At 50.3% G+C, this 60,948-nt stretch overlaps 4 protein-coding genes across 8 annotated transcripts in view; all 4 read right to left on the bottom strand.

The window, feature by feature from the left end:
• Nucleotides 1-1,702: 1,702 nt before the first annotated feature.
• TAGLN2 (transgelin 2) lies at nt 1,703-9,369 on the bottom strand. 2 transcript variants are annotated; one of them, XM_037825601.1, is made up of 5 exons: nt 9,241-9,369; nt 3,857-4,055; nt 3,204-3,378; nt 2,840-2,942; nt 1,703-2,509 (listed from the first exon to the last, which is right to left on the bottom strand). In XM_037825601.1, exons 2-5 carry the CDS (start codon nt 4,034-4,036, stop codon nt 2,368-2,370), a joined length of 600 nt encoding a protein of 199 aa, XP_037681529.1. In that variant the 5' UTR covers nt 4,037-4,055; nt 9,241-9,369; the 3' UTR covers nt 1,703-2,367. The 2 variants fall into 2 exon arrangements, with proteins under 2 accessions (XP_037681529.1, XP_037681530.1); XM_037825602.1 differs by lacking the exon at nt 9,241-9,369 and adding an exon at nt 8,939-9,142.
• A 1,526-nt stretch (nt 9,370-10,895) lies between these two features.
• On the bottom strand, nt 10,896-29,155 carry IGSF9 (immunoglobulin superfamily member 9). 4 transcript variants are annotated; one of them, XM_037825597.1, is made up of 21 exons: nt 29,124-29,155; nt 27,047-27,306; nt 26,628-26,816; nt 21,383-21,535; nt 20,513-20,667; nt 20,167-20,284; nt 18,398-18,539; nt 18,155-18,300; nt 17,922-18,064; nt 16,497-16,637; nt 15,804-15,920; nt 15,465-15,615; nt 15,147-15,270; nt 14,596-14,771; nt 14,082-14,332; nt 13,806-13,890; nt 13,501-13,677; nt 13,178-13,220; nt 11,998-12,861; nt 11,642-11,769; nt 11,211-11,392 (listed from the first exon to the last, which is right to left on the bottom strand). In XM_037825597.1, exons 2-21 carry the CDS (start codon nt 27,102-27,104, stop codon nt 11,211-11,213), a joined length of 3,543 nt encoding a protein of 1,180 aa, XP_037681525.1. In that variant the 5' UTR covers nt 27,105-27,306; nt 29,124-29,155. The 4 variants fall into 4 exon arrangements, with proteins under 4 accessions (XP_037681528.1, XP_037681526.1, XP_037681527.1 ...); XM_037825600.1 differs by lacking the exon at nt 21,383-21,535 and having other exon boundaries at nt 10,896-11,392; XM_037825598.1 differs by lacking the exon at nt 29,124-29,155 and having other exon boundaries at nt 10,896-11,392; nt 27,047-27,104.
• Nucleotides 29,156-34,628: 5,473 nt separating this feature from the next.
• SLAMF9 (SLAM family member 9) lies at nt 34,629-37,429 on the bottom strand. The gene is made up of 4 exons (XM_037813453.1): nt 37,306-37,429; nt 36,516-36,857; nt 35,404-35,676; nt 34,629-34,988 (listed from the first exon to the last, which is right to left on the bottom strand). Exons 1-4 carry the CDS (start codon nt 37,349-37,351, stop codon nt 34,783-34,785), a joined length of 867 nt encoding a protein of 288 aa, XP_037669381.1. The 5' UTR covers nt 37,352-37,429; the 3' UTR covers nt 34,629-34,782.
• A 15,460-nt stretch (nt 37,430-52,889) lies between these two features.
• LOC119512491 (Fc receptor-like protein 6) overlaps nt 52,890-60,948 on the bottom strand; it is a 9,609-nt gene continuing 1,550 nt past the window's right edge. The window contains exons 3-5 of the mRNA XM_037807197.1: nt 54,069-54,391; nt 53,707-53,938; nt 52,890-53,092 (exon numbers count right to left, since the gene is read on the bottom strand). Of these exons, the coding sequence (XP_037663125.1) occupies nt 52,890-53,092; nt 53,707-53,938; nt 54,069-54,391 (758 nt within the window). The remainder of the gene's footprint in view (nt 53,093-53,706; nt 53,939-54,068; nt 54,392-60,948) is intronic.

Raw genomic sequence — 60,948 nt, 5'->3', positions numbered from 1 at the left:
CCCTCACACTTCCATTTCTTGAGCACTTACTATGTGCTAGGCCCTATGCAAAGTGCTTTCCATATATGGCCTCATGCAATCTTCACAACAATCCAGTGAGGTAAGGATTATTATCTCCAGTTTAATGATGAAGAAACCATCCCCACCTTCTCTCCTCCAAACCCTCTCCAGCTCCATTTCTTGCAGAGCCTGGAACAGTAAGGGCTCCAACAGGCCTGCAGCCAGGAAGGCCTGAGCTCAAATCCCTGCCAGCCATTTACTCACTGTGTGGCCTTGGGCAAGTTACTTGCCATTTCTGAGACCCACTGTCTCCATCTGGGGACAAATTCAGGAAAAAACCACAGTACTATCCACACTATGGGCTATTGTGAGAATCTAATGGCTCTCAGCCTTGGTACCCTGTGGCATACTGTGTGTCTCAGAAAGTTGTGAGGCGTGTGGCCAATAGTTTGTAGCTATTAATAGTTAAATTAGCAGAGGTTGCTAAGGGTTTTTTTTTATATAAGTATTGGTGAATTCAATGTTTTCTCTGCAAAGACATCGTTCTCACTCACTTGCATTCCACAAAGCCTTCCTGAATGGGAGATAAGGAGTGGACTGACAGCTAATCCCTCAAGAATTTGCACATAAACTGCAGCCTATCTTACCTGTGCCATAGCCCATGAAAGTGCAACAAGAAAGCAAATACCATTTCTCCTTGTGTCAGGATAAACCTTTGAGCCACTGAGCTGCCAGCTAATGGGAAGCACTAGTGTGCGGCCTAGCACATAGTACGCTTCTTGGAAGAGGAGTGAGGAAGGGGAGCACGAGGGGGTAAGGAGCTTGAAAGCTCTCTGATTATAAGCCACTGCATGGTCTGTCGCCCTCAGGCACAGTGTTGTGGTTTTCCCCTCCTAAATAGACAGAGATGCCCTGAAGTAGAAAGGGGTAGAGGGACATTGGAGGTCAGACACCTGGGGCTGGCTGATGGGGGTGGGAGCTGATGTGGGAGGCTGGCCCAAGGTCCCTCAAGTCCTCCATGGGAAGGCACAGGGTATGATTGGGAAGCCCTGGAATAAAGGTGGCAGCTAGGGGTCGGAAACTATGGGCAGAACATTCATGCCTGGGCCAAAGCTGAGGACAGCCTGACTTTAATAATGATCATCTGGGTCTGAGACCACCCATCTAGAAGGGAAGCTCTGCTGCTAGGTGCTCCCTGTATGCAGCCTCGCAGGTGCCTGGAATCAAATCAGTAAGGTGTCCTTCCTCCAGCCACCACCACCAGCTCACTCCTGCTCATTCTTCTGCTTCTGAGTTCCTCCTTACCACTGCAACCCCCCACCCCCACCTCAGGCCCCCAAGCTGGTCTGGCCAACTCCAGCAGGTCACCCTGCCCCAAGGCTGCCCAAGGAGCCTTCCACTTGGAGGCAGCAAGGCCGGGACTCAGGGTTGTGTCAGCAGCCAGCCCCAGCTGGGCAGACTCCCTGTGGACACGGCCAACACTTCATTATGGCCTCCAGCCCAAGGGCAGCTGTCTCTTCTCAACCCCAACCACCCTCTTAACACCAAATGAGAAAGAGGATGGGGAGGAAATCTAAGATAGGGGCTGGGATTGCAACCTTTCACCTCAAGGCCCTCTTCCCCTGCCCCATTCATTGCATTTTCCCAGTATTCCTCTCTATTCCCTGCACTGGGCACAGTGGCCCCAGACACAGCCAAAGTCTATCCAAAAAAAAGACTGGGATTCTTTATTTGAATCAGCAAAACTCACATTCCTCTAGCCCCAGGCCCTGGAGGACAGCCCTCCCTCCTCATCCCTATCCCTTAGCCACAGCAAGGGGAATGGAAAATGAGAAGCTGAGAGGGCCTCCACTAAGGAAGGCTGGCCCAGATGTGTGGTGAGCGCAGTCCAGCTGTGGCTAGGGTGGCAGCTGCCACAGGCCGCTCCCTATAAATTAAGTCCCTGCAGCCACAGCTGTGGGGGAGGCAGAAGGAAGGCCACTTTGCATCAGAAGTTCAGAAGGCAACATCTGTAAACCCCAGCCAAGGAATGGATTGAGGGCACAGAGCCTGGGGAAGAGAGGCCAAAGGGAAAGAAAAGAGGAATTGGGTGGGGGGTGAGGCCCCCAAATTTTGGTCCCAGGGAAAAAGAAGAGGCCCATTGGTCCAGTCTGGGTGGATTTGGAGAAGAGAATGTACTAGTAAGCATGGGGGAGAGGCCCCCATTGCGCACCCCCAGAGATGATAGGATGGGCCAGGCCCCCACCCTGGCAGAGAGGAGCTTGAGGACTCCAGGGAGTGTCAGGGAATGTGACTGCTAAAACACACACACACACACATATATATATTAACCATTCATGGGAGGGCAGGAGTGGGATGGGAGCAGGATCAGAGGATCTGGCGTGGCATCCCATAGCCAGTCATGCCCGCCTGAGATGCCCCACGGTTGGTGCCCATCTGTAACCCGATCACGTTCTTGCCCTCTTGCAGCTGGTCATCTGAGAAGTTCCGGGGGTTCTCCTTGGATTTCCTGGGTGGGAAAGAAGCACTGGTTAGGAGGAGGTCAGAGGCTGCTCCCGTAAATCGCTTCCCTGAGCACAGGCTTCGCTGTTGGCTCAAGTGCTGGCTCCAATCTGCCCTTAAGAGAGCCCTTAAGCTCTCCAAAGCCACCTCCTCCTCTCTCAAACAGGACAATCACTTTCCATCCCAAAGAGAGTTGTGAGGGTTTAGTGAGATAAGGAGTATCAAAGTGCTTTGTAAAGGGCTGGCTGCTACAGGAATCTCAGTTGCTTCCCCGGGACAGGAAACGACAGGAAGGCTGTGCCTGCCCCAGTCCTGCAGCTGCGCCGGCAATACTTACTTAGGAAACCAGTTGGGATCCCCAGAGAAGAGGCCATCATTCCGGGCTACCGCCAGTCCACCCAGGTTCATCAGTGTCCGCTGTACACAAGCCATGTTCTTCCCTGAGAAGGAGAAGGGGGATGTGTTGGCCTCCTGGATGCCAGGGCTCTACCTCCATCACTAAGCCGGCAGGCCTGGCCTCCTCATTCTTTTTATGCTTCCTTCCCATACCTTTTCCCCACCCTAACCCCCTACATAGCCAACTCCCCCATAAAGCACATGCACACACCCCTCTTTGAACCTGCCCTTCTCCCTGATCAAGATGTCCCAGTCTAGTCTCTAGTCTCCTGGACAACAGCCCCCAGGCCCGGGCCTTGGCCCACCTTCCCAAAGGTCCACAGTCTGGAAGATGTCGGTGGTGTTGATGCCGTAGCGTTCGGCTGCTTGCAGGAACTGAGAGATCTGCTCCATCTGCTTGAAGGCCATGGTGGAGGACTGGATCTTCTTCACTGGGGCCTTGCCCTCAGGATACAGTCCATTAATAAGCTCACACAGCACCTGGGTGAAGGAGAGGGTTTGCAGAAGTTGAGGACATGCCTACGGCAGATCAGCATGCACTGTCCCCAGCAGCAGAGGCAGGGGATCAGAGAGGTTTTCCTTCTACCTGAAGACTGCTCAGACTCTTGCATCTGGAATAAGCCCCAAGGGTCTCTGGGCCCAGAATGAAAAACCACTGTTTAGTCTTTCCTTGCTCTTCCAATATCTCTTTGACCCTCTCACAGTTCTTTCCTTAGAGACGTTCTTCCTTGGTGTCACCTAGGGCCTGCCTGCTGTGGGGAAAGCACATTCATCCTCACCTTTCACTTGGTAGAGGGAGAAAAAAGCAAGGATCCTCTGTATGATAAAGACTTCAGGTTTAGGAGGAAGTTAGGATGGGTATCCTCAGTCTCTTCTTCTTCATATTAAAAACCCCCATCCTCCAGACCCAGCCCTGCTTTCCCAGCACTTGCAAGCCTAGGGTGGGCCCAGCTCTCACCGTGCCATCCTTGAGCCAGTTCTGGAAGTTCTCACGTCCAGGCTGAGGCCGGCCCACATCCTTGCGGCACTGGGTGGTGATCCACTGGATCAAGATCTGCTCTAGGTCCATATCATACTGTTTCTCGATCTTCTGCTGTACCTCCCGGCTCAGACCATAGGCAGGTCCCCTGTTGGCCATTCTGAAGGGTGGTGGGTAGCTAAGGAGAGGACACACCCAGGCCTGCAGTCAGCACTCTGAAACCCCTGGGGTGGGGGCTTCTGCCTGCAGGAACACACACCATATCCCCCAGAGTAGGCCCCAGAGTTAAGGAAATAATTGCTGCCAAATAAGAGAAATCTTGCCTTGACCCTGGCTATGGGCCAGAATAGCACTACTCAGAAGTCTGGGAGGTGTCAGGGGGCCATGCAGGCTGTCTCTGGAGTCCCCCATCCTGATGACAAGCAATCTGTTTATTATATTGAGGTTCCCCAGTAGATTTTATTTGAACAAATGCTTCCACTACTAGAATAAAATATAAAATCCACTTGACTAGAATAAGGGGTCAATGAGGCCAAGATTAGGGGTTCAGCCCCCATATGGCTGCTCAGCTTTAGCAAAGGCAAACTAGTCATTGTAACCCAAGCCTTGATCATTATAGCCCTGGAAGGGGAATGATTCAGGGAGAGGAGGAAGAATATGGAGCAGCTTGAGAAACCTATGCTAGGAGTTGGAGGACTGGATGGATCTACCCTCAATCAACCACTAGCTTTTAATTGAGCATTTATTATTTGTACAAGGATGGTGGAAAAGACAGAAGTTCTTGGTTCTAAAGTTACCCACAGTGCATCAGGAAGACAGAGTACATATGAAAAATCAAAGATTGTACATGATGAATGCTAAATGGCACAGTTCAGGCCACGTGTTGCAGGGATTCAAATAAGAGTATGAGCAGAAGTAGTCTGGGAGGGCTTCCTGGAAGAGGTAGGTCAGAGTAGGCCCTTAAAGGATTTTGGCAGACAAAAGGAACTTCCCATGAGAAACCAGGCAATAAGAATGAGTTCTACTTTCCCTTCTAGGAGTTACGGTAGGCACAATAATAGCCCCCCAAAGATGGCCACATTCTCATTCCTAGAACCTGTGAATATGTTACCTTACATGGCAAAAGGGACTTTGCAAACATAATTAAGTTAGGAATCTTGAGATGGGAAGATTATCCTGGATCCTCCAGGTGGGCTCCATGTAATCACAAAGGCCCTTATAAGCGAAAGAGGGAGGCAGGAGAGTCAGAGTCAGAGAAGGAGAGGTGACAATGAAAACAGATGCGGGGCCATAAGGCAACCAATGCAGGCAGCCTTTAGAAGCTGGAAAAGGCAAGAAAATGGGTTCTTCCTAGAGTCTCTAGAAGGAATGCAGCCCTGCTTGATTTTAGCTCACTGAGACACCTGCTAGACTTCCAATCTCTAGAACTGTAATATAAAGTGTGTTGTTTTAAGTCAGTAAGTTTGTGGTAATTAGTTACAACAGCAAAAGGAGCTTTGCATAGTGTTTTTAGGGAAACCTGGGAAAAGAGGGGAAGGATGGGGAAATACCCAGGAGGGTTTCTTGAACAGTTTGAGGACTTTGGTTAGCAAGACCTGGGTGGTTTCCTGACCACCGGCCTGAGTTGGTTGTACCTCACTGCAAGCAGTCTGTCCCCACCTCACCACCTGGGTTCCACCCCGAGGGCCTTTCCAGCAAGTCCAGAAAATGCTGCTGATGCCTGGGGGGAGCGCAAACCAGAGAAGGAACACAATCCCCATTTCTTGCCCTATCCCCTCCCTGAACGGGCTCTTCCTTCCGTTCAGAAACAGAGCCAGCCCTCTGGCTGCTCACAGAAGGGGATCCCCTAGGACAGGCACCTGTGCCTTTTCTCCCACATCTGGATCCAGGCCAGGCCACATGAAGTCACCCTAGCCCCCTCCCTCCCACACACCCCAGGTTAAACCATCCCACCACCTCCTCAACAGGCCTTGGGGCTCTACCCCAGTACCAGACAGAAGCCAGGCCACAGGAGCGGCAGCTGCGAGCACCCTGCTGCCTCTCAGCCCCAAAGCCCAGGGCACGCCTTTAACCTGGGGGTTGGTGTCCCGGGCCAATCCCCTCCCCCACCCTCCAACATGGCCACTCCGTCTGACTCGGACTCCGACTCCACTGAGCTGCACGTTTCCAGCAGAGATCCTCCCCATAAATCAGTTATTTTTAAACCTCATTAAGAGCTACCCACCCCCCACTTCCCCCAGGGCCGAAAGCTGGGCCAGATAAATGTCGGTCTGGGCCCTGACCCACAACAGCAGGCACACACACAGCCAGCTGGGGGAGGGCAGGCGGGGTGGAGTGGTCTGGCCTGAGGAAAAAGGAAGGGAAGCTTCTCCCCTCCCCGGCCAGGCCCAGCCCCAACTGCTCAGCATGCCCCACCTCAGCCACCGCAGTCTTACATAAACCTCTAACCTTTCATGCAAAGTGGGGTGGCTGGCTACGGGCTGCTGCCACCATAAGTACTTTTCCCAGCCCAAGTTTCCAGACCCCTCTTCTGGGAGCAGTTTCACTGTGGTCACCTGGACCCCAAGGCTGTGTCCCTAAGGGGCCACATGGCATGAGGCCCAGGGATTGCTATGACACAGGGAAAGAACGGGCAGGAGAATAATTAACCCAGACTCCAGGGTTACTAGCAAGCCAGATGGCCAACAACCAGACCCTTCCAGTGTCCCCCCCCCCCCCCCCCCCCGAGAGAGAAGGCAGATCTGGCCTCCCAGACCCACCTCTGGGCGTATGGCAGAGGGTGCATGCTGAGGGCCCCTCCCTCACACTAGAGCCTTGTCAAGCTGGCAGGGCCACGGCCTCCAGCTGCAGTGTCTCTGCTCCACTCTGGGGCCATTAACCTAGAGCCCCGAGGTGCTGGAGTCACAGGGCAGAGCTCTGGGAAGGGGCGGTCCCGGCAGGGCTGAGCCTGGCCAGCAGCTGTTTCTCCTCCCCACCCCCACAGACCAGCAAGAGCTGATGGTCTGCGGCTGCTGGAGCTGGCGAGGCCCACCCTAGAGACGCCCCTGTTTTCCCTTGAAAGAAGGGAAAACAGCAAGTCGCCTACCAGGATAGGGAGAAGCCATATGCCCAGCTGGAAGGCAGGCATGGGAGATGGCCTGAACTGGGGATCCCAAGGGAAGACAACAGCTGGACAACTTGGGAGGCGGGTTGGCAGAGCTGTAATCTAAGCTCTGGAGCTGAGTACAGCTGTGGGAACAATGCTCACTCCCACCCACAGGTTTACAATGGTGGGCAAAGGGGGAAGGGGTGCAAGAGGCACTTTTAGCTCTCAACCCCACCCAGACCCTGGGCTGGAAGTTTTATCTTACCCCACCCAACACCAATGCCAAAGGAAAGGCAGACAAAAGGCAAGGGGACCACTTGAGGGTTCCTGATTCGGGTGTTGACTTGGGAAGACAAAGGGACTATCCATCCACTGTGGAGATGACACAGGGGAACTTCCGAACTCAGATTTGGGGTTGGGCTATTCAGAAAGGGCACGACAGGGGGCATCTGCCCACAAAGTGCAGCACCACAGGGAGCAGGCAGAAGCAAGGATGCTGGGAGACCTATGATTAGGGCAGCCCCCGCACCATCAAGAGTCGTGAGCAGAAGAGAAAGCTGGAGCTACACAAACAGGAAGCCACACAGTTTGCACGGGAGGAGGGGTTGAGGTGGGGACCGTTGCCATGACTTCTGTGTACCAAACACAAGAACAGGGGCAGGGTGGGGGCCCCATGCAGAAACCCCCCTCAACACAGACGAAGTGATGAGAAGGCTCTAAGCACAGGGGGCAGAGGTGGGGTCCTTGGGTACAGAGCCAGGTGCAAGGGCTTTCTCAAGGAGGCAGCTAAGGAGGATATGAAGGGCATTGGGGGAGATGAGAAATTTCAATTTGGAGGGGACAGAAACAGACTCAAAGAAGTTGTTGAGAAGAGAAAGTGCTCTGGGAATGTAAGATGTGTTCTGAGCTAGAGAGCCCCATACCTGAACATTCTGGAAGGAGAAATGGTAGGAAGGAAGGATTAAAGGCCAGTCCCCAGTGGGCAGAGGCACAGATCAACCTGCTGGAGTGAGAGGGTGAGGTTGCAGTTGGACAAAGACCATTTGTTGGTTCTGGAATAGTAGGGCTCTGCTGGCCCCACCCCCCAGTTTTAGATCTTCCTGGTGGAGTAGGAAGGAAAAATGGGGAGGGGTTTGGAGATAGGGTGCTGTCTGGTGCTCTGGAGTCAAGATAAAACTGAGGGGAGCCTGGTGCAACCACAGGTCTCCTCCTACACCGGATCTGCACACCCAGTCCATCTCCACTCCCACGCGCCTTCCTTCTGTCCCACAGGTACCAAGTCACCCTGAAATTCTTTGGTACAGGCTCCAAGAGGCATGCGGGGGAGGGTGGGGGGACGGTGGGCAAGGCGGCCATCCGCTTCCGGTCCTGCCCGGCGGTCCCCACAGAAGTCCCCCCACCACCACTACCACACCCTGACCGTTACTGCGGAATGAGTCACCCACCGCCCGCCGCCGCTGGGGTGACGTAGTGGTCTGGGCAGCCCGCCCGCCCGCCCGCGGCCACCGCCGGCTTTCCCAGCAGCAGGGGGCACCGGGTGGGGCAGCAGGGCTCCGGCAGAGGCAGGGGCAGGAGAGCCTAGAAGGCAGCCCCCCACTTCACGCAGGCAGGGCACCCCGGGGGCGCAGTCGGGTACAGCCCCCTAGGTGCCCGAGTGCGGGGACTCTCCCAAGGAGCGATCGAATCCTCGATTCCCGGCCCGAACAGGAGAAGGCGGGGCCACCGAAGGACCCGCACACGAACCCCCCAGCCCCGGTCCGTGACCCCGGGCCCCCAGAAAAGCGACCTGGTAGGAAAAGGAAGGGAAAGTGCGGCTTCGGGGACGCAGGCAGAGTGCAGGCAACACGCACACGTGTTCTTGTAACCGTAAAGGGTCGCGCGGGACACACGGAGGTGAACCAGCACTCGCACCAGGGCCCAGTAGTCGCCGTCGCTCGGGACCAGCCCACTCATCCCCTACGCCCTCCTTTCCTCACCCCAGCGAGAACCAGGCGGGTGGGGCGCTCAGTCCCCGAGAACCTGCACCGGATGGACGCCCCGTCTACGCACCGGCAAGCCTCGCCTGACCTCACCGCCCAACAATGCCAGACCAGGGCAGGGGACAGGCGCTGACAGCGTGGGGCGGGGCGACGCGGTCATCGGACCCTCGTCTGGCCCTAGCCCTTGATCCCCGAGTTCTTCGGAGCAAGTCCAAGTGCAAGCGTCTTGCTCTCTACGGACCGTGCATCTACCCTACCTCTCACCCCCACCGTCGCCTGGTCCCCTCCCTTCTGCTCACCTTCCTAGCGGGCTGGACGGCGGCACACTCGGGCTGGGGCTGCAACGCGAGTGGCGCGCGGCCGCCCGGCGGGGGATTTTCAGGAGTCTCCCGCCTCAGACGGGGCGGAACAGGGGCGGGGCAAGGGCCGAGAGAGTTTAAAGGCGCCGCCGCGCAGAGGCGGAAGGGAATGTTTTAACAGATAGGGGCAGTGGGCGAGAACACGTGTTAGAGAACCTGGGGCGTCTGAGGTCTGTGGGGGGCAGTTGCAGAGGTCTCCAGCCATGAGATCCTCTATCTCTCACCCATGAGAACCCACAGACTTGTGGCCGTTGGGAAACTTCCTGCCAGGAGGTTAGCTCAACACTGGCGTGTTTATGTGGGAAGAAGCCTCCCCGTTTAAAAAGGCTGGCAAGGTAAACGGAGGCACAGGAAGGCATCACCACCACCACCACCCCCCCACCAACTGACACACTAGGGTGTGACAAGACCGGAGCTTGCAGGCCAGGACACCACCTCCACGTGTTCCTGCTGGCCTCGTCCTTCAAGCCTGGGCAGGAACTGACAGTGAGGTAACCCTGCCCGGAGCCCAAGGGGGGGTGGTCAGTGTCGCGACCCAGGTTTCAGACCTGACTTCTCTCCTCAACTTTTCCTCTCCTCCTCTATAACCTGGCATCGCTTCTTAAATCCTGGAGGGATCAGATGGGGAGGGCGCAGTAGAGGAGGCTGGCAGGAATTTTGAGGGCCTCAGGGTGTGCCTCAAGGTGGGGGGCAGCATAGTTTAGGGGTTGGAGTGCTCCTGGAGGTTCCTGCTTACACCCATCAGTAGTTTCCTCACATATGGCAGAGTCCCCAGTTTAGCCTGGTTGTCAAGGACATCAACAATCATTCCCCTCCCAGCCTTTTTTTTTTCCTTTGTCCCCTCCCCCAATCTTAACCAGTCGAGTGTTCCAGTCCTGCCAAGTAATTTCCTTGTAGGTCAGGAGGTTTCATTCTCTACCTTTACAGACTGCACCTCTGCCTGAAATGCTCTTTCCCTTTCTTGACTGGCTTCTGGCCTACTCTGCCACTTACCAGCTGTGTGACTTTTGGGCAAATTACTAAAGCATTCTGTGCTTGTTTCCTGGTCTATAGGCTAATGGTGGTACCTGCCTAATAAAGTTGTGGAGGGACTTAAATGAAATCAGACATGTAAAGAGCTTATAGCAGTGTCTGACACATAGTGAGTTCTCAAATGTTAGCTATTATTATTACCAGTTTCTGAGGGGATGCTTCTCCTGAGGGCTCCCATGTGTCCCCCATATGTAGCATTTGTCCCAGCACATGCTGTAAGAATTCACTAATCTGTTGACTTGAACTGAACTCCTTCCTTTGTGCTACCATAATAACCAACACATAGTTTTATCACAGAATTTATCATACCATACTGTAACTATTTATTTATTCATCTGCCTTGCTGACTAGAAAGTACTCCTCAAGGGCTAAGGCATGCCTTAGTGAACTCTATTTTCTAAGCATCTAGCTCAATGGCAGTCCTCAGTAGGTGACCTCAGTAGGCACTCAATAAATGCTTTTTGAAAGAATGTTGAATGCATCTCCACTCACTCAGGGAGATTAATTTTCCCATCTCTCCCTCAGATTCAAGACCAAACAACACAAAATTTTTCACACTTTATTCACCCATAAAAAACCTCACCCACACTATAAACAATACCACGACACAACACCACACACACACACACACACACACACACACACACACACACACACACCCCTCAAAGAGCCCGACCTAAAATCCCTGTTCCAATCCCCAAACCCACCCCCTAGGGGTCAGCACACACTTCCCCAGCCCAAGCCCACCCAAGCCCATCATCAGGTCTGTGCCTGGGCACCAGAGGGGCAGGGGCAGGGCCCCAGATCAGAACTGGGTCTTGTTGGGGGCTTCCTTTGCAGGGTCCATGTGCCCTTGCCCAGCCTCACAGTAGGACTGTTCACAGCAGAGTGGCCTGTTCAGGGTGGGGGACTGGCTGTCGATAAACTGGGAACCGGGCCCGAGTGGCATCACAGCGGCGGCGGAAGGCCAGGAATTCCTCCCGAAGGGCAGCACAGCGGGCCTCAGGGCCAACAGCATGGGCAGTGTTCGGGGTGAAGTCCTCCTCTGGAGTCTTAGCACCTGCAAGAGGTGGGCAGGAGCATGAAAGGAGGAAGAAACCTTGAGGTTCACTGGGAGAAGTACACAGATGCGAATCTCCCCAGGGCCTTCCAGACCAGGTGAGCCAGGGAGACATAGCACAGGGCAAGGGGCCCAGGGCACAGTCTGAATTGGAATCCAGTGGAGGACAGGGCCTGGCTGGGAACAGACTGGATCCTAAGGTTGCAGGAGGACATGGGACAATGAGGCCTTTCTGGAGGGTTCACGTACCTAGCTCTGGCTCAGCTTCAGATCTGAGCTGGGGACCTGCTGAACCCAGGTGCAGAGTCTCCAGCAATTCTATGTCCCCAGGGAATTCTGAGTCCCATTCATAGTTTTCATCCACAGATGTGTTCCTCCTGTTAAAAGGGACAAATGTGTAATGGGTGGAGGAATTGAGGTTGGCCAGAAAAGGCTGGACCTGGGGTCCCTAAAGATCCCTGGACCTCAGCAAAAGCTTACAAAAGGAGATAAAGTCTCCTGGTTCCAGGGTGGGAGTGGTGCATAGAAGGCAGATGGCACTAGGAGAGGGGTGGGAAGATCTGAAACAATAAGGTGGGGCAGGGATGGGCAGGGACTGCCCTTACCTCTTGCTGACTGTTGCCACATGCTCCCTCCGGGGCCACCTCTCAGGACCACTGGCCCAGCTGCTGGTGTCCCCTGGAGCAGGGCTGAGGTAGCTGCCTCCTGCAGAGGGGGCTGTGGAGGGGGGCCGCAGGAAAGAAGCACTGCCCCTCCCGCTGCTCTGGCTTGTAAGACTGCCCCGAGGAGCAGCAGTGGGGAGAAGGCCTGGCAGGACCCTCTCCTTCAGTGTCCAGTCACCCGGTGCTGTGTAAGAGGGCTCTGGGGTGGCCCCAGCCCCTAATGCAGCCCCAGGGAGCATTACCGTGGAGCACAAAGAGGGGGATTCTGGGGGATGAAGGAGAGAGGAGGTGGGACAAGGCCGGGTATCCATATAATCTGGGGGTGGAGCAGGGCTGGGCTCCTCAAGAGGGGGCCAGTCCCCATCCACATTCATCTCTCGAAAGAAGGGCAGGCTCAGGTACTGGAGCAAGGAGCCTGGACCTGGCAGAGGGCTGGGGGCAGCTGCTGGAGGGGGCCCCACAGGGCTGATATCTGCAATGCAGAGAGGCTGGGGCACCCCAGTTGGACTGCTGCTGCTGCAGTCAAAAGACAGGGTCTGACGCCAGGCTGAGGTCTGAGGTTCAGGCATCTCTGAGTCTGACCTTTCTTGGGGTGCCCCTACATCGGGTCCCATCACAAAGCGCCCATCTGGGCCCCGGCAAATGGGCTCCAAGGGTAAGGGCCCCCGGCTGGGTGGAGCATCCGGAGGGGGGCTGGGAGGTCCGGTGGGCTCCCCCCAGAGCAGACTCTGCTGCAGGCTGGGGACTGGGGAACCCTGGAGCTTCAGCTTCACCACACTGTCAGGACTGCCCGAGGCCGAAGCAGAGCTGGGGAGGGACAGGAGATCAGGGTCTGTGGTAGGGGGCCAGTCCCCCTTCCCAGGAGCCAGCATCATGCCTTGAGAGGTTTGGAGCACAACAGAACAGAACTAGGGAGAGCAAGTGAGAACGGTACCAACATGGTGGAGAAGTGAAGAGGTGGAGGGGTGAAGGGAAGGCACAGGAAAAAGAGACCACCTCCAGGTCCTCCCTCTAACTTCTCTCCTCCCTCTGACTCCTGTGCCCCTTCCAAAGTGCAAAAGAAGCAAAGCACCCTGGCAAATACAATGGGAAGGCAGTGGGAAGCAGTGGTGGAGGGACTTACTATGGAGCGGACTTCCTGGGTGGAGAGAAGATAAGAGGCGGATCTGTAAGGGCATGAGAACAGCAGGTGACACAGGCAAAGGATAAGCTCCTCCTGAGCCCCAGGCGCAGACCCTCTCACCCAACACTAAGAACCGGATCCTATGCAGAAGCCCTCCGGGTGGGAAAAGGGTAGTAGGCAAGACGGGATGCCTACTGGGAGTCAGCGCGGTGGATGGGACCATGCAGGAGGAAGGGATGTTTTCCTCCGGATAGGAGGGGCTTATGGAGGGTCCTCCTGCCGGGTGGCCTCTCCCACGGTGGGGTGACAGCGCGGGATCTTACCCTGGCGGAGGCGTTTGCGTCGGCGGCGGGCAGCCCTGCGCCTGTTCATTAGGCAGGCGGCCAGGATGCTGACGAGGACAGCCACGCCCAGGAAGCAGACCCCGCCCACCACGCCGGCCAGCACCGGCTGGGGCAGGAGGCCTGGGAGCTGGGTGCGGGAAGGGTAGACCTCCAGGCCTGGGCAAGGGCCACGAGGGAGGGTCAGTGTCCAAGATTCATGGGCAAGGAGCCTAAAGCCCCCTCCCCTCGCACCACCGCCCCCGGCCGCCAACTCCCCGTGCCATTCCCCGCCACCAGGTCCTCACCTGAAGTGGAGACGTTGGCGGTGTTGCTGGGATCACTGACATAGCTACCAGCAAAGGCCACAAGGCGGAACTCGTAGAGAACATCCTGCAGGTGCCAGGAAGGGGGTCAGGGCCTGGCATCGCCCGTCCCAGCCCCGTTCAGAAAAGACTTTGCAGTCGGGAGTAAGGGTGAGGTAGGAAGTGGGAAGTGAAGATGGTCAAATCAGGTTCTGGGAATGGGGCAGGGGAAAGGAGGCCCCTGGGAGGATCCTCCCTGCGCCCATCTCCCACACATACCTTGATGAGCCCTGGCACCAGCAGCTGCATTTCGGCGCCTTCCACGGCCCGGTCCAGCACCTCCCAGCCTTGGGCTCCTTGCCGTCCTTCCAGGATGTAGCCATCCAGCCTCTTGGGGACCAGTTCTGGGGGATCCCAATGCAAGAGCACCCCTCGGGGTGTCTTCACTGCCACCAGACTTCGGGGAGGGGATAGCGGAGCAGGCATCTCTGTCGGGGGAAGCCTGGGGGCAGGTGGAGTGGTAGGAAGCCCTAAGGGGACAGATAGGTCAGAGATAGGATTCCCAGTCTTCCTCTACCCTCCCCATCCCACCCCTTCGACAGCCGCCATGAGCCCAGCCATTCTCCCAGAGCCCCTAAAGGAGGACAGGCCCAAATCATCTTCTACAAACCTCTCTGACCCCAAGCTACCCAGCTCCTCTGCCCCTCTCCCATCCAGGTCCTCCTATGTCTGGGCTTCCCCTACCAGCCCTTCCCCACCCTTGTCTCCGCTGCTGTGGGGTGAGAGACCTCACCTTCAGGGGCAGACAAGACGATCTCGCTGAAGGGCCCACTCCCCAGCTTGTTCTGACCTAGAACGCTGAACTGGTATTGGATGTGGGGCTGTAGCCCTGGCACTAGAAGGTGAGTAGCTCCCACGGGCACTGCCAGGGACACCCATTCATGGTGGGCTCGGTCAGGACGCTTGGCCCTGGGGGACATGAGGAAATGGGGGCACCTCATGAGCTAGAAAGGACAGAAAAACTTGGAGTCCAGAGAGCTGACCTCCCCCCTCCCCAGCCATCCAAAGGAGCCCTTGGAGGCCAAAATCTTAGGCCCTGAACACCTAAGATTCTCTGGGAAAAGGGCATTAGAGTTAGGGCAGGACCAGGGATACAGGGATGGGAGAAAGGACAGAGGGCCCGAGATTCAAGGTGGAGAGGAGAGAAGGTGAGGCTGGTGCAGAGGGATGGCAGGGGCAGGGTGACTTACAATGGGGTGTACCAGACACTGAATCTCTGCAGAAAGGTGGAGAGGAGAGAAGGTGAGGCTGGTGCAGAGGGATGGCAGGGGCAGGGTGACTTACAATGGGGTGTACCAGACACTGAATCTCTGCAGATAGCCACCATCAAAGCCAGGCTCCCAGGACACATTGGCTCCCTTGGGCAGAGGCACCACAGACACATTGGTGACAACATGGGGGCTGGTACCTGGGGACAGGGGAATGGAGGGAGGGATGGTGGTCAGGCCGTGAGGGAAGGTGAAGAGCTAAGGGGAGCCCCAGGGACTCTGCCTTCCACCCTTCACACCCACGACTCCCCAACTGGGCCTCTAAAAAGGATTCCCCTGTCTCCTGTCCCATATGTTTTCCCCCAGCCCCCCGTCCCACTCTCCAGCCACTAACCCAGCACGTAGACATTCGTGGAGGTGGCCACTCGGGCTACAGCGTTGCTGGCGCTGCACTCCCAGCGTCCGTGAGCCTCCTTGGTCAGTGGCCGCAGGATCAGGCTGCTATTGCCATCCACCTGGGTCTGGACCCGCAGGCCCCGGCCCACCTACAGAACCACTGGTCAGCCCTGAGGACACACGCAGCCACCCCTCACCAGGATGCCACTTATCTGTCCCCACCCCGCCTCTGACAGCAATCTTTTTTACAGCCTCCTTCCCACAAAGTGGCCTGGGGGGCAGAGAGGCAGGGGTGCGGTGGGCATGAATACATGCAGAGCAGGGGCAGGAGCCTTACCTTGACCCAAGAGACAGTAGGAGGAGGGTCTCCTCCGGCAGAGCAGGGGATGAGGAGCTCCCGCCCTACTTCTTGGAAATATTCTTCCTTGGGCCGTTCTGTAAAAGCTGGGGGAGCCTGCAAGCCAGATCTGGCATTGGGAGGGGCCTCTCTCCCTGCCTCTCTGACGTGGCTGTCTCAGGTTGGTTACCTGCCCTTTCTGGGGCTCAGGTCTCATCATATTGTCTCAGTCTGTATTTCACTCTTCCTCCATCTCTCAATTTCTCTCTAGCTCACTGTCTCTGGCCACCAGCAGGAGGGGCTGGAGGGAAATGGTGAGCCCAGACAAGGACTACTGGGCTGGGGCAGGACTCTTGGAGATGTACAAACCTCCAAAAACACCCTTTCACCTTCACCTTTGCTTCCCATTCTTTTCCCTCTCTAGAGCTCCAGAGAGGGAGGAAGCATTGTCAAGGTCAGTGAAAGCTGGGGCCGGTAGGATGCCATTTCTTTTCTGCCTTTTGTCCTCTTACTTTGTGGATATGTGTGTGACTGATGACCCACCTCCACCATCTCTGCAAAAACCTCTGGGGATGACATCTAACAGCTGCTGCTGTGGTAACCACGGGAAAGCCACAGGTGCAGAAGCCTCTCCCCATGTATCTTTAGCCCCCTGCCCCACGGCTGCAGCCCCTGGGTCTCCTTGGAGCTCACCTTGAGCAGCACACGGGTCACGGGGGAGGGCCCTGCAGTACCGTGGCTGTTGTAGGGAGTACAGGAGTATTCTCCCAGGGCATCCTCGTTCCCCAGAGCAATGATCAGTGAGCCTTCTGTGCCCTGGGACCAGCCAGGGAACTGCAGGAAAGAGGAGATGATAGAGAAAAAACCTCAGCAGAGAAAGATCAAGAAGGAGAGGGAAACAGTGCAAGACACCCACATCTATGCAGATGACTCTAAGACTCTACCATTAGACCTGCCCTCTCTCTGAATCCCAGCCCTCCCCTCCCACCCCCACATTTCTCTTTTCCCAACCCCAGAGAGGCTACTCAGAGAATGCAATCGGAATGGCACTGCCTGGAGTTGAGCCTCATGGGGCTCCCTGCCTGCTGGGTCCTCAGCTAGCTGGCCTCCCAGCACTCCATAACCACATTCAGCATCTTCTACTCCAAACCCGTCTGTTTTTCCTGGCTTCCCTATTTCTATTCTTCCTTTCTGAAGTTTGGCTCACTCCCCCCTGTCTAACACTTACCAAGTCCACCATCCTGGGAAGTTCCTTCGTGTCTGGGCAAGGGGACCCATCCATCTTCCTGCCTTCCCCTCCCTCTCAGGCTTCCTAACCTCTCACCTGGAGCATTTTGACAGCCTCTGATCCCTGATCCCTTTGTCCAGTCTCCCCCCTCCATTCTGTCTGACAAACTCAACACCAGATCACAGCTCTGATGGTATCAAATCATTGCCCAAAAACTTTGCTGGCTCCAACTGCCTTCAGACCTTTTTTTAAAACATCCAACAAAAATGTAATGAGAACTATTATCATAGAAGCCCTGGGGACAATATGATTAAAAGATTCATACTAGTCCTCAAGGAATTTAGTCTCTGAGAACAAAAGATCCTAACTGCCTTGGAATGAGGTAATAATATTAACGTGGCACCCAAGTTCTTGCTTTTGGCCCCAACCTGTCTTTCCACCTTTTTCTGCACTGCTCATGTGCCTGCAGGCACTGCTGCTCCCACCAAACTGGAGAACTATACCCATGCACTATACTATTTTGTGCCTTTGGGCCCCAGTTTCTGCATGCAGTCTGTTCCCCATTCAAAGCCCACCATCAAAGTCCCAGAAGCTATTGACCAATCTATTCTCAACCAGCCCTAACAGGAAGATACTCCATCCCTGGCCTTCTAGCAGAGAGCCTATGTTGCTGGCCTGCCCGTCACCCCTTCCCCTCAGGCTGTGCCTTCTTAAGGATGGGTGCCCATCTGCCCCTGCTCCCCACCCAGTGCCCTGCACAACACCTGGTAGGAATTCAATGTTCCAGAATCACTGAGTTAAATTAAACTGAACCAACACTACTCCAACTGCTCTTCTGGTCAGAATAGCACCAAGCTAAGATCTTCTGTCTCCCTGCCCCAAGCCTGTACCTTGTCCAGCTGCAGGGCTTGCCCATCCTTGGTCCAGCTGACAAAGAGCAGTGGGGGATTGGCCCGAGCTGGACACCGGATCATCCCCCGCATGCCTATGGGCAGGGGTGTCTCAGGAGGCATAACTGTCACCTGGGCTGGGTCTGTGAGGAAGCAGTGGCAGGTTGGCAGGGGAGAGAGGGCTTGGCCCAGGGTAGAGAGGAGGCTGGGGAAGGAGCTGGGGTCAGGCTTACAGAGCACGGTGAGGTAGGCAGAGGCTGAGGGCTGGCGCAGGAGGCCATTGCTGGGCACACAGGTGTAGCGGCCAGCATCATCAGGCTGGACGGCCTGCAGCCACAAGCTCCCGTCTACCAGGATCCGCACTCTGGACTGCAGGCGGCTGTGATATGACATGTGTGGGCAGGGGTCTCAGCCTTGCTTGGCCAACGGGGTTCCTCCGTCCACTAATCCTGCCCTCCACCCTTCCAGAGCCCCACCTAATGTGGAAGACATTGGTGCTGTCCTGGAACCAGCTGTAAGTGAGGTTAGCGGGGTATGCCTCGGCCTGGCAGGCCAAGGATACGTCCTGGGAGGCATTGACCGTGCTGTTCTTGGGGGGCACCACGATGATTGGGGGTCCTGTGGGGAGCATAAGGAGAGGGAGATAGACTTAGCCTAAAGTCCCTCCCAGACCCCTGAGGTCTTCTATAAACTTTTCCCAACTCTCCCCTCTGGAGTATGGAGACTAATTGGTACAGGGCCTTGGGGGATTGAAATAAGACCTGACCCTTGAATGTAACAAAAGTTCATCCTCTACCCGCAGACCAGCACCCCTTCACCAATTCTCCTCCTTCCACCCGGGGTAACCCTATTCACCCAGTTTCCCCTGCCAAGGAACTGTGTATGTGAGGGTGGGGGGATGGGAGGTGTTTTAACTCTGCTTATTTATTATCCTTTATATTCCCCCATCTGCCAAGTCTTAAATCACTACGTCTCCTACTCTAATTCAGGTACCCAGTCCCTCACCCCAAGATGCTATAGCAGCCCCTGACTCCAGGCTCCCCAGTCTCTTCACACAGCTGCTTGTCATGCAGAAATGTGCCTTTGGCCACAGAGCACTTCTGCTCAAGGACCTGCAGCAGCTCTTGTTTCCTATTGCATTAACCTCCAAACTTCTTCATCCAGCCCGGTGGGCCCTTGTGATCAAACTCCTCCCGACCTGGCCCTCCATCTCTCCATACATTACTCCTCCATGGACTCTTTCAGGTCAGTATGGGCAGCTCACTGCCCCCTGCCATGCTGGCTCAATGCCCTGGCTCTCTTTGAATCCAGAGTGCCCTTTCCTCAGGGTCTGGCCGAGTCATATACTCCTTGCAAAACCATTTCTGACCACTACAGCTCCATCACTCTTTCCCCCGTCTGGGCTTCCACCACACAAGTGGTCAGTAATACAGGTAATGGCACAAATAACATGGATAGAGCACTGTGTGCAAGCCACCGTTTTAAGCATTTTACTGGTATCATTTCATTTAATCTTCCCCCAAACCTTTCATGGTAGGAATTATTCTCCCCATTTTATAGATGAAGAAATTAAGGCTCAGAGGCAGAGAAGATTGTTAGGTGACATGCCTGAGATTGGCAGGGGAGGCAAGATTCATCTTCAGGACTTCCTGACACTCGACACTACACTCAGCCATGACACAGTCCCACCTCCCCACAGTGCCAGAGGAAGCAACACTCCTCTACTTCACAAATTATTCTCGTTTCCCCATGTAAAGAATATGCTCTGGGAAGGCAGAGTCCAGGCCTTATACTTGTCAGCTTTCCTTCCAAAGGGAAGGTCTTGGCCAGGAATTACTATGTGCTAATCACTGTGCTCAGCAGTTACCTAATTAGATCCTTAGAATAGTCTTGAGAGGTAGATGTGGACGCCTGATTATAGATGAGGAAACAGGTTCTGGGAGGTTAAATAGCTCACAGTTAGAAGGTCTAACCCCAGCACTCAGGCCGTTTCCACTATACCACACTGCAGGGCACTAAATATCTATTTCTCCATTTACTGATCCCTTTAAGATTAAGATTAGAGCAAGAGGCCTCACTGAGAGCTCCCTGACACTCCATGGGCCCCCGTCCTCAGGCACAAGCTTCCTCACCACTCCTGCTTTGTGCACCCCCAGCCACGGGTCACTGTCCTCTCTCCCACAGGGGTCCCTGGTTCCAGTCACCCCCTCCACCCCATCCCCCACCCCGCTCCACCAGAGAGCACCTTGCACCAGCAGCTGGGTGGTGTGGGTGGCACTGCCCTCAGTGCTGGAGGCTTGGCAGGTGTAGACCCCAGAGCTGCCTCGCTCCACCCGCTGGATCCATAGGGTCCCGTTCTGCACCTACAGGAATTGGTGAGGAAAAGTCCCAGGTGGCCTCAGACCCTGTACTTCCAAAGTTGGCCAGCAGAGGGAGGCAACACCCTGGACTCAGGGAAGCCAAGCTGCCGCCCCTTCCCTGGCCAGCTCCCAGCCTAGCCTTTGCCCCTTTCCATCGTCCAGCCCAGCTCCCGGGCTCCCACTTGCACCTTGCACTCTGTCGGGCCCACCCTGCCCAGCCCCAGGGCTCACTTGCACTGGGCCCTGGCCCTGCCCAAGGTCCTGTCCACGGAGCTTCCAAGTCACATGAGGCTGGGGACTCCCGCGGGCCACACAACGCAGAGTCACCGGCTCCAGCTCCCGCACTTCCAGCACTGAGGGAGGTGTCTCCTGGAATTGAGGAGGTGCTGCGGGGAGAGAAACATGAGGGGTTGCCAGAAGGGCTGTCAGCCCCAAGAGGCAAATCACTCAGGGCTGTAGCCCTCAGCCCACCAGATGGCCGAGCCCCACAGGAATCCCCAGCCCTGTCACCCTGTCTGCTGCACCCTGTGCCAAGTGAGAACTGTACCAGCCCATCCCCACACGCTGGCCTGCTGAGCTGGCAAGTGGAGGTGGATGTTCAGAACCAGGTACCCTCAGGAAGAGCACCATCCTGGGAGTCGGACGAAATCAGCGGCATGACCTAACCCTTCTGCATCCCAGTTTTCCCTCCTTCTTAGGGTTGAGAGAGAATCAGTGAGGTACTGGGTGGGTGAAGTGATGTTTTGAAAGAAACAAAATGTTCTGTGTATGAGAGCTATGTTTCAATCAGGGCCCACCCCCTGCCCCCATTACCCTCTGGAAGCAAGAGAGGCAGGAGGAGCAGGGAAGAGAGAGGAAGGAAGAGGAAGTTCCTGACAGAACCTGGGAGCTTGACTGGATTTAGATTTGAAGAACTGAAAGGACAGGGTGGGGAGATTGGATACAAAGAGTGGCGTGCAAACGGCATGCCAGGAAGGGTAGGGCATTGGAACTGCCTGTGGATGGAAAGAGAACTTTCTCTTCCCCTTTCCCCACACCAGCCAGAGGTCTCCACCATGCAGCTCCCTTCCCTTCTCCACTTCCAGCTCCCCAGCTTCATACAATTAACCGTGAGGTGCACCCAGGAGCCGTTAGCAAAATCGTCTTCGGGGCTGTGCTGGTCCAGGAAGAGCACGCGGCACTCGTACCAGCCCTGGTCTTCGGCCCGGAGCCCCTCGATCTTGAGGGATGCCCCCTTCTGCAGCCGGACTCGCCCTGGAGGAGGAGCCCTGAATCAGGGTGCTGAAGGGATTCCATGGTTGCCCCAAACCCCTGGTCACTGTAGTTGTTTCTCAGAGGTCAGGAACAGGCTCTCTCTCTCTGTTAGACCAACAGAGTGGGGCCTGGAGAGGCACAGATGGGGCTGGGGTCATTGAGGGCCGGGGTCATGGAGGGCAGGTTCCTTGGTCCAGCCCCTCCGGCTTCTGGCCTTTTAGCAACAGAGGCCCAATCTAGACAAAGAGCAACTCAGTGGGGCAGCAGGCGGACAAAGTTCCACCAAACTACACCCAGCTTCCAGGATTGCTGGGGGGAAGGGGACTGAGGAGCCAGCACTTCCCTCTGGATTATTCCAGGACCTTCCCCAGCTACCCCTGGGCAAGGTCATGGGCACCCCGCAGTGCTCCTCCTGCCAAGGACTCTGACCCTGGAATTCTCTGCAGTATTTGAGGCCCTAGCAGGGAACCAGACCTTGCCCGCCAAAGCCCCTAATCCCTCAGGGCTATTATCAGTGATCTAAGCGCCTTAGGGCAGCCAGAGTTCAGCCAGCCAGGCAGCAAAGTCAGCAGCCCGGCCCACCCCATCCTCTCCACGCCCCAGGGCATGGACACCTCAGCTGACGGACCACGTGGAGCTCCACAAAGCTCCACAGCCACTGCACAAGCAGACGCCCATGCCCACCCTCAGTGAGCAGCCACACCACAGCCAGGCTCTGGATGCCCCCCAAGGCCTCTCAGCACCCTGCCATTCCCTACACCCCAGCCTGCACTATGCCCCAGCAGTTTCACAGGCAGTGCAGCCTAGTGAGAAAGGCATGTGCTGTTCTTGGGGCAAGTTACTTAACCTCTCAATATCTGTTTCCTCTCCTATAAAGTGAGAGAGAGAAAAAAATACAGGGTGGGGTGGAAGGGAGAGAGAACGTAGGGAAGGCATCCAGCACAGCGCCTGGCATTGGCAAGTGCTCAAATAAAGGTTGTAGAATAAACAAATGAGCTCCAGATTTGAAATCAGAAGCCTGCTTGAGTTCAAGTCTCGGCCCTATCCCTTGGCTGATAACACATTCTCCTCCACACTCTCGAGCTCCCTGCACCTCATGACTAGCACCATGGTGCACCCAGTCACCCTACCAGAAACTGGTATCACCTAGATTCCTCTATTACCCCCATATCTACTTGTTCATTAAACCTTTGAAATTCTACCCCGTATTTTTCTTCTTCTCTTTCACTGTCTCCTATGTCTCTCATCTGGGTTATTCCAACAGCCTTCTTTCTAATAGGCCTCCCAACCTCAACACCCCCACCCCCCCAATCTTTACATTCGTCTGTTGCTTACCCTCACCCTGAACTTTGATATGGACAAATGATATTTTCTAAATCTTATGGGGTATCAAATGCAGCCCCAAGACAATGTGCTCGCCCACTTCAACCAAGCAGATTGTGCCCTTAAGCCTTTCTCAGACTAGAAACTTTATGTAAAGCTGCTAGGGCACTCACCCCTCCAACAAGCTTCCACTCTTCCTAGAGTGAGCTTTCTGAAATATAATCTAAGCCTACCATGCCCCTAAAGCCATCAGGGAATGAGAGAATGATTAAGCTGAGTCTGCCCTTATCATCTTAGGTAAGTGACTTATTTCTTTCAAGAAAGTTCCAAAGGTGTGGCTTCTCTAAAATGGGTGGACCTGTTTAAAGGGCTAAGTGTTTAGATTCCCACCCAGGTGATAAGCCAAGTCCTAGCAGGTAAATATTTAACATAATCACACCCTTCCACCCTCTAGCGGGACCCCTCAGTAACCCTAATCTACCTTGCCATCCAGCCCTGCAGACCCCCAACTGCAACCTCTTCTAAGTCCTCTATGACAGTAATTTTTCATTACGGTGAACTTCTAGAAGGAAGAAGAGGGAAGGGATATTGAGCATTGGATGTGAGTCATGCAATATTTAGCATTGTCACCATATTTAAACCTCATAAAAATTCCATTATAGATGACGGAACTGATGTTACATTTCTTTCCAAGGCCACACAGCTAGTAGGTGACAAAGCGAAGACTTCTTCAGCTACAGCATACTTTCCATTGTACACTGGCATTAGGAACAAGTCTCAGCACTGAGCACATTCAGTATATTCTCACTTAGGAGAGGTTGGTAGCCAACGGGTAATAATTCCAAATGTCTGTTAGTCAAAATATCCAGTGAGGCACACTGCATGTCCTAATTTTTCTATGAAATATGGACTGTTAGACTTGTAGTGTAACAGGAAGGTTGTCAGGGGCAGGCAATCCTGAGGTGTCTTGAGTCCAGGGCCCACCTCCTGGAAGCCCACCTCTACCGCAGGGCCAGAGCCTGCTATATTCCGCATCTCCCCACGTGGGAGGAGATGTCAAGGAAACAGGACACTCTGCAATCAGGTTCTCAGAGGGCAGGAAAATCACACTCACACAACTCATGCAATTTCACACACACACACACACACACAAGTTCAAAAAATGATGCTAACTTTGCCTAGACATCCTAAGAGTCTGTGTAGCAAGAGGAGTAAGGAAGGCTTCAGAGGAGAAGCGATTAAGCAGAGGGTTCTGAAGGATGAAGAGTAGTAAGAGGAGATTACTAGAGGGAGCAGAGGAGTTCCAAATGGGAGAATGAGATCATCAATTTTTGTCAAACAATTCAGGATAGAGAGAAAACTCACTTGCCTTCTACTGTACGGGCATCTTGAGACACCCCCACCACCACCACCACCTCAAAAGTACAAAATCAAAGATCAAACCAAGAGTTTCTTGGTTTTTCAGTCACATTGTGATGTCCTCTCCTTTCTCTTCTGGGTTCTGTTGACTTCCAGATTCCTCCCATGGCGTTCTCTTACTACTACTGAATTTCTTCTGTTTATAAACAGCTCCAGTAATCTGGATTAATATGCACTGCATTTCAGTGCATCCCCTGGATTTGAAGAGTTGGTCTAACCCTCCCGCCACCCCCCACCCCCCAGGAAACCTGGAATAGAATAGCCTAGCTGCCTTCCTTGAGATGCCCGTGTCCTGGACACAGCCCGTCACGGTTCACCGAGCACTATGTGCCAGGCGCTGTGCTGGGCAATTTACATACAGCAGCTAATTTATCCTAGTATTCACCCACAGCTTGTTTTATACTGCTTTTTACTATTTTTATACTATTCTATAAACCCAGTCTCCTCTGCTAGATGGATTACGGTGTCCTCAAAGACTGGAAGCTTTCCCTCCAGCACCGTCCCTAAAACTCCCAACGATCTCTCTGCCTGAGCCCTCACACATCAGGAGCCACCAGCCTCCCACACAGTCCCCGGCCCATCTCCCCATCACTTGCCCAGAGGATTTATGACAGTACAGCATTGTCCTTAGCAACCTCCACCTCCCGTTGCTTAGCAACTGCAGTTCAGAGTCCCCCCACACAAAGGCTGGGAGGCCCCTTCCACACTGTGAAGCAGTAAAAGGGTTAATGGGCTTGGGGGCCTTCCTTGTGACTCCCTAGATTGTCTCTGTCCTGACCAGGAGCTCCAGACTGGGGGTTGGGGTGGGGACAAAGGGTAGGGATAGGAAGAAAGGCCCGGAGGTTAGTGCTCACAGCCCTAACAGAGACAGAAAGAAACCCCAGAGGTAGGCAAAGTTTCCAGCCATCCTGGGGGACTCCAAGACAGGATAGAGAGCAGATGGGATGGGGTGGGGTGGGGTGGGGGATTTCATAAGTCCCTCGTAGAGTCCCAGGAAAAGACCTTCTCTTTCCTCTCCTCCACCTCTCTCTTGCCTTGCCCTCAGGCAACACTCTGACTCTGCCCAGCCTCAGCCCAACAGCCCCAAACCCCTCCTGGCAGGGGCAGGCAAAGCAGGGAGGGAGGGCTGGTGGGCACTGCCATTTTTTTTGTTTTGTTTTTTCTCCCACTTGTCCTAATTGGGACTGGCTTTCCTTGATTCCCACAGGGCTTGTGTAGACACATAACACTCCCACCAGGCTGTTTGCCAACAACTGCCCCCAGTTTGAAAGTAAACCCTTCCCTTTTCCAGCACCTGTCTGAGCCTCCCCCCCCCTCAGTTCAGCCCACCCACCCTGAGAGCTCAGCCAATCCCAGGGCTTCTCCCAGGACTCAAACTAAAGACAGACGCAGTTGGGTCTGCTCTCCCCCCACCTTACCCCCTCCCACCTGCCATCCTTCCAGGTTCCTCTTCTGGGTTTCCCCTCTGAGGAGAAGGGAAAAACACTCTGTCTTGAGCTAAAGCCTCAAGTCCCTGCAGCCCCAGACCCATGCTTAGGACCCACACACTGTGCCTACTGCAACTCCACACTGAACCTCTCAGATTAAGGCTCCAATTGGGATTAGGAGAAACCTGAGCCATCCAAGGAAGCCAGCTGGGGGGGGGGGGGACAGTAAAAGGGCCCCAGTGAGACCTATACACTATTTTCAGGTCTGTACAGGACCCATCTGGAGCAGCAGCCCAGCCCCATCCATTTGCTGATCTTTAGGAGAACTGGCCCTCTCTAGCCCACCATTCTGCACACATACTCTTCTTTGCACATGCTCTTCTGTGCTCAGAATCAGGCTGAGCCCCTACTGGAGAAGCTGAGAGATCATAGCTCCAGCCACCCAGCCACCCCATCAGCCCACTCCCAAAGAAGCCTAGAACCCCTGAACTAGCATTTAAGACAGTGGGAGGGGAAGCAGGGGGTGTGAGCAGATAACACAGCCAGAGACCAGCAAAGGGCCAAGTGGGAGACTACAGAAGATTAGGATGGAGTCTAGGAGGCTTCACAATGAGATCTAGAGAGATTAGAGAATTAAAATGGATTTGGGGAAGAGGGCTGCAAGATCTCCTTCAGACAGACCATGTGAAGTCCTAAGTGGCACAACTACAATGTGTGTCTATGTGTGTGTGAATGAATGAATCAGTCAATGAATTAACACTCCTTGAGAGCAGAGCCACACTTGTTAAGCAGAGTTAAGGCAAGGGAATTGGAGAAGAAGTAAAGGTGGGGACAGTGCAGTTAAGAAAAGGTCTTGCCCCCACCCTCCCCAGCCCCCCTTTGTTGGTGATCCCTCCCTACCTCCCACCTAGGATAACTCTTACCCACGTAATCAGGGTCGATTCGGGGCGAGTAGAGGCCGAACTGGATGAAGATGGGAAGCAGGAATCCAAAGCGCAGCCACTCGATGACATGCAGCGGGGGCCGGCCAGTGGGGGGCAACAGGTCACAGCCCAGCACCGCACTCTCCCCAGCCCGGCCCACCACTGACACCACCTCAGGCTTCCCTTGACCTGCAAGGTGGGTGGCATGAGGGCACAGCAGAGTCAGGCTTGGGAAGGAGGTTCCATCAAAATCTTTGTGGGCTCCCTCAGACCTTGGGGCGATGGGGGCAATCCCAAGCTTCTCCACAAGCAGCCCTATTCCATCCCCCTCCCCTTACATGCTCCACAGAGAATCTCCTGGGGAAGGCCCCCCATCCCAAGCTAACCAGGATTTCTTGGACCCAGGGAGTCCAGCTCACCGTCAGCCCCCTGGCTGAAGATCAGGCTGAGGATGCCCAGACTGAGGCACCAAACCATAGCCCAGCTGGCCTGCTTGCCCAGCCCCTCCTGTCCACAGGGGCCCAGACAAAGGGGCTGAGGGATGTCCACAGCCCAGCAAGCTCAGGGTCAACCCCTCTGATCAGCGTCAGGTAACAGATTTCAGCTCTCAATCTTCTGGGCACTTGGGGCTTGGCTCACGTTCCACCATATGAAGCCGTTCTCTGGAGAACCACCAGATCTAAATCCAAAATGCAAGACACCATGTATTGTCAGACAATACTGGAGCCCAGAAGAAACCCCACAGTTAGAGAGACACTAGGAAGAGAGAGAAGAGTAGTAGTAAGCAGTAACCGCCAGTAGTGGGAGGTGGTGTTACAAAGAGATCAAAGACCTTGAAGCCCCAGCACCAGACAAGCCCCATGTCCCAGCCTCCTTTCCCTTCTTTCCCCTTACTCCTGATGCAGACAGCCAGGCAGAACTAGTATTATCATCATCTCCAGCTCTGTTGTGACAAATAAGAACCCCAAGGATCCTGGAGGGCCTTGCTCAGGGGCACAATGGTAAAGCTTGGTCTAGAATCCAACCTCTTAGCCCCCAGACAGTGGCCCCTAGGGCATCCACACATAACCCTTGTCCCATTTCCCTGGTCTCTGGGAAGAACCCTAGAAGCTGGGGACCCTGTGGCCTCTTTCTCCACTCAGCTTCCCAATACCGCCCTCGCTTCGGCAGTGAGTCAGTCAGGCACTTGGAAGAGGAGGAGCTGCCTCCCCCACTTGCTGGAATGGGGGATACAGACAGCATTTTCCAGGTCTGGGCAGGTCCCAGGGCCAGCAGCTGGCACCACTTCCTCTTCATGATGCTGCCAGGCAGGCTGCCCTCCCTCTGCCAGGCACCATGACCCACGTGCCTCACCCAAATTCCTCCCACTCACTCCCCTCCAGTATCCTTAGGGCTCCAGAGTTGACCAGGCCCTCCCTTACCCAACCCCAAGGGCATGGTCTGTGAGAAGCCAAAAAAAGCCCCAGAAGTCTCTAGGGTGCACAGAGTGAGCCCTGGGACATGCAGAGTAGAAACTCTTTAACAGCCGCAGCCCCAAAAGTGCTAGGGCAGTCACAGTGGGTGGAGGGGGCAGGGGGCCAGCAGCCCTGTTTTGGGCCTGGTAAATCCAACTGGACTCTGTTTTGGGGCATCCACCCAACCCTCAGCCTCATAGCTCTGCCCTAGCTATAATACATCCTCCAGGGCTCTCAGCTTGATCCTTGCCTCTACTTAATGCCCCTGTAGGTCTAATCCTGGCAAATCACCAACAGCCATTCTCCCTGCCCCCCATCACCCCCAGCCAGCTCACATGCACTTCCCTGAAACAACTTTTCCCAAGTATATAGGACCCTTCCCTCCAAATCCTTTCTTGGCTCAGTTTTCCAAGAACCTTAGTAACCCAGGTATCCTCAGAATTTCCGTTTTTCCTAAGATCTTCCCAAATCCTCCACTCCCCACCATTTCCTCACCTTTCTAGTCTCCACCCCATACACACCCCTCCTCAATCTCTTATTACTCCCATCCCAGATACCCTACTTCTCTTAGTTCTCCAGAATTCCAGTTTCTTGCACCTGATCTCCAGTTGCACCCAATCTTCTGAGCCTCAAAGAACTCCCTTCCCGTTTCTTCCACAACAGCCCCCCACCCCTACTGTCCCCCATCCTCCCCTCTCTGGAATTCTCTTGCCTTAGCCCACAATACACTTCTGGTACCCCATCCCCAACAAATCCCTTCCACCCTGGTATTCTCCGGACCCCTAGAACTCTTCCATTCTTTTGGAATTCACCAAGAACTCCCCCACTTTACATCCAGAACTCCTCCAGTTTTTGGGAACAGCCCCCCTCACCAATAATTCCACTCCACTCCCAGAACTTCCCCAGTTCTCCTCCCCCAAAGAATTCCACTTCTCTCCAGAACTCCCAAGCTTTCTCCTGTCCCCCAGAACTCCCGCACTATTCTCCATTCCCCCGCCAGCACCCCTACTTCTATTCTCCCCCGAAACGCCCCTGCCCTCACCTGCTCCGCACCGCTCGGCTCCACTCTTCCAGCTACACAATAGGGGGCGGACCCGCCTCCCAGCCTCGGATGCCCCGAGCGCCTCCCGTTGCCCTGGAGACCGCCAATCCCCCTCCCGCGGCGGCCAATTGGAGCCAACAGAAGGCGAGGCGAGGCGGGCGGGACCCCTGAGGGGCCTGGGAGTTGTAGTTTCGGGAAAGAAGGACGCAGTGGCACGTGGGCTCAGGTCGCCCCCTCGTGGAGCACTGTACAACCGAGCGAGGAAAGAGACGTCTGCCGCTTCCCGCAGCAAGCTTGAGGGGCTTACCAGTCAGGGCCCCTGCTCCGGGGGACTGCATGAGTTAGCTTCCTAGCTGGCTCTTTGCAAGCCTTTTCCTTTGCAACCTGCCTTCGACCCTCTCCCCTCCCCAACGCACAAGAGAGCCGCACATGCGGCAGCTAGGGTTGAAATCTGAGCCGGGGGCTGAACACCAGGACTGGACTCCCCGCCCTCCTCCCAAGGGATACACCTAGCTCCCGGGCTCATCTGATCTCTTCTCCCATCGTCAACCCCACCTCCACTCATTTCTTCTCTTGCCAGACTGGAAATACCTGTCTGTGCCGGCGAGCTCTCAGACCTTGCCCAGGCGCCTCCCACTGTGTGCAGCAGGGGACGGCTGCGCTCTGAGTTTGGGGTTGCGGAGCAGCTCCCGCTCCAACTCCCAGCGCAAACGACCCAGGCACATAGGTCCAGAGGTCTGATGAAGGGACGGACATCCTGGCACGGGGGATTGAAAAAGGAGGAATTAAATAAATGATCACGTACTCTGCTTCATAACTGTTGTATAATCTCACAGAAACCTGTAAAGTAAGTATACCTCTATTTGACTGAGAAAACTGAGGCTCAACAAGGCAAATGAAGTAACTTGCCCAAGATTTCCCATCTAGGACATGGGAGAGCTGGAATTCAGAACCAACTGAGACCTGTAATCTGGTGGTACCCTGATCATCAAACCCACCACCTTGGAGACCTCAATCTCAGGCAAAAAGATAACTAGCATGTCTGCCCCTCAGAGCTTTCCGCTTGTTTCCCTGTGCTTGGCACTGCCCTAGAGACGCAGGACTGAGCTTTGCCTTCCACCAAGTCATTCCTATTTAAGTGCCTCCCCTGGAAGCCTTCCCTGAAAGCAACACACTGACCTCAAGCCACTCTCAATTCCTGCAACTCACTCTGAGTGCACCAGGTATCTGATTCATGGAATCATCATCTCAACATCAGGAGAACTCTCCAGGGGTCATACCGGGATCCCTGCCACATCATCCCTCCAGGTGGTCATACAGCCCCCAGCTGACCACATCCATGGCTAAGAAGCCCACCACCACCTGTGGTAACACATTCCCTCTTCAGCCAGCTCTGACTGCTGAGAAGTTGTTCCTGGTGTAAATGCCTGGGTGATTTTTGCCAAAGCCTGAGAGGGAAGCTGGGGGAACAGATGAGGTGAGCAGTAGGGCTTGGTCTTTCCTGCCGTCCCTCCGGCAAATTCTCCCACATTAGCACCTTTTCAACATTGTTTTACAATGTAATATAAAACCTAACAATTGAGAAGACTATAATGGAAATATGTTAGTAGATCCAGTGTGAAAGCAAAGCCAGGCAGAATGCCTAGAAGATGATCAAAGAGTGAAGTCCTTTTTACTTCTTGGCTCCTTGCCAACCGACAGGACCACTCTCTCTCTCTCTCCCAATTCTGTGTTCAAATTGGCTGCATTTTTGGTCCCAATGTTTCTTTTTTGCTATCTCCAGTGTTTTTTTGAGGGTAAGCTAACCTCTCCTCATTTGGATGCTAAAATACCTTTTTGTAAATTGGGATTTAGAAAGGTTTTAAAATTTAAAAAGTTTATGATATGGGCTTTTTTGTTTTTCCTGGAAGCTATTTTGTGAGCTTTACTACTGTGGTCATCTTTCTCTGATTTGGATATATCTCATTGGCTTTTTGGAAAGAAAGGGAACCCAGCCCCCAAACTGGTTCCCTCACCACCTGTTCCTGTTTGCTAATGCTGCCATTTTGCAAAACACCAAAAATGGATTGGCTTTTATAAAGGGGGATTATTTGGGTACACAGTTACAGTCTTGAGGCCATAAAGTGTCTGAGGTAAGGCATCAACAATCGGGTACCTTCACTGGAGAAAGGCCATTGGCATCAGGAAAACCTCTGTTAGCTGGGAAGGTATGTGGCTAGCGTCTGCTTATTCCTAGGTTGCTTCTCAGCTCCTTTCTCAGCTCCTGTGCATTCTTCAAAGTGTCCCACATGGCTGCAGCAGTTCTGTCTGAGCTTCTTTTTTAGGACTCCAGTGATTTAATTAAGAGCCACCCTGAGTGGGCAGGGTCCATATCTCCATGGAAATTATCCAATCAAACATTTCACTCACAGTTGATTGAGTCACATCTCCATGGAAACACTCAATCAAAGGATTCCAACTTAATCAACACTAATGTGTCTAGCCCCACAAGACTGCATCAAAAAATATGGCATTTTGGGGGACATAATACATCCAAACTGGCATACCACCCCATAAGTGAAAGTTGATCAAAGTAATCCCTGCGCCTCAAAACTAAAGATTTTCCTCTGAGTTTTCCTTGATCCATAGTAATTACTCTCTGGGAAAGTTTATTCAACCATTGTTAACCAAAGTCTCAGGAGGCACACATGCTTTCCACTTGCTGGCAAGGAGATCAGGAAATGGTGTCATTACCAGGGACTCTGCTGATCATGTGTTCATAAGCACTGACCCCATTACCAGACCAGAAAAGAAGTATGGTTTCTCATATATTGTCATTTAACTGTTTGTGTCTGTTTTTGTTCCCTGTGAGATGCTACAGTCCATGAGAGGTCATGACCTGCTTGTCCTTGAATTCCTCCACAACCCTTAGTCTCTCAGTAGGATGCCTGCCCACCTCTCCAGCCTCATTTCTCAGCTCCCCCTTAATCAGGATGTGCTTTGGCCTTGCTGTCCCCAGACCTTACTCTGCTCTTTCTTATATCAGTGTCTTGGCCTTACCTTCCATCTGGCTAGAATGCCCCTTCTCTCCTTTCCCTGGATTTACTGCTAATCACTGGTCAAAATTCAGTTCACCTGTTCCCTCCAGGACACTGTCCCTGACCACATCCCACCACACTCTCACCTACACCTTATAGCCCTTGTCACACCTTACTGTAATTGTATCTTTACACACTTCTCAAAGAGTTCCCACAGAACAGATAGTGTCTTTTCTGCCTCCCCAGTGCTAGCCCAGTGCCTGGGCTATTGGTCCCCTCCCTCACCCAGCTTGCTTTCATCCACTTCAAACGGTAAGGAACAAACTGCAAACTATAGTTGTGCTATCAGGTGATTTTTATCCTGGCTTCATGCGGGGGAAGAAGTCTGGGCCTCTCTGAACTTGCATCAGCCTTCCTCTTCCAGGTGCTCTGGGCTGTTTGAGGGCCTCGGTTCAGAGAATGTGTATGAGAAGAAGGTCCCAGCTGGACCAGGACCATTCATTCCTTTATTCACTTTCTGTGTGGCAGACTCTGAAATACCTGAGGCATCCATGTGTGCAAGGTGGGTTCAATTTGATCTTTTCCAGTCAGTCTCTGCCACTATAATGACAAAACTCCAGCAGCTCAGAGTTCCAAAGTCTTAAGTCCAAGCTTTGAAAGACAGTGCCTCCTAGAAAAGGTACTAAAGCAGCTGGAGGAATTTGGGGCTGCAGGCTTTGTTCTAGAACTGCAGGCCTTTGTGGAGGTGGGAGTGCTCAGGGCTTAACTAAGGTTCGCACAGACAACCAGCCTCAGGCCAGGGACTACCTTCCAAAGGGACAAGAGCTCAGGTCCTTGGAAGTAAAGAAGATCAGATTGCCAGTTGTAGCAGCAACCAGCCTTAGGTTTCTCAATCTTTCCATGTCCTCCCCAAGTCCCAAAGGGCTCTACCTCCTGCACAAAGCCTTAGGCAGGGAGCCCCTGCTTGTCTCCTGTGTCCTGCTTCCTTTCTAGTCCAGAGACCCTGCTCTTGGCTTCCTCCCATTCCCCATGCTGCACTCAGAGTTCTGCCAGGGTGCTTAGTACCTAGCCCACGTGTCCTGCTTTCCCAAGAGCAAGATGTCCTTGGTCTCCAGGATTCTCAATGCATACTACTTACTGCTCCTGCCAGGAAACTAACATTCCTTTTCTTGGAAGACACTTTGGAGATCAGCTTCCCTCCCCTCACTGACAGAGGGGGAAGGAGGGACCCAGAGAAATGTCAGAGGCTGCCCCATGCCGCATGGCCTCTCCCTGCCTGTCAGGGTCCTCTTCTGAAACTCCCCGGGGTTACCAGGCAATCCTGCCTCTATGGGGGCCTAGGCACTGGCTTTAGCCATGCCTCTGTTACAGCACCCAGCATCTGCACCTGTGTCTGCCTCTCCTTCCAGGGTGTGCGTTCCCTGTGGAAAGGGACTGTGGCTCAATGGCTGTTTGCTGAACAAAGTGTCCTGGGTTAGAAGACCAGTGGCAGAGCAGAGATCAGATCTGAGTTCTCACCCAGTGCTTTCCCCACCATATCCCACACGGCCTCCTTGAATCTGCTCATTACCTACACATGTCCTGCCACTTGGGTGACAATTCCCAATTCCCTCTTCCATATCCCTCCTCCCCTCCCCACTGGCAGCTGAGGACACAGAGGCTACATGAAGACCCATGTCAAGTAACATCCAGATCTGATTTGGGGAGAATGACCAAGACTTGGGGAGTGGTACATCAGTCCTCAGCAAGGAATTCAGGTTGATCACTGAGTTAGGGAAAGAGCTAGAACATAAAGTTAAGGACCCTTGGGGTGGAGGGGCATTAACCCAGTACAAGATTTCAAAAAGAAAGTCTGAGACATGGAAATGTAGAGGACAGGGCTGGTCAGGACAGTAAATGGTCAAGGGTCTAAGATCTTGGCTGTTGATCCAGGAGTCGTCATACTTACGGAGTAGGCAACGAGAGGCCCAGAGCATCTGGCATCAGGGAACCACCTGAGAGGTCACCAAGCTCAACTCTGAGCCAGAGAAGGGCTGCCCTAGGGTCCTTCCCATTTCCTACAGAATGGTGTGGGGGTGGGTAGGGATAGTGAAGTATACACATCTGCCAGGGTGGGAGTGAGGCTATGTGAGCAGAGGAATCGTAACAATAATAAGACCACTTTTATGCAGGATTCTAAGTGCCTGAAATTCCCCCATTTAGGAGTCACAGGTTCAGTTGGGTTAAAAGCCATCTCACTTTTCTTATTTAAGGTGTAAATGGTCTGTGTGCTACGAAATGGGACAGGCGGTGAATAATGCCATCACCTCACCTCATTGGGAATGGGTCTTTCAGACTCACCTTCCTCCTCAAAGGGAGGCCTGAGGAAGCCCTTGGGCTTGGAGGAGGGGCCCTTAGAATAAAAGGAAACCCCTTGGAGGTGGGTTTTGCCACAGCACTGCCCAGCAAGGACAGAATGATCAAACACAGCTCCTTTAGACTGGTGGTTCCCTGGTTTGACTTTATTGCCAGACAGGCTTCCCTTGGGGACTATAACCCTTTAGATGTCTATCTCTAGGTCCCTTGGGGGACAGGAGGCCAGAGGAAGGATTCCCTGGGGGCTGGGCAGAAACAAAGCTGAGGACGGGGTCCCCAAGGGGCAGTCAGGCTGGACTGGGGCCAGGCTTCCCCTTCTTCCTCAGTTTCATTCTGTTTCTCCTGAGTTTCTTCATCCTTGGCATTTTGCCTCTCGTCTGAACTCGGATGCGCCAAAGTCCCACAGACAAAATTACCAAGAGCAGGAGGAGGAGTAATGCCTTGGCCAGGAGGCAGAAGGAAGATGATGCCTTCTCAGAAAGGAAGCTAGGATCTAATATGGAAAAAGGGAAAGAAAAGTGTCAGAGGAAGGGGTCGGACAGACACCTACCCCGAATTCCATGGAAGGGATCTCAAGTTCACAATGAGTTGATGTCACTTTGCAAGTGTCCCTGGAAATATACATTCTATTCACAGAAGCTCAGGAACTGAGATCTGGGGAACAATCTCAAGCTGAGCAGGAGAAGGGGAAAAGGAGAAGAGACCTTTGGCCATTGGGGGCTGTGGGAAAAGGGAGACCCCTCTCTCCAATCTGGGCGCCAGGCCACTGTGGGAGAGGGTCAAGTTCTGGCTTCCATGTACTCTCTTGGGAGGAGTTGGGGAGGGAGATGGTGGCACCTTCCGCCAGAGAATGGCCTTGAGTCATAGGTCCTCCAGTAGCCCAGGGGGTCTCTCTGTTCTCCTGGTACCTGCACAGAAGGGTCCAGCCAGGATGGGGTGGGAGCTGGCATTGCTGATGGGGTTGCTGGCCCTGCAGATGTAGGAGAGGGCATTGTCCCCAGGTGTCCAGGATGTGCTCAGGACAGGGCCTTCACGGGTTGCATCATCAGCATTGTACCCCCGGGATATCCAGCTGTAGGTCACATCCATGCCTGCCTTCTCCGTAGAGCATGTTAGAGATATATTACAGGCATCTTCAGAGATCTCAAAGTTCACACTGACCCTGGGCTCTGACAGCCGTCCTAGATGAGGGGTAAACACAAAGACCTTCTAAATAACCAGGAATTGCTTGTTAACCTAGCAACTCAATGCTGGGGTCTTGGTACTGCCCTCTGAGAACCCCTTCACCTATAACAAATAAAGATGAACAAAACTCAGCCACCATAAAACCTGTGGCTCCAGGGCCCTGGGGATAGATGCTAAGGTAGGCAGGGCTGCCTTTGGCATCTTCTACCTTCTTTTTCTGCCTTTTCTCTCTCCCTTCTTTGTACCCCACCTTCCTCCAAGCCCCATTCTGCTTCCTGGATCCCATAAAATATTATCACCTTCCCAGGGGTATTTATATTTTAATCTATGTCTCTTCAAGATTCAAGGTAAAATATTAAAGTGACAGGCACTAAGAAGAAATTTGGGTTAAGTAAAGAAGAGATACTGAATAGGATCCTTCAAATCACATGTGGAGATGAAAGGCTCAAGAATGGAGGTAGTATTCATCCCCAGGATGCAAAAAACTCACCGGTAGAGAAATGAAATGGCCAAAAAGCTGGAGAGCAGGATCCTTCCCCAAGAAGACACTGCTGTGACTCTTGGGTCCCCTAGAGGGTCTGCGTAGATGCCAGGATCCCTCTTGCTACACTGGGCACCTCCATAGAAACAGCCTCTGTGTCTCAATTCCCATTACTTCAAGTCACTCCAACTGTTGCTGCAGCTTTGATACTGGGGTTGGGCAGAAAGGAGATGATCCTCATTCTTGTCTCAGACCCTCAAACTAAAACCCAGAATCCTGAGATCCCTACTCCAAGACACAGAAAGCTCAGAAGAGCCAGAGAAAGCAGCTTCATGGTTCCCAGCCTAGACTCACGGTAGACACGCAGATTGTAATGTTGCATAGTAGAGATCTGGGATGTCCTCAGGTTGACTTGGGCTTTGTAAGGCCCTGAGTCCTCCCAGCTCAGATTGCTGATCTGCAGGGAATAGCTGGGACCCAGAAAGCGCACACGGCCCTGGTAGCGAGGGTTGGTTACCATGATGGAAGCTGGAATTCCCTCTTTCTCTGGTATCACAGTGGCAAGACTTATGTGGGAGGACCAGATGATATTCTCAACCTCTTCATCTGACAGTATTTTCAGGGGGAGGATGATGGACTCTTGCAGTACTGCCACCACTTCCTCAGGATCCATATCATCTCCAGAGTTCCCTTCGGCTGTAGACATAGGAAGAAAAGAGATGGAAACAGCCTAGATGGTGTCTCTGGCCTGCTGAGTGAGGCTATGGTCTCAAGGGAAGAAAAGGTAGTTTCATTGTTTAATCTTGTCCTCCAGCTGCCTCTTCTGGCTCTAGCTTTTTGCTGCATCTGAGTTGAGCACATACCAGGGGATGGCTTCCATGTGCCTCAACCCCCAAATTTCATCTTCTCTTTTTGCCTCCCTGGGGCTGTGCCCTGCTCCCCTGCCCCAGCATCCCCAGCGTCAGATCCCCAGTTTTCTTCATCTCTCAATCCTGCCCTGAGGTTCCAGCCTACTACTCATTGCTCCAGAAAAGCTGAAGGGTTCAGCCCCAAAGAAAGGACTTTTGTAGCCCAAGGCCCAGCAGAACAGGAGAACAGAGAGGGAAGGAGATAATCATGTGCAGGTGCTGGCTGTCTCACTCACCTTCCTGGAGCAGCAAAAGAAGAAACAGCCAAGGCAGAGCCCCCATGTCAGCAGCCCGTGTTCCAAGACGTGTGACTTGGTTAGCCTCCAAGGCTGTGAAGAAGAAACTGACAGGAGGCTCCTGGAGACAGCGACTGACAGACCTGAGGAGAAGGAAATTACTCTCACTATCTCCCGCAGCCCTCCAACTTCCTCCATCCTCACTAAGCCCCTCCCTGTACATCAGGAGAGAGTTCTCTTTCAGAGTCTGAATGTCAAGATGGTTTTCCCATTGTCTCACTGCCCACCCACCAAGTCCAGCCAAAATCTGCTCCCTAAATGAAGCTTTCCTAGGCTCCCCACCCTCTGTATTCCTGGACCACAATACATGCCACTGGCCCCAGACAATTGAAACAGATCTGTCTGATCTAGACTTGTCACTGGGTGTTCAGCATTCTCTGCCTCAGCTGTCTTGGTAGTTCCTGTATTGCTGTGGTCATTTGATCTTGTAAACCTCATAAACATCTTTATCTTCCCAGGAAGACTCCATCTTTTGTTTCCTTTACATGCCCCACTATTGCTGCCCCCATGCTAGACACATGTTAGCACTCAAGTGACTGAAATTTTGGAATGGATGAGCAAATGAAACCTTTCTATTTAAAGCTAGTTACATTCCCACTTGAGAGACTATTCTGGTGTGTGTGTGAGGCCCTCTTTAAAAAAATTAAAAAAAGCAGTTTGGACCAGAGAGCTAGTCTAGGTAATTAATATTACGGAAAGCCTTTAAATCATTCAGTGAGAATATGATGTTCATCAAAGCTATAGGAAATCAGATTCAGGGTGAGTTAAAGGGATCAGAGTAGGAAAAAGCTTTCTGACAGAGCAGTCCAGGATGCAGTGACGTACCTCAGAGGTAGTTGGTCCTGGTATTCCAGCTAGGGCTGGAAAATCACTTACTTGGATTTTCTGCACCATCTCTGGCATTGGATGAACAAGCAGACTGGACAATCATTAAGTTGCTCCTAAAACCCAATTCTGTGATTCTGTGCTGAGGAAGCAGGAGTGGTGTCTCAAGTCCAAGGGCACAGTGGAGGCAGGAATATTCAGTTCTGGACCTGTGCCAACATTTCAATCTTTAAGTTATCAAATTCAGCACTTGATCAAATGTTTATTGAGCAGCTTCTATGACCCAGACGCTGCCCTAAGTGCTGGGGGATTAGCGGTGCCCTAGAATTTTAGATCCTGACTTCGTGGTGCTTATAGTTTTACCAAAGGAAAAATAGAGAGAGCCTGTAACAAGGGGACTTAGCAAAGCAGGAATGAAGAGGATTGGGGGAAAGCTTTCAAGAAGCAACAAAATTTAAGCTGAGACCTCAAAAATAAGTATGATCTGCTAGATGAAGAAGAGGATGATAGTCCTTAAGGTTCAATTCATGAGGATCAAACCTCAGGGATTGGGATTTTTTTAAATGCAAATCAGATTTCAGTCTGAGTCCAAAAGCTTTTTAGTGTAGTCATTCCCTTAATTTAAAAAAAAAAAAAAGCAAGAAAAAAAAAGAAAAACAAGGTCAGACAAATAATGTTCAGAGTTTAAAGGGCAAGTATTGAGTTAGGTTGTCTGAGAAGCAGATGCAGGAGTTAGCAGTGAAAGAGGTTTTCTGGGGGTAAAGCCTGTGAAAGATAAAAGCGGAGGAAGCTGGACAGGGCAGGGAGAGCCTCAGACCGTGGTGCAGATCTGACAGTCTCTGCTAACTCAGCAGGGAGCTCTGAGATGGCCCCCTAGAGGAGGCCTGCCGGCCAGAAGGTGCAGGCACCAGCCCCTCACTGCTCTCAGTCCTCCGCTGGGAGCTGCCCAAGAAAGAGCTGGATTCTGGAGGTGCCACAGCTAGATGTTGTCAGTTACCGTGCTCCTTGCAGCTGAACAAGTTGTTTTTTTGCTTTTTTTTTTTTTTTCATTCAACAAATATGTATTGAGCTCTTCGGGAATGGCCCAGGTGCAGGGACTACAGGGGTAAAGAAGCAGAGTCAGGCTGACCCTCATGCAACTGGCCGGGCTGGTGGCTGCTGGCAGCCTCGACCTGTCCCACCCCCAGCCCTAACTAAGCCCTCCTGATCCATTGTGGAGAAAGTTGTCTCTCAGAGCCTGATTTTCAAGTCTAATTTTCATTTTGATGCATGGATTGTGATCTAAATGCAACTTCATTTCTGTCTCTCATTTCCCCTGGAACATTATTCAATAAGGTAGTCTTCCCTGCCCCAGCTGAGAACTCTGGTCAGCCCATGGTTTCCAGTTTCAGTATGGAAATAAGAACATCTTGTCCCGTGTAATATCCAAGATTCAAAACTTAACTGAGAATCAAATAATCTCTACTCGCCCCCAACTTACCTCCCCCATCCCCACCCCCGTTCCCCTTACTGATGCTTCCCCTCAACTCACCTCCCCCAACTCATGTACCATCTCCAGGAGGGTGAGGAGGCAGGGAGGTGATAAAGTTGTTTTTATCTGGCTGAGTGGCTTTGCACTGTATGGGTCTCACAGATAGTTAAAATGGACTAGTTCCATTTGAGGAGCAGTTTCCTGGGTTCCAAAGAGTTTCCTCTCTCCTGCCTCTGACCCAGGGTGATCTCTTCTGGCGATCCTTTGTAAATTCTTCCTCAGCCCCTGAACATCTGGCCATACACCTCCAGTCCCCTCCCCTAAGTTTCCCTCACCCTTCCAAGCATCCCTATTGTACAGCACCCAGGACAGCCAAGCAGGCGGTATCTCACGAGTGGCCCTCCATTGCCTGCTATAAACATGCCTTGCCCTGACCGATTCCAGGATCTACAACATCGCACCATGCTCCTGGCTCCCTAGCAGGAGCCGAGTATTTGTCCACAGTCTGTTTTAACTTTCCCAAGCCTGACTTAGGTACTTAGCCTCTCTGACCCCAACTTCAGAGACACATTTCAAAGTTCTCTAAGTCCTCTCCTTGAAGTTCCCCTTGCCTGGCTTGTGGTCAGAGGTAACGTCATTCACCCTCTGGGGAAGAGCTGGGAACTCAGAGCAAAATACCAGCTATTTCCTAAGACATCTCCTTCCTAATCTCCCTCTCTCAGTGTCCAATCCTTGGATGAGGAGGTTCCAAGAGCAGTGAGACAGGTTCTCCTTAATTTCCATTGTAAATTCTGCAAGGGGAGATCTCTCCCCCACTGCCTTTGAAATCCTGGCATCTGTCAGCATAACCAAGGCAGGAAGAGCCCCATTCTATCATCCTGCTCCACAGCCCCACGACCCACTCAATGTTGTGCTGCTGTGATGGACACCTTCATGGCAGAATCTGAACTGAAGTTTGTACCTGAGACAGACTCTGCTTTTCTGCTTCAGGGCTTTCTCTGAAGCAGTGCAAGTCTGCTTAGCCCAAGCGCAAGTGCTGCCGGGAAGTGGAGGGGCAGTGAACAAACCCCAGAAGCAACCCTCAGCCAGTGGAGGCTGAGTCAGTGGATAAATGTCCCAGGGCCTCCCTGCCCTTCCTGGGGCTATTCTGAGGCACATTCTACATGGTTCCTCAGAGGGACTGAGCCACAGTTGCCCACAGCAGTGATCAGCTATTTACGTACCCTTTATTGGCTTTTCTCCTTTCTCTGTCTCATTTTCCCCACTTTCTCTTCATCTTCCTGGATCATCTCCCAGAAAGACTTCCAGCACTCAAATTCTTGTCTAAGGGTGTATGCTTTTGGGGGAAGCCCAAGCTAAGACACAATTATATGACGAAGTCATTGAGCCAATAAAATTTAGATCCCCTCTCTCCTGACCTGGGCCTTTTAGAACAACATAAGCCAATGAGAAATAAGCCCCCAGCCCCTTCTCCTGATATAACAGCCTTGGGAAAGAGGGACCAGTGAAAAACTGGTCCCGTTTTGATGAAGAGGATGGGGGGGATAATGTAGGGTTCAACCTTTGATCAAACTTCTCCTCGGGTTCCCTTTAGATCTAGAAGGATGGGGACCCCCACAGCAGAGCCGTGGTTCTGGAGGAACCATTAACAGGTAAGGTCCAAATGAATCACAAAAAGCTTGCAGAGACCTACACATGTCTTTGATTCCAGGAACTGCCGGTGCACTTCATATGTGGCTTCCCTTTTTTTCTTTTCTTTTTTAGGAGTTAAAAGCATGACGTTCAGTTGAACCGTGAAGGTGATTGGAGAGAACTGAAACAATCTGCAAATTGTTGAAGTGCACCCAAAGGAGTCATTATGAAACAGAGGAGAAAGGAGCATTCCTGGCAGATGGGCCAGCCTGTGCAAGGTCCCTGGGGTGGGAGGGAGCAGGACTCATGGAGGCAGAGGCCAGCGCCAGAGCAGGTGGGGTAGAGAGAGGGAGGTTGAGAGTAGTTGAGATAAAGGAAGAACTGGAGATATCTCAACAGATCTGTTCAAGAGTTAGTAAGTTTTCTAGGTTTACAATTACAAGTTATATTGTCTCAGGAAGTTTACCTTCGACAAGGAGGGAAATATATAGGATGGGAGGTAGAAAGAGAACATGGAGTAGGAAGAGAGTTTCATTGCTGTTGTTTTTTTATTTGTTTGTTTTTTTAAGACGGGAAAGTTTTGAGCTTATTTAAATGCTGATGAGAAGGAGCCAGTAGGGAGAGGGGTTAAAAAGAGATGGAGGACATATGAAACAATGCTCAACTTCACTGGCTATTAGGGAAATGCAAATCAAAACCACAATGAGATATCTCACACTTACCAGAATGGTCATTATCCAAAAAACAGAAAATGACAAGTGCTGGAGAGGATGTGGAGACAGAGGCACACTTATTCATTGCTGGTGGGAATGTAGAATGGTGCAACCACTCTGGAAGACAGTGTGGAGGTTCCTCAGGAAGCTAAGTATAGATTTGCCATATGACCCAGCTATTCCATTGCTAGGTATATACTCAAAGGAACTAAAAGTTAAGACACAAACAGACATTTGTAAACCTATGTTTATTGTGGCATTACTCACGATTGCCAAGAGATGGAAGCAGCCCAAATGTCCATCAATGGACAAGTGGATAAAAACTGTGGTATATATACACATGATGGAATATTATGCAGTTGTAAGACAGAACAAAGACATGGAACATATAATAACGTGGATGAACTTTGAGGATATTAGGTTGAGTGAAGTTAGCCAGAAACAAAAGGACAAATACTGTATGGTCCCACTAATATGAACTAACATTAATGAGCAAACTTTGAGAGTTAAAAGCTGATTACACAGGCCACCAAGAGATAGAAAGAGGGTAGAGATCAGGCATTTGATGCTGAAGTACTACAGAATGTTCAGCAGGATTGATTGCATAGATCTAGAAATAGACAGCATAATACTGTGTGATGGTAGCACAATATTATAAGTACACTGAACGAAGATGTCTGTGAGTAAAGCTGAAAGAGGTGGGATGGGGAATGTATGACACCAGAGGTAAAGATAGATGATGAAGACTGGGACTGTATAACTTGGCAAAAACTGGAGTGGCCAATGACTGTTACTAAATGTACAAATATAAAAATGTTCTCACATGTGGGAGAACAAATGAATGTCAACCATGCAAAGTGTTGAAAAGGGATGGTATTTGGGAAAAAACATAATCAAAGCAAACTGGAGTCTACGATCAACAGTAACATTGTAATATGTTTCCATTAAATGTAACAAAGGCAATATACCAAAGTTAAATGTGTTTGAGGGGGGATATAAGGGAACGATATGGAAATCTTGGTAATAGTGTTGTTTTCTGTCCTTACTATTATATTGTATTGTATGACATTTTATTTTTCTTTTTATTATCTTTTTCATTATTCATCAAAAAAACTTCCTCATAGTAATCAATATGTTCAAGGGCTGACTGTGGTGATAAATGTGCAACTATATGATGATATCGTGAACAACTGATTGTACACTGTGGATAGTTGTATGGTATGTGAATATATCTCTATATAAAGTTGTAGGAAAAAATATAAATAGGGGTAAAAGTGCTGGAGAAAACATGGAGAGAGGGGTGTACTTATTTACTGTTGATTAGAAGGCAGCATGGTGTAGCCTTTCTGGGGCTCAGTGTGGTGGTTCCACAAGAAGCTAAATATGTGGGGCCATAAGGCCCTGCAACCTCATTACGGGGTGTTCTGATTTGCTAATGCTGCCAGAATGCAAAACACCAGAAACGGATTGGCTTTTATAAAAGGGGGTTTATTTGGTTACAAAGTTACAGTCTTAAGGCCATAAAGTGTCCATCAACAAAGGGTACCTTCACTGGAGGATGGCCAATGGTGTCTGGAAAATCTCTGTTAGCTGGGAAGGCATGTGGCTGGTGTCTGCTCCAAAGTTCTGGTTTCAAAATGGCTTTCTCCCAGAATGTTCCTTTCTAGGCTACAGTTCCTCAAAAATGTCACTCTTAGTTGCTCCTGGGGTGTTTGTGCTCTCTTAGCTTCTCCAGAGCAAGAGTCTGCTTTCAACAGCTGTCTTCAAACTGCCTCTCATCTGCAGCTACTCTCTCAGCTTCTGTGCATTCTTCAAAGCGTCCCTCTTGGCTGTAGCAAGCTTGCTCCTTCTGTCTAAGCTTATATAGTGCTCCAGTAATCAAGGCCCATGCTGAATGGGTGGGGCCACACCTCCATGGGAATCATCTCATCAGAGTTATCACCCACAGTTGGGTGGGTCACATCTCCATGGAAACACTCAAAAGATTCCAATCTAATCAGCACTAAAACATCTGCCCCACAAGATTGCATCAAAGAATATGGCTTTTTCCGGGGGACATAATACATTCAAACAAGCACCTGGTGTATGTACTTGGAAGACCTGAGAGCAGAGACATGAATGGACATTGGCACACTGGCGTTTATGGAGGCAGTATACATGATTTGCAATGGGTGGAGGTGGCCTAAGGGTACATCAACTGAGGAACAGAATGGTAAACTGTGGTGTGTGCATACAATGGAATATTGAGCAACTGTGAGAAGGAGTGAAGTTGTGAGACATGCAGTGAGGTGAATGGATCCCATAGACAGAATTTTGAGCAAAGTACACCAGAAACAAAGGCAAACACTATGATGCCTCATCAGTATGGACTACCTACAATGTGTAAACTCAGAATTGAATCTTACAGCACAGACTAACAGGGAAACAATTATTGTAATCGTCCCTAGACTGTAAGCTCTTACAGCAGTCAAATCTACTCCTGAATTGTAATGGTTATCTCCAAACTCTGAGATGTTGATCCCTTTGTGTATATCCTGATTGGTCTCTGGAACATTGGGTATCTGTGTGACACCTGAGACTCAGAGCTAGAGCTCGGCAGATATGAATGTCAGTATTAACACATACAGCAACTGTTAAAAAAAAAAAAAAAGCTGAAAAACAGCCCAGACTTCAATTAGAGATATGAATGAAGCAGGTCTGTTTAAGAATAGGGCAAATCAGGCCAAAGGGTAAAGGTTGAAACTGTGTGTTAAAATTTCAACTTCCATGTGAGACCAGGGGAGGAGAAGTTTATTTGGTGCAGGATCTATACTTTCTAAACAATATAACTTCCATGTAATTGTGGTGTTCAAACCCCAGAATTACATGGAACTTTGAATAGGAAGTGAGATATGGTAAGTCTGCATAGGTTAGAGTGAAATAGCAACACATTCCAAAGTAATTTGGGCAGAGAATAAAAATATATATGCAGGGCCCCCCGAGGAGCTGGGGGAGAATGGGGAAGTGTTGGACTTCCTCACCTGGATTGCTGCTGATGTTCTCACAAACATTGGGGACTGATGGCTTGATATGCTGAGCCCTCTGTCTTGGGGCTTGCCCCTATGAAGCTTGTTACTGCAAAGCAGAGCTAAACTTGCTTATAATTGTGCCTTAGCGTCTCCCTGAGTGCCTCTTTGTTGCTCAGATGTGGCCCTCTCTCTCTCTAACTAAGCCATCTCGACAGGTGATCTCATTGCCCTCCCCCCTACATGGGACCTGACTCCCAGGGGTATAAATCTCCCTGGCAACGTAGGATATGACTCCTGGGGATGAATCTGGACCTGGCATCATGAGATTGAGAACATGTTCTTGACCAAAAGGGGAATGCAAAATGAAATGAAATAAAGCATCAGTGGCTGAGAGATTTCAAATGGAGTCGAGAGGTCACTCTGGTGGACATTCTTACACACTATATAGATAACACTTTTTAGGTTTTAATGTATTGGAATAGCTACAAGTAAATACCTGAAACTATCAAACTCCAACCCAGTAGCCTTGACTCTTGAAGACGATGGTATAACAATGCACCTTGCAATGGGTGACAGTGTGATTGTGAAAACCCTGTGGATCACACTCCCTTTATCCAGTGTATAGATGGATGAGTAGAAAAATGGGGCCAAAAAACTAAATGAAAAATAGGGTGGGATGGGGGGGGGTGATTTGAGTGTTGTTTTTTTTTTTTGCTTTTATTTTTTGTTCTTATTCTGGTTCTTTCTGGTGTAAGGAAAATGTTCAAAAATAGATTAGGGTGATGAATGCACAACTATAAGATGACACTGTGAACAGTTGATTGTACACCATAGATGATTGTATGGTATGTGCATATATCTCAATAAAACTGAATTTTTTTAAAAAAAGGAGTTGGAGGAAAGAAAGGAGATGGTCAGTGGAGCAAGGTCCCTGAGAAGATGGGAGAAGCTGAGATTCAGAGCACGAGAAGACAACTTGGCCTCAGACTGCAGGCAGGCCCTCAATTATAATAAGAGCAAAGGAAGAAAAGATGGGTAGGGATGCAAGTGGATTTTTGTATGTGCCAAGATATTAAGGGGGTGGGGGTGGGGGTCCTATCTGCTGTTTTCAATTTTCTCTGTAAAACAGAGGCAAAATTATTTGCCAAAACCGAAGGTTAAAGTGTATGTGTCAGAGGCAGGCATTTTAGGAGAATGGAACAGATGAGGTGACCATGTACCCAAGTTGCTTGGGACAGTCACTGTTTGAGCCTATTGTCCAGGCCCCTTTCACTCTCAGAAGTGTCCTGGTTTGGAGGATAAATTACGTAGTTATCTTAGAACAGGAGTAAAATCATATTAAAGGAATCACAGTGAGATGGCTAAGCTTTTAAGAGTTAAAGTCTGCCCTTAGCTTTTCTTGTCAACAAATTGGCCTGAAGATCTGGAGGGAGAGAGTGGGGCAGGCAGTGGATAAGAAAATGCATCTGGAACCAAACTGCTTGTATTCCTTCATCAGCAAAATGGGATCCTCACAATGCCCACTTTCCAGGATTGTGAAAATCACATGTAAGCACTTAGCCCAAAGCTTGGCACATGGTGAGCGCTCAATGAATGTGAATTGAGGTTATTACTGAAGGTCAGTTAAGTGTAAAGATTGTAGACTTTGGCATTATGCAGAGACCGGGCGCCCCTGTGTAGTTGGCCCGGGTCTGTGGCTATTGAAGAGAATACTCAGGAAGTCTCTAACATAAGACACATGAATAGCTTTATTCGAGAACCTTAGCTGGCAGCACCAATCAGCCCCTGGTCTGAGGAGACAGCAGACATTCCTGCTGGGACATACAGCCAGGATGGGCTCTGTTCCAGCCCCACATTTTCCATGCCAATAGCCTGTGTGCCAGCTGAGCCCGTTATGTGTGCAGAGATGTATCACGCTGGGTTAAACCCCTTCCCACAGGGCTACAACAACTTATTCCTTGTCTCTTACCATCCTCATATCCCAGAGTGATTCACACACACATGTGCGTGCACACACACACACACACAGTCTCTCTCAACTTATCTCTTAATTTGTCTGTCCCTTTTTCCTAAAATTGACTCACTTACTGTGTGTTCCTCCAGATTGCATGTGCTTTAATTCCCTTATCCAGATTTTCTCAAAATGTAGGCTTTGTGCCCTCTGCATCATAATCACAAGGAGGGCTGGTTAAAATGCTGATTCCCTTGACCTCATTGAATTAGGATGGGGGTTTGGGGATGGGTACTGTGAACCTGCCTGGTTACCAGGATCCCCAGGTGAGTCCCCTGCATGTTCAAGTTTGAGAATCACTACACTTTGCCTGCTCTTCTGTTTTGAGGAAGCAGAGAGGATGTTCCCCAGCCAGTCTTTTGTCTCCAATCACAAAAGGTGTCTTTCCCACTGAGTAGAACTGTGAAACAACATTCTCTGGTTCCTTCTTGGGCCGGTCTTCATACAGAACATGAGAGGGGCCTGGGGGGGCTTTTAACCTGCTGTCCTGGGAGTCCTCAAGCTCTGAAGAGGTGTCTCATTGGACGGCTGCAGGGAAGCAGGTGCAAGGCCAGGGAGCTTTGCCCTGAGAGGTTCTGCTTTTATCTTTTGACATATGGAAGTTCCAAAGCAGAACTGCCTTGCAAAACAGGTACTGTTGCTAAAAGAAAAAAAGTTTAAAAACAATTGATCTTGTCCAAATCCTTATTTTACAATACACACACACACAAAAAAACAAAAACAGAGTTCCAGGTGGGGAAGGGGCTTCTTCAAGACCACACAATTTAATGGCAAAGCTAGGGCCGAAGCCAGTTCTCCTGGTGTCTTACAGAAGGATTTTACTTGTTTAATTTAGTCTTTTTTTTTAATTTCTTGAAATACTTTCCTTTCTCCACTGAATAGTTCTTGGACTAATTTGGGACATAAGGGACCTATATCTGGTCATGGTCCTAGTGGTTGTCTGAAGCTGTATGAACCCCAGAAAAACCTGTTCTTGAATTTAATCCATGCCAGTGGGTGTGAACCCATTGTAAGTAGGACGTTTTGATGAGGCTACTTCAGTTAAGGTGTGGCCCACCTCAGTCAGGATGGGTCTTAGTCCTGTTACTGGAATCCTTTATAAGAAGAGTAAAATTCGGACAGATGCAGAGAGAAAGCCACAGGAAGACAAGAACCTGCCTCCATCAAAGGAACCTGGAAGAGAAGGGAAAGACCAGGAGATGCTACCATGTGCCTTGCCATGTGACAGAGGAGCCAAGGATCGCCAGCAGCCAGCCCCAGAGTGCCAGTCTTTGGAGAGAAAGCATCTCCTTGATGACACTTGGATTTGTACTTTCTTTTAGCCTCCAAACTGTGAACTAATAAACTCACAGTGTTTAACCTGACTCATTTTGTAGTATTTGCTTGAGCAGCCTGAGAAACTAAACAGTCCTACACATAGAAAGCCCTCAGTAAATATTATGATTATTAGTGTCGTTATAAATTTGTGTTTAAATTAATTTATTAATTTGTATTTGAGACTGGAGGCACTCAAAGAATGTGTGAAGGAAACAGAGGGGAGTGACCTCAGGGGAGCCAGCTGGCTGCCCAGCAGTTCTGCACATGATGGTGTTTTCCTTAGCTAATTCAGCCCTGTTCAGGCTCCAGCCCTCTGCAGTACGGGCTCAAAACTTCAGCTCATCAATGTCCCAGAGTTGGTTAGAATCTGGAGTGCTGCCTTGTTTTATCAGTGCTGACACTAACGGCCCCATAAAATTACCCATTCCTCAACAAACACTTATTAAGCTCCGATTAAGTGCCAGGCAGTGTTCTAGGTATGAGGATATAGCCATAGGCACAAAAAAACAGAGCTTACATTTTAGTAGAAGCTGAGGGAGAGATAAGTAATACACAACAAGCAAATATATAATACAATGCTTAGTAACAAGTCCTATGAAAAAAAAAAAACAAAGCAGGCTAAATCAATAATGATGGAGGCAAGACATCTACTTTGCTGCTTTGCTTACGGTGTCCAGATCAAATATGCCAAGGGCAGCTCCATTGCCCTGAACATGACATTGTTTCTCTGTACACAGGCAGCATGAGGACTCAATCCACAGAAGGCTGCCTGGCGAGCAGGTGTTAGAGGAAAAGAAATGATGCATACTCAACAATTTGATTGCCACCAGGCTCGGACACCCTATTGTGTTGATCTATATAGTACTCCTCCTTCTGCCAGGCTGACTGGATATTGCAGCCTAGCTGACAATGTTGCTGCACAGAACTCAGATGGCGCTGACAGGGTTCTTTTCTGTGATGCTCCTATAGCAATGTGCCACCCTCCCCCCATCTCATTTTTCAAGTAAGGTAGATACTTTCATTTGATCATGTGTTCCTGCAGAGATAATTTGCACATCCCTGGATCTCTGATCCATTAACTACTGACTCAATCTTTAGGTCTCAGAAGGCAATCTCATTTTCTCCCTTTCCAGGGCTACCCACTCCCCTAAGCCCCCTCCCCCAATTAATATTTTCCTTGATGCAGGCTGCAGCTCTTCCAATAAGAGCTGAAAAATGCTCTTGATAGGGAAGACTCTTGGTTTCCTGCATGCCCTGGCACTCCTTGACTCTGTGTGAATTCCCTCCTTCTAGGGGAGAGAGGGGCTATCTGAGGTATTGGCCTCAGAACACTGAAGGTGGCTCCAAGTTTAGGCTGCTGGTTGTGAGACAGGGCTTCCTGGATCCGAGAGGTTCCCTATCCTGAGGTAACAGCACATCAACAATGGAGACATTTTCTCTCAATCTATGGAAATGGTTGAGAAGTGGGGAAGGCCTTGAGGATTCCCCTATTCAACCTGCTAGAAGAGGAAATGGAAAGTCAGAAGGAGAAGTGGAAGATTTAGGGGCAGCTGCCACAACGGCTCTGTGGGAGGAAAGAAGAGGTGGAGAGAATTTTCCTAGGATTGACATCTCCAGGCACTAGGAATTGTCCGCTTGGCTGGCTGAGAATAGCTGTATGGGTGGGGAGGGGGGAGGGGGGAGGGGGCATGGGGCATAGGCCCTAACCCTTTACTTTTCAAAAGCCCATCTGATGAGGTATTACCCAAAGGCCATGCAGTCTCATCAGTCCTTCCTCTGCAACAGTGGTTTCAGAGATTTAAAAAGTCTACACAACTCCTTACTCAAAAGAAATATAAGAAACCCAATATGTGAACCTGATAAAAGTGGACGTTCTGGTAGAAGCAAGAGGGTATAGCCCCTCTCGGCTCCTTGCTTAACCACTGAGGCCACTCCTTGGAGCCGTGGAGCCCTCTCTGCTCAGGGCGTGCTAGACGGGCAGAGAAGTGGGACAGTTTTGAGCAGGTAGGATTCAGGGTCTTCCACCCTCATTTAAACTTGAATGGCTGGAATTTCACCTGTTTCACATTTTGGGCTTATAAAAAAATTTCCTGGGGCAGGGATTTCACTTTAAAAAGTAACCCAGAATAGTCTCTTCAACAGATAGTGCTGGGAAAACTGGATATCCACATACAAAAGAGTAAAAGTGGACCCCTACCTCACATCATATGCAAAAATTAACTAAAAGTGGAATAAAGGTCTAAATACAAAAACCAAAACCATAAAACTACTAGGAGGAAACATAGCAGAACATCTTTAGGACCTTGTATTAGGCAATGGGTTCTTAGACTTTATACCAAAAGCACAAGCAACAAAATTTTAAAAATAGATAAATTAGATTTCATCACAATTAAAAATTTTTATGCATCAAAACACATTAGCAAGAAGTTAAAAGACAGCCTACGGAATAGAAGAAAATATTTATAAGCCTATTTCTGGTAAGAACTCCTACAGCTCAACAACAAAAAGACATCCCAATTTAAAATTGGGCAAAGGACTTGAATAGACATTTCTCCAAAGCAGACACAGAAATGGCCAATATGCACATGAAAAGATGTTCAGCATTATTAGCCATCAGGGAAATACAAATCACAACCCCCATGAGATGGCACTTCACACCCACCAGCATGGCTATTATTAAAAAATGGAAAATAGCAAGTGTTGGAGAGGATACAGAAAAATAGGAAACTTTGAGCATGGTTGGTGGGAATGTAAAATGGTACAACAGCTATAGAAAACAGTTTGGAGGTTCCTCAGTAAGTTAAGTATAGAATTACCACATGACCCAGTAATCTCCAAAGAGTTGAAGACAGGATTCAAACAGACATTTGCACACTGAAGTTCATAGAAGCATTATTCACCATAGCCAAAAGGTGGGAGCAACCCAAGTGTCCATTACATACAGTGGGATATTATCCAGCCATAAAAAGGAATGAATTTCTGATACTTGCTGCAACAAGGATGAACCTTGAAGACCTCATGGTTGAGTGAAATAAGCCAGACACAAAAAGAAAAACATCATATGATCTCATTTATATGAAATAAGTAGAATATGCAAGTTCATAGTATCAGAAATTAGAATTCAGGTTACCAGGGGCAGGAGTGGGAGTGAAGAATGGGGATTTAGTGCTTAACTGGGATGGAATTTCTGTTTAGGGTGATGGAAAAGTTCTGGTAATGGATGATGTCAATGGTAACACAATATTGTGAATGTGATTAACATCACTAATTGTTTGCTTGAAAGTGGTTAAAATGGGAAATTCTGTGTTGCATATATGTTCTCATAATTTAAAAGTCCATAGTAAGTTCATGTAAATTATGGACTTTAGTTAATAATATAACTATAATAATATTGGTTCATCAGTTGTAACAAATGTATCACACTAATACAGTCAATAACGGGGAAAACTGCATGCAGGGGTTTAATGGGAACTCTACTTGCTGCATGATCTTTCTGTAAACCTACAACTGTTCTAAAACATAAAATTAAAAAAAAAATTTTTTTTTTAAAGTCCTCTTCACCCTGTTCAAAATACTTTACAATAGTGTTTATCATCCTTTTTACAGCCTTAGAAACAGAAAAGAATACCATATGCTCCCTTTAAGTAACCATGGCTTGCTCTGGCAGAGGTTCTTAAGAGGAGAAGGTAGCTGCCTGCACTGACAATCTCTAGCCCCCGTTAAGCCAGATCATCAGCAGGCTGAAAAACCAAGGCACATCATATAGGGACCATGCAGGCTTGCCCTACAGAATGGCTTTGCTGGGATGCCCAGAGCCTGCGTGGAACAATGTAATAAAATAAGGATATGCGATGGGGCTACCAAAAAGTTTTAGCAAGAGATGCTGTTCACATCATCACCCAAGTCCCCGTGAGGAAAAATGCCTCCCAGTGGCGGGGGCACCAGGACCAATTCCCTGCTTAGTCCTGTGATTTTATATCAGTCCTCTTTGTCCTTTCTGAGTGCTTCTCGGAAGCAGAGAGCCACGTTTCCCCTCCCGTAGCCATGGATAAAACCCCAAAGGATGCAGTGTGGATACTGACCTTGTTCCCACTTACTTTCCCATCTGACTTTCCTTGAACCTCATTTTCCTAACTGATTGGTGTTTTATCTTGCCATGTTGTATGCATTGTATAAAGAGATGCTAAATTCATTTTTAGAGCAAGTTGAGGAGAAGGTAGGGAAGGAATGAATCAGCTGATGAAATCCAATCACTGCAGGCACAACTAGGCTCCTGACTCCCGCTGCTCGCAGACATGATGCTGCTAGAGAACGAGGCCCAGGGTGGGGGGAGAAGTAAAGGGTCAGGAACTCAGGCAGGGCCTCCACTTTTGTGAGCTGGTTGTGCCACATGGCACCCGGGGCTAGGACAGGGCTCTGCCCTGAGTGAGAGGAGGAGAGACAACTCTTGGTGCCCTCTGAGACCAAGGAAAGCTTGGAAATGCTTGACAGAGATTGAGGCTGACTAGGACTCATTCCATCTTCTCACTTTATTAGGTAAGTGATTCCTAGGCAATAGGGTGGGCCCATGCCAGGTAGAAGTGGGAGTCCTGGCTCTTGGCAGAGCCATTTGGGGAGGACGCTGAGTCAAGCTGGAGTTGGCACCCAGGCTCCAGAGCCTCAGAGCCACTCTCACAGATCTTCAGGGAGCGTGTGGGCAAGCAGCTGCAGTTCCCCCCGGCACTCTGCGGAGTCCTAGCGAAGAGGAATTCTGCGAAAGAGGAGGCCTGTGGTTCCCGAAATGCCTTGTGTCATGAGGCAGAGGAGCTCTCTCTGCAGAGAGGCTTGCAGACCCATGCCAGTGGCCCACCCCAGCTACCAGGGGAGCAGGAAGTGTAGCCAGCTCTGAGGAGAGGGCACCTGGAAGCCTGCGGGAGGAATGTGGGCCAAGTAGAAGGTGTTGGGCTCCCTGAGGGTCTCCCGAGCCCACCCGCACTCGGGTCCCTTCAGCCTCTCTCTGTTCATGTCCCCACGTGTGCCTCTGTCTGTCTCTCTGCCCCCCAGTCTCTCCTCCCTCCCACCTATAAGACAGTCATGGCCTATGTCTTGGGCCAAAATCTAAATGGTCCAGATTTAGGGAGACCCCTGGAAATTAGCACTCTAGAAGGATCCACAAGTTCTGTGGTTGTGAAATGGGGACTCATCTCACTGCTTAGGCATGAGTCCTTAATCTTATTTTCATGAGATTTAAACTTCTTCTCCCTCCACACACCTTCCACCTCCAAGATCCCCACCCTCTGTACCAGGTTGGTGAGTGTACAGGGAAGCATGATCTGTGAACCCAGCCCCCAGGGGCTCAGCGCATGGTTGCAGGACAAAACATACCACCTACGGTGAGCTCCTTGGGCTGACTCGTCTCTCTGGAGACACTGTTCTGGGCCTCACAGGAGAATTTCCCGGCATCCTGCTCTGACATCATATTGAAGAAGAGGGAGGCGGCTCCACCAAGGGGAGCTGAGCAGTTGCCCAGGATCTCCTCGTTGAGGTAGAAGCAGTACAGGATGGGAGGGGAGCCCCCTTGGGCCACACAGAGGAGCTCCACCACGTCCCCCACAGCCTGTAGGGATAGGGGGTTTGGCCCATTTGGACAGCATCAGGGGACCCCTCAGGGCCCCATGGATTGGCCCAGCACCAGCAGCAGCCAGACAGAGGGGTCCTGTCCTGAGGGTGCTGACCTCTAGAGACACCTCCCCGGCAGCACCCTGCTCCCCCCACCAAGCCCCCTTCCCAGCTGGTGACTCACCCTGGACTTGAACCTTGGCAGTCCCTGAGGTGTGTGTGCCCAGCTGGTAGATATACGTCACCTGCCCAGTGCAGCTGTATTGGCCACTGCTTTTCACTGTTACTGCCCTCATGAGCAGGGGCTGGTTGGTCTCAGAGAAATAAAGGAATTCTCTGTCTTTGTAGAACTTCACCTGGGACAGTGCTGTGTTCCTCCTTCCCCGGCATCGCAGCCTCAGTTCGTCGCCTTCAAATACAGGGTTTGGCCAGACTTCAAGGAACAGTCCAACTGTGAGACAGAAAAAAGGGTCAGCTCTGCTCCTGCAGGTCCCATTGATCCACTTCTCTCCCTCTGAGCCCCAGACCAAGGCCTCCCGCTGGGGATGTGGACTCCTGGCGACACCTTCACAGCTGTCCCTGCTTAGTGGCCCCAGCCCTACATGCCAGCCCAGGGCCAGGGTCTCCGCTTTCCTTTACCCCTTCTCTGTCTTCTCTTCTTCCTCTTCTCTTCCTCTTCTCTCCTCATTCCTTCCTCCTCTCCCTTTTCCTCCCTCCCTGACCTACTATGTTGGTTTTCCTCATCCCTGATATGTTTGGTTCCAACAGGAATCATTCCAACCAATTAACTGTCTTCCTTAATAGATTCCCATTTTTCCCGCTTCACTTCCTGCCCCAGTCAGGGCTCACCAAATAGCCCCCACCCCCAGTGACAGTTCCAGGTCCAGACCCCCAATGAGAATCCAGGGTTTGGAGGAGCCTGCAATGGCAACCCCACCCCTACCTCCCTCCTCAGAGACTCTCTCAGGCCCGGATTCGGATTCCATCGATGTCTCACATCAATCCCCACCCCCAGCAGGGGCTTCGCCTTCCATCCCAGCCATGGAGAGGCCCTGTCCTGTCTGTTCTCATCCTGAACCTGAGTCCTCTGTCCTTATGTGGGCAGAACTAAGGTCTTTCCCAGGACTTGACTCTCCCATAAATGAGATTCCAGAGGTTTCAAGTAGCTTCAAGAGCCAAAACTCATGGTAGAAACCAAGCCTGAGGATCATGAAGAAGAATTTTAGAAATGGGGTCCATAGCAGAGTCACCATTCCATCCGTATTATGAGCAAGAAGGACACATTTGTAACTAGCCTCTCCCTGGACCATAGGGTACCTGCCATCACTCCTGGAGTCATTGAGCAAAGGCCCAGATTCTCAAACCCAGTCCTTCTATCAGCTCTAACCACAGAGTACTTGAGTTTCCAAGAGCTGGTCTGAACTCATTCCCCCAGCAGTAGTATAGATAACTCCTTCAGAGTCAGGATACTCATACATATGTCAGAGCTTTCTCCTCTTTGACAAAGATATGGTTCTACTGCATGGTCAATGAAAGGCAGATTCATTCATTCATCAAACGTTTATTGAGAATCTTCTACATGCCAGGCACTCAGGTGTATGTTGGTTCACAGTCTAGTAGATGAGAAGAGGAAGATAGGGACAAAGTATTACGAATGCCACAGAGAGGACACAGGAGCAGCTGGTCATTTTTACTTGGGAGAGAAGATCCAAACAGGTCATCTTGAAAGATAAGTAAGTAATCAGCATAAGGGGGATATAGGGAGAGAACATTTCAAGAAAAATGTAGCCACATGACCAAAGGCACAGCAAATAGGATTCTGGGAACCAGTAAAGTGTGGTGTGGCTGGATCCATCCCTTGTAGCTGAAGATTCTAGGGAACTGAGTTTTTCAGCATCCAGTGGGAATGGTTGGGGGGGTGAAGTATAGAAGATAGAATCAAGAATCCAGGAGATTGTAGCATAGACAGAGTAGGTGAGAAGGCCAAGGACTTGAATTTTTGTTTGAGGTTTAGATAAGAGAGACAAAAAGCATGGCTGGGCTGACGTGCTTGAGGTTACAGGACCATGGTCTCATGCAGCCATATGAGATTAGCAGATGTAATCTTTACTTGAGGAGAAAAAGAAGATTTTCTGCTAGGGTTTGATTCTGGCATCTCTGAGGATTCCTTCCCCTACCCCCTTTCTATATCTCTATCTCTATCTCTATCTCTATCTCTATCACTATCTCTATCTCTATCTATCTCTATCATCTCTTACTAGGTATGGAAAAGATTAGTTCTGTCCCAGTATGATTAGCTACCAATAGTCAGTTATAGCATCCTTAAATTACTGCTTGTGGGGCTAGGACTTCAGGTGGCTGGAGAGGCCTGATATGAATGGGAGAAAATGGCTGAGCAAGAAAAGCAGAATAAACCCAGAGAAGATGTTGGTTTGCAGGTGCACTAGGGAGGTTCAGGGCCATTTGAAGGAGGGAAGAGACCCTGAGACCCTTCTCAGCTTCAGATCAGGAATACAGCACTGCACAGGCCAGCACAAAAGCCTGAGCTCAGTAAGATAGAGCCAGCCTTACTGACTGATCCATACTCACGGTCTGTAGTGGCCTCAGTCAGACAGCTGTCCCTTCAGACATTTCCAAACAGCCTGGGTGGTCAGATTGGGACATGAACGCAGGCAGACACAAGAAACGTGTAGAAAACTAAAACTAAAGACTCACCAAACTTGCCATCATGGAAACTGCAATGGAGAAAAGTGATTGAGATTAGATTAGATAATAAGAAGGATTTCTTGATGAAAAGACTGGTTAAACATGGGAATTGTGGCTATAGAAGGACATGTGAGCTCCCTTAATGGCTCTTCCTACAGAGCTGGAGAGTGCCAGCCCCACCACTCCAACACCTTACACTGGCATAGGTCCTAACCAGCTTCCTAGGAACATTTCTGTGCAGTATCTGGCCATCCTGGTTTTAGGGTCTCCGTAGAGCCTCAAGGTATGCTCATGGCATACCTTTTCCCACTCCCTTTACTCCCTGCCTTGGGAGGAACAAGGAAAGGAGGACAGATGATACTTAAATGATAACCACCTCATCCTCTAAGTAGCAGCAGGAAGGACAAGCCCCAAGGTGGGAGGATGGGGGTGCCAATTATTAGAGAAAAGGTGGATCTTTAGACAAGATACCAGATCATCTGATGAGGGGGTTCTCAAGCCTGTGGAAAGGACTGCTAATCTCTCACTGGCTTGGCTTCAACTTGAAGAAGCTAGATGGACAATTACAGTTACCTCAGTGACAAAAGCTAGGACGGCGTCCAGATTAGACCAGGAACAGGAAGGCAACTAAACATGCATGAACTATATCTGAAAGAACAGAGACCTCTTTTAAGTTTCCATTTTGTTTTCTCTGTTGTGTGTTGAAAGGGAAGCAGAGTCCCCCAAAGTCTAGCATGGTAGACTCTGGCAGTGGTAATCAAGGAGAGACCCCAAGGGAAGGTGGACCTCAAAAGCAGAGAGAACATAAGGTGTATGTGGTTCCCCTCCCATCAGGAGAGTCTTGTTCCAGGACTAACTTGGGTGGTTCTGAGTTTCTTTACTGTTAAACAAGGCAGTATTGTAAATGTAACTAGCTCTCTCCTCTTGTAGGAAAGGGAGATTCTCTTCCCTATATTGTCTTTTCCCCAAGCTGACACCAAAGATACCAATTTGGCTGTGTGAAAACACAGATTGTTTTTGGTTGGGAGAAGAGGTGACCCATTTATGCTTATTTATCATGAGGCTGTACATTAGCCTTGTATATAAACATGTCTCATTAATGCTGTAGATATTACTTTATTTTAAATTCTATTTAGTCATTGTGCTGGTTTGAATGTATTATATCCCCCAAAACACCATTATCTTTGATGTAATCTTGTGTGGGCAGATGTATCAGTGTTGATTAGATTCTTTGAGTGTTTCCATGGAGATGCGACCCACCCAACTGTGGGTGATGACTTTAATTGAATGGTTTCCATGGAGATGTGCCCTGCCCATTCAGCGTGGGCCTTGATTAGTTTACTGGAGCACTATATAAGCTCAGACAGAAGAAGAAGCTTGCTACAGCCAAGAAGGACACTTTGAAGAACGCACGGAAGCTGAGAAAGTAGCTGCAGACAGAAACAGTTTGAGGATGGCCCTTGAAAGCAGACTTTTGCTCTGGAGAAGCTAAGAGAGGACAAACACCCTAAGAGCAACTGAGAGTGACATTTTGAAGAGGAGCTGTGGCCTAAAGAGGAACACCCTGGGAAAAAGCCATTTTGAAACCAGAACTTGGAGCAGACGCCAGTCATGTGTCTTCCCAGCTAACAGAGGTTATCTGGATGCCATCGGCCATCCTCCAGTGAAGGTACCCAATTGTTGATGTGTTACCTTGGACACTTTATGGCCTTAAGACTATAACTGTACAACCAAATAAACCCCCTTTATAAAAGCCAATCCATCTCTGGTGTTTTGCATCCCAGCAGTATTAATAAAATAGAACAGTCGTGTTCAGTTCTCTGAATCTGTGACTCACTTAGCATGGCTATGAGTATAAAACTTTGTCAAATTGGTGTGGGTCAGAGGAAGTTGTAATATTGACTACAAAGCAGGATGGGTAGAGGATTACCTCAGTGGCATGGTTTAAGTTGTTTTTAAAAAACCCTTCTCAATCTCATCTCTCTAGGACCATCCCTACCCCCATACATAAAATTTCACTGATTTCTTTTTAGTTTTCACTACCTTCTCCAAGTTCTTCTTTTAATATGCAAATACTCCTAGGAAGATAAAAGGAAACCACATCATATCTCTGCCTAGAAACTGTTCTAAGATGTTTGCAAATGGTCAGAAAAAAATGTAAATCTCCTTGGATAAGCAAGATGCTATGAGCTAATTTTGGTAAATGTGCAAACCTAAGTATTTAAAGCATTTTTTAAAAAATAATCTGTTTCAAAAGGCAGAGCTAAGGGCCCAAATATGGTAGCCAAAAAATATCTTCTTGACTGGAAGAGACCCTCATGGGATTCTACCATAATCTAGAGACAGTAACATAAGGCAATCTTTTTCTGCTTAGTTCAACTCAACAAAGAATTATTTAATTCTACTACATTTAAGGTACTGTGCCTGGTGAAACTGGGGACACAAGTTACATAAACAGTCCTTGTTCAGAGACAGTCTAGCCATGCAGGTCAAAATATGTATGGAAACACAAAGCAAAGTGTAGAGTTCTGTGAGAGTTCAAAGAAGGGAAACATCTCATCCAGTTGGTAGACTCCAGAATGTCACCAAGAAGGGATTTGGAGACATCTGTAAGTAAAATATAAATTGCAAATGAAGGAACTGGCATGAACAAAGGCACTAAACATGTGCCTAAAACAGCACGTGGTGTTTTCAGTAACATCTATGGTCAGTTCTGGATGGAGCACGGGGCGTATTGAGTTAATGGAAGATAAGGATGAGAGAGAGTATTGGGACCTTCTGAGCAAGACCATAGCAAAAGAAGTTTAGGGCCAATCAGCAACATGGGTCTTTCTTTCCCATTTCTTCTGCTGAGAGCCCATCTCTAACCACCTGATAGAACAATGATTCCCAGGCACATTCCCAGGAAGGACTTCTGGGACGCAGACTTCTTTCTGCAATAAGCTGAGTTCTTAGTTCTATTCACAGTCAGGAAAATGCACCTTCTCATCTGGCTCAGTGTTCCTCCTCCAGTCGCTCTTCCTAATGGCCATATCCCCTTACTCCCCAACACCAGCCTTGGTACCTCACATCTTTCAGTCTCTTCACTTCATAGTTACTTGTATTCGCCCTTGAAAGTGACTAGTGATAGAAAGGTACCTAACCTCATGGCCCAAATGCCTGCCCACTTACTCCACCAATGAGAAACAGACTCCTGAAGATCAAGAGTTAAAGTGGGTTTGGATACTTTGGTGGTTTGGAGCTGTATGTATCGAGAAAAACACATTCTTAAATCTGATCCATTCCTGTGGGTGTGAACCCATTGTAAGGAGGAGCTTTTGATGAGGCTACTTCAGTTAAGGTGTGGTCCACTTCAATCAGGATGGGTCTTAATCCTGTTACTGGAGTCTTTTATAAAAGAGTGAAATTCAGATAGAGAGAGAGAGAAAGCCACAGAAAGCAAGAAGTTGAAATGGAACCCAGAAGAGAAGGAAGAGACCAGGAATTGTCGCCATGTGCCTTGCCATGTGGCAGAGGTGCCAAGGATCTCCGGCAGCCAGTCTTCAGAAAGAAAGCATCACCTTGATGATGCCTTGATTTGGACATTTTCCTGAACTCCAATCACGAGCAAATAAATTCCCATTATTTAAGCCAAATCATTTTATGGTATTTGCTCTGAGCAGCCTAGGAAACTAAGATATCTGATTTGAGATTTAGGCTGTATTTAATATGTGTTTCTCACTCCTCAATTCTCATGTCTTCCTCCATCACTCTGTGTCTTTGTCTCTTGTGTCCATCTAATTCTTCTTTTCCTTGTCAGAATGGCAAAAGCAGGAATCACAAGAAGGAGCACCATCATTTACAACAAAGGTCTAGGGTCTTTTGACATGTTAGAGGGCTACAGAGGTAGGGCACTGCTTACCCTCTCAAGGCCATGCTGGGATGGATGGACTGGAGGGAAGTTCTTGGTATTTTAAGTACCTACCAAGTCCCCTTAGTCAGGTTGATCCTCCAGCAAAATTTGCCATGCCTTGAGTTTTATGATCCTGCTACTCTGGCCGTAGCTGATGGGACCAAGTTTCAAGGACTGGCTATACTAGGGGATCTTGGAAAGCTCCACATCATACAATACTAAACTTCCTGATTAGAATGGGGTTTTGAATATGCGACAGCAAAAGAGCAGTTGAAGTAGAACTAACAGAAACAGAGGAGAAGTAAAGACAGAAGAGACAGAAAAGCTGAGTGAGGGAACAGCTGTAACTAGAGTAGACATCCACCTCTGAGGGGAAAGCTAGCTGCCTGGTAACCAGAGTTGCTGTCACT

Source organism: Choloepus didactylus, chromosome 2 (genome assembly GCF_015220235.1).
Source record: "Choloepus didactylus isolate mChoDid1 chromosome 2, mChoDid1.pri, whole genome shotgun sequence".
In the NCBI taxonomy this organism is placed as follows: Eukaryota; Metazoa; Chordata; class Mammalia; order Pilosa; family Megalonychidae; genus Choloepus; species Choloepus didactylus.
Note: the sequence above shows the minus strand (reverse complement) of the source record. Positions and strands in the feature narration are given on the sequence as shown.

Bases quoted from the DNA above. Each gene is read 5' to 3' on its own strand.
- TAGLN2 (XM_037825601.1), bottom strand. From the start codon at position 4,036: ATGGCCAACAGGGGACCTGCCTATGGTCTGAGCCGGGAGGTACAGCAG. The intron at 2,943-3,203 runs GTGGGCCAAGGC...TCTCCTTCTCAG, and splicing joins GACTGTGGACCTTTGGGAAG to GGAAGAACATGGCTTGTGTA. The intron at 2,510-2,839 runs GTAAGTATTGCC...TTTCCCACCCAG, and splicing joins GATCCCAACTGGTTTCCTAA to GAAATCCAAGGAGAACCCCC.
- IGSF9 (XM_037825597.1), bottom strand. From the start codon at position 27,104: ATGGTTTGGTGCCTCAGTCTGGGCATCCTCAGCCTGATCTTCAGCCAG. The intron at 21,536-26,627 runs GTAAGAGTTATC...CTCCTCCTCCAG, and splicing joins AATCGACCCTGATTACGTGG to GGCGAGTCCGGCTGCAGAAG. The intron at 16,638-17,921 runs GTACAGGCTTGG...TCTTTCCTGCAG, and splicing joins AAGCCCTGCAGCTGGACAAG to TTCCCTGGCTGGTCCCAGGG.
- SLAMF9 (XM_037813453.1), bottom strand. From the start codon at position 37,351: ATGGGGGCTCTGCCTTGGCTGTTTCTTCTTTTGCTGCTCCAGGAAG. The intron at 36,858-37,305 runs GTGAGTGAGACA...CTATGTCTACAG, and splicing joins TCTTTTGCTGCTCCAGGAAG to CCGAAGGGAACTCTGGAGAT. The intron at 34,989-35,403 runs GTACCAGGAGAA...TTTCCATATTAG, and splicing joins GGCTGGACCCTTCTGTGCAG to ATCCTAGCTTCCTTTCTGAG.